At 38.4% G+C, this 72,089-nt stretch overlaps 6 non-coding genes across 6 annotated transcripts; 5 read left to right on the plus strand and 1 right to left on the minus strand.

The window, feature by feature from the left end:
- Positions 1–27,933: 27,933 nt before the first annotated feature.
- Trnai-aau lies at positions 27,934–28,007 on the plus strand. Its single transcript has one exon. It is a non-coding gene; the product is annotated as a tRNA-Ile (tRNA).
- A 1,663-nt stretch (positions 28,008–29,670) lies between these two features.
- On the plus strand, positions 29,671–29,744 carry Trnai-aau. Its single transcript has one exon. It is a non-coding gene; the product is annotated as a tRNA-Ile (tRNA).
- A 3,860-nt stretch (positions 29,745–33,604) lies between these two features.
- Trnai-aau lies at positions 33,605–33,678 on the plus strand. Its single transcript has one exon. It is a non-coding gene; the product is annotated as a tRNA-Ile (tRNA).
- A 4,644-nt stretch (positions 33,679–38,322) lies between these two features.
- On the plus strand, positions 38,323–38,394 carry Trnap-ugg. The gene has a single exon. It is a non-coding gene; the product is annotated as a tRNA-Pro (tRNA).
- A 3,647-nt stretch (positions 38,395–42,041) lies between these two features.
- Positions 42,042–42,113, minus strand: Trnap-ugg. Its single transcript has one exon. It is a non-coding gene; the product is annotated as a tRNA-Pro (tRNA).
- A 19,734-nt stretch (positions 42,114–61,847) lies between these two features.
- On the plus strand, positions 61,848–61,919 carry Trnap-cgg. The gene has a single exon. It is a non-coding gene; the product is annotated as a tRNA-Pro (tRNA).
- The last annotated feature ends 10,170 nt before the right edge of the window (positions 61,920–72,089 follow it).

Below are 72,089 nucleotides of genomic sequence, written 5' to 3' on the forward strand. Positions count from 1 at the left end.
GACGAGGATATTCGACATCTTGGTGACGCATTTGAATCTGGTCATGATGTTGTGTTTCTGGAGAGCTCTCGCGATCTTTTCCGTGGTACCGGCGACGTAAGGTAGGATAGCGTGTGCCCTCGCCTTTTCTGTAGTAGGTTTTCTGTAGTAGTTCCGAGAATAATCAGGGAGGCAATTGAAATCGCCAAAACGACAAAGAACTTCAACCGTGAGGACGGCTACAATCTCGCCAGCGCGTGGAAAAGGGTCTTCAAAGATCCTGACCAATCAGGGCACACCTCGAGAAAAAAGGCGGCAAACGGGGTGTATATAAGATGAACAAATTTCTGCATCAACACTTCAGTGGACCTGAAGAAGCCAACTGGAACGTTGGCGAAATATCGTCCTACAAATGGATAAACGCGGAAGAATACCCGGAAAAACCAGCAGAATTCACTTCAAAGAAATGTATAGCATACATCTCTACCACTCTTACAACTTTGATTGCTAGACACAAAAAGCAACAAGATCTCATACAGTTGTTTCAACGTATTTACCACGTGAAAATCCTAGTTTTCCTCCCTCTTTTCGCTTAATGTGTACTTTTTTATAAAAATATATTGAAAAATGAATCATATGACCCTCGGCTTGTCGTTAATTTCTCACGCTAGATCAACTCTGCCAGTATGTAAGGGGAAGGAGGGGAGATCCACGGGACTAAGTAGTGTCGCGTTAATCAAGGAAACGCGCAGCGCGGATGTTGGTTGGGAGTCGGGGGGGGGGGGGGGGTGCGGCGGTCGCTTTGAAGGAGTAGAGATGCAACAAAACGGTTGGAATTTTTGTCCAAAGACCTCTAAACTATCATGTTTACTCAAGAAAACATTTTATCCGAGCCGAAAAACTCAGCATTCAAAATGGGCCCTATAGGCGCCTTTAGCCGCCTCAGGCATGGCTATCCGACGTCCCACGAACCTGAAACTTTTTTTTTAAAAATTCTCACAATTTCGCACGCTTTGAGACCACGAACTTTTAAATCGGATCATTTTGAAAAAATAAGCGCCGGACTATGGTGACATGTTCTTTTAGCACCTCGTCGCTGTTTTGTCGATGTTTTTGATGATCCTCCGTACAGCACCGATCTCGCTCCAAGCGCAATTCAATCGTTTCTGCATCTGGAGTCTTTTCTTGGCGGTACAACTGCCAAGAAGAGCTGAGAGAACATGTTACCTCATGGATGACTAAACTGGCGGCAATAATCTACGAAGAGGGTGTACAAAAACTCGTGCCACGCCATGACAAATACCTGGAAAACCACGGGATCTACGTCGAAAAAAAGAGAGGTAGAGATGTATGGTATAAATTTCTTTGAAGTATCTGTACTTGCTCTTTTTTTGTCTTACACTATTTTTCGACATGTCAAAATGTTTGGCAGTGCAAAAAAAGAGTGGCATAGTTGTGTGCAACAAATGTCTTTGAAATATCTCTACTTGTTCCTTTTTTATTTCAAAACGGACCTTACTTTCCAAACGTACCTCGTATTTACAGATGAAAAGAAGACAACCATCCAAGAAAGCAATTATGCAGGTATTAAGAACATTAGCTTCTTTTTTTATGGCTAAAAGAAAAAAGTGTGGGGAAATCAAGACGCAAATTCTCCGTATTACTTGGAAAAGAGGACTTTTGAAATTTCCTATTGAATAGACGCATCACTAAGTTTTCCTAAATGAGGGTTATCCTTCATTTTTTCGCATTCATCATGCTCACATATTCATATCACGGAATGCACTTTAATACATCTTCCTTTCTCCATCCATTTCCGGATTTTGTACCATGGACCGAGGTGGGGAATAGTTAGTAATATTCCCACTAGGTCCTGTTTGCGGGGTACTTAATTTATATATTAGACGACCGCTGATAAAATTAACAATTTCATACAGGTATTTTTAAATATAGTGTATAGGTAGCATTGGAGGAATGAACATAATTAAGATCATACCCATAAAGTAAAAAAAAAGTGAAATGGAAGTGCCTTGAAGTGAGGCATTCTTCAACTTCTCATCGAAAATATTTTTCTCGAAAAAATATATTTTTCTAAAATATGAAACGATTCTCAGGCGTGAAATATGACTCCATCATTTTGTTTACTCTGTCAATTGCTCAGTGTACACCCAACACGCAATTCGCAAAGTTTCGCGAGGAAACTGATATTCATTATTGTGGGAGTGACCCCAATTACTGGTGAGACAGCCGCTGGGCTGCGGGACAGACAGCGGGGCGAGTTTTTACCGCCTCTTGACCCTCTGCACTTCTTCAAAAATTGCCTTCTTGAGCATTAAATGGAATTAGAGGTAACAAGAGGAGGGGACGGTCCGGAACGATGTTGACATTTTTCAAAGAATAAACTCCTTGATTGAACATGCATAACATTACTACCCGTGGAATTTTACTTTAAAAAATTAAGTCAGAGGATTTAAATGGCTAACAATCAATCCTACCAATTATTTGGTTTTTCATTAAAAATAAATTTGAATCAGACTACTCTGAATTTAAAAGCATTTGACCTCAAAGGGCTGAGCCTTTTTCATCAATGACTCATTCCTTACACTAGCCTTCGCATATCTCCTGAGGCATCATTTTATAATATGATCGATGATAAGCAGATTCGAAGAATAAGTGGGTTATTCAATTATTCTTTAGCTTTAGCTGAAGATAAACGTTAGCTGTAACTTCCGAATTATTTGAAACTAATCTGATCGACTTGATATTTTCTGGGGGGTAAAATGTTTGTTCTCAAGGTAACGAAAGAAATCCATTGAGAACCAACTTTTTAGAAAAAATGTAGGTAATATGAAGTTATTATGATAAATCAATACTTTTTTAGTTATTCACAATTGAAAACTAGGAATTTGAATGGAAAAAATTATGTTTTCTAACGGTTTTAGACTAATAATTCAAAACTAGGCCTATTAAAAAACCTATCACGAACAAAAATGTGACTTATTGAGCAACAAAGAGAACTATTTTTTAAATAATGATCGAAGTGGAATATAAATCGTGATATGGTAGGTAGTAGGGAACACCTTTTCGGTGAATACTCGAATGGATGTAATCGACGCCAAATAACGGAACAATGATTGATTTCGCGGGTATAATGGCCTAAACGTTTTTTAAGTAAATTTTTCTTAAAAACAAGAAAATATCCCAGGTTGGGCAGAATAATAGGACACAAAAAGATAAAAAAACACTCACTGAACTAAATTTTCGGAGGTATACATCCACCTTCCTCAGAGCCAGAGAGGAGACTGTAGGTAAACGATGAAAGAGAGCTGAAGGAGGGGAAGGGGAAATAATGGGGAGATAGGGTCCATAGGGGGGGAAGAGTGTGCTGAGGCAATTAAAGGGATTATCTGTTAATGTCTAAGCCGGGAGGAAGAAATGCTTTAAACAGCCATATGTAGCTTAATTTGATGGAATTAAGTTTAAGTGAGTGGTCTGTGGGGGGGGAAGGGAGGCCAAAATTGATAAAAAGATATTTCTAATCAGCACTTTCAAATGTTGATACCGATTCTAGTAATTATGTCGGATTATTTTCGTACAAGCGAGTCGATCTATTGTAATGGCTGTTCGTACGACTTCAATGAACCTGAGTGATCGAATAAGTAATATTTTCGCAACACGAAAGATGATCGCGATGAAATCACCCGTGGGCCCTCCTTCTATGCCACAAGGAGTCTGAAATGCATAATAGTGCTGAGCGACAGGTCAATGCACTTTGATGACAATGATTTTCCGTGTGCATCTCGCAACAAGTGGGCGTAGTCCTCACTGGCTGGGCAGTGAGGGTAGGGCACAGATGGGGAGGGGCAGGGAGGATGGTGCTTTGCAACGAGACATCATTCGTCAGGATGCCATCAATTTTCTGTGCCTCGCGACCCAAGACGAAGCAAGCATCGTGGTGGGCGCGAGGGCAACCCATCTCCTCCTCTTCATTTTATCCATTTGAGCGAGGATACCGCCTCCTTCTTCCTCCAGTTTCCCTTGATGGGAAAATTTCACCCGCTTCGACGTCGCGCCCGTCATTATAAAGTTTTGCTCGCATAATTTCGTAACGCAGGGGTTGAGCGGATAAGAGAAGAAGTTTTGAGACACCGGCATTTGCGCAGTGGCAAATAAAAGTGCTAAAAGCTGCATTAAATCGTAAAATACACTAAATATACAGATTATAGTATTATAGATTTGAAGGTATTTTTGAACAAGCGGAATTAAAAATTAAAATACACAAATAAAATATATAGGTATACCTTTTTATATCTGAGGGTATTTTTGAACTCTTAACGTTTAAATCTCTCTTTTAGTATCAAAAGCGTTTCTCTAAAGTACTACACGTATTAAAATTCATGCTAAATTTAAAACAAAGTCATAATTTTTCTTCGTAATTTCTCTTTCGCGACGATTTACTCATTTAAAACTTATATTTTGTCTTTCTTCTAACGAAAAATAATACTTTTAGTCAATTTTAAACTTTTTGTTTTTCAACATAGATTTCGACAATTTAACCCGTCATTATCAGGGTAATGGCATGCTATATTGATAATGACAAGCTGAATCGTGGAGACCTAGGTGGTAAAAAACGAGTGAGGAATTGACTAAATTTAGCACCTTATCGTAGGGTTGAGGTCGTCAAGATCTCACTAAATAATGCAATCCCACCTAACTGGTTAATTGTAGTCATCTTGGAAATTTAAGAGTAAATATTTAGTATAGCTTAGTCAATCTTTGATGTATATCGAATATGAAACAATCGCGACAGAGGAAATACTAGGGAAATATTTTCAAACTTGAAATACAGGAAAATGTTGGCCAGTCTTTTTTACATACTGCATAATATTAAGGTGATAATATACATTTTTAACCAGTAATACGTCACCAAAAAAGACCGTTCCTCTGAAAATGGTTTTACTTGTCATTAAGTATCGGAGGGTCGATTACGCTTTTAAGAGTACACCAAACGACGTTTTTGGACGCATTGAGAATTTTTTAACCCAGAGTTTTTCCTGGCTCCGGATTTTTCCCTGCTTTTAGAGAAAGCTAAACGGGTTCTCCGTGGGGTTAAATCCTCAAATCTGCTGACATTTAGATGATCGAGTGGTTCCAAGGACTTCATAGCCCATTGACTTAATTTTAGAGGTGATCCAGCTCCAGGATATAAATACCAGTTCCAAGATTTTTCCATAAAATGTTAAAAAAGCAACTCTCCATTCATAGAACAACGACTTCCTTGAGGGAAAATCTATTCTACAATGGTTATCATATGATGTAAAAACAAGCTGGTAAATGATGCGAAATAACGTATATTACAGAAAAAATTTTTGCGTAATACAATCAAAGGAAAATAGCTTATCCAATCCACAATTTAATTTCTAAACCGACCCAGGTTTTATCGCCATAGTGTCATCATCTGGTTGCAGGTAAATATTACATTATGAACTACCATTACTGGCGTACATGATTGGCACTAAAATGTTGAAACCTGGGTTGATATAAAGATAAATATTTTGATCAAAAACTGAGAAATTTTTCTTTGCGTGAAGTAATTATAAACAGCATCGGGTATTTTTTTTCAATATTATCAATTTTTAAAAGTCTGCCAAAGAAGCCCATATTCTTCTTTGATGTGTGTTTTGACTCCTATACAGAGAACAGAACCTGTCATCGTAGATACAATAGCCAGAACGCAGCCTTCCGGCGGCAAAGCTGCTTTGGCATCGGAACTGTCAAGTCTCTTGCGGTAAAGATAGCACGCTGTATCACCTTTGCATCACCGGATGAAGCTTTTTAAAATCCCATGCAGAAGCGATAAATCCCACGCTTCCTCATAATTCCATGACGTAAAATTATTGCTAATTCGTAGCACACGGAAACTAGCAAATGGCACTCACGTCCATCCTGTTGACCAAAAGCAAAATAAGAAATAACGAATCATGCTGCAGTCTATTATTATTAAATTATTCAACCGATTTAGGTAGGTTTCCATGGAGTAATTGAGAAGAATTCTGGGATCATCCCTCCCCATCAACCACTTACTTCTTCAACTCGCTGTAAGGCCTACTCCCTTTCATTCTATCTAAAAATCCTATTCTTTTCCCTCCTCTCCCTCTTTTACCTAACATTCTTCCCTCTTCCACTGTTTTCAACATCCCCTCCTTGTTAAGTACTCGCTCCATCCATACCTTCTGTCTCCTCCTTATCTCATCTAAAAGATGCCTCTCCTCACCCACCATGTCCAGCACTTCGTCGTTCCTCCTCCTCTCCATCCACCTCACCTTCTCCATCCTTCGCCACACCAACATATCGAGTGCCTCATTGCATTGCATTGATATATTTTATTTCAATAAACGTAAAAGTATTTCGTCAATTTTAACCAGTTTAACCTCAATAATTAAAAATAAAAATATAAAAATTAAACATTAAAATAAAAAACTACTTATGGATATGTAATAAAATAGCTTTGTATTGTTTTTTTCCTAGTTGCTACATTTCATGAAAATACCCTCCAGTATCCCAGGAGGAAGGATCGCACTGAGAGGGTATAAATTATTCTGGACAAGTGCAACTACTTTTTATTTCAATATATCGAACTTCCACTACATAACGGCAGATGGTAATAATAATAATAATAATAATAATAAAATGCCTTTATTCGGGCGAGGTTGAGACTGGAAAGTCCCCTCTTCCACCTAACCCCTCGATAACGTCAATGCAAGCATATTATAAAATATTAGACAAACGTTTACAGTACCAAGAATATACAATATACACTGTTTGTGAAATGTCAAAAAATATAAACAACTTTATGTGAAATTTTTGTGTAAAAAAGATTTAAGTTGGTGGGAAAAAACATGAGGATAAGGGTGTAATATCCTTCAGCGAAAAAACCCACCGCAGGAAAACGCCCACACAAGAAGGGGGGCGTGAAAAACCTGCGAAAACCTACTGAGTGAAAGCTAATGTCATGTTACATGCAAAATACAACATAGTTCATGAGATACATAGGATACACAAATATTACACAAGCAATTAAGATATAAAATATAACATGTATATATATACAAGCATTCAGTGATGCATATCACTTTGTCGCAGGTGCTGCTCAGTGTCATGTATACCTACTTGTTGTGAGGTAAAAAGTGCTTTGTGTAACCTCCTCTTAAAAGATGCCAATGATGATGAGTTCCTAATTGAAAGGTTAAGATTATTCCATTCCCTACATGCAGTAACGGTAAATGATTTGTTGTAAATGACAGTTCGGTGATGAGGTATAACAAGATTGTGATTCCCTCTTGTGTTAGTCATATGGACAGTGTCAAGACTCCTGAATTCGCATGATAGGTAAGGAGGTGTTTTTGTGTTTAGAATTTGATATAGGAGAGAAAGAGTATGCAGCCGGCGTCGAGAGTCAAGTTTCAGCCATGACAGTTTATTAATATAATCGGTTATATGGTCCGATAATTGTAAGTTAAATATGAATCTAATGCATCTGTTCATGGAACGTTGAAGCTTAAGACTAAGTTCTTGAGAAAGGTCCTGGTAGGCAATGTCAGAATAGTCAAATAAAGGTAATATTAAGTTAGATACTAATTGCGCTTTAAGAGATGTAGGGATGACATATTTAAATTTTAATAGGGGATAAAGTGATTGATTAACAGATTTAGTGATTTTATTTACATGTGATGCCCAAGAGAGATTTTGATCAATAATTAATCCTAAGTTTCTGACTTCATCGCAAAAAGAAATTGGGGAATCGGCGATACGTAAATTTGGCAGTTTATCCCTCTGCACTCTCGCTAAAATTCTTGGGTAACCAATTAGTATAAATGGTATGGTGTGGTAAAAATGGTATGGTATTTGGAGGAGGCGACCGACGACTGATGTAATTTGCGCCATGATGGAAAGGACTGGAAGGAAGGGTGGAGAGAAACCCGGTCTCGGCATTAGCCTGCTCTTAACAAAAGGCACCGAGGGGACCACGGCTTAACGTCCCATCCGACGGACGGAGTGTTGCGCTAGGAATGTCCTCCACACAATATTCAAGTAACATAATATCAATAAATATGTAAAATCGTTAAAATATGTACAAACTTAAGCCCTGATGATAGTTTAAAATAAACAGAAACTTTGGCGAAAAGTTTTTTGCATACCATACTTTGACCTACACTTCAAGAACTATTTTAACATGAATATTAAAGTACGGATAGGGCAAATCTCTGATAATTCTATGCAACCGTCGGTATTCGAACCTGAGCCCACAAAGTGGAAAGCCAACACTCTAGCCGCCAAACAAACCCGATCCCCACATCACACTAGTATCGGTTGAACTTACACCTATTGTTTGTATCTACAACCATAGTCGATGTCTCTTTCGCGCATGTGCGATCGTGAATGAGTAACAACATATTTTTGGGAGTCCTAGACCACAGAATTTCCTTGGCGACGAAACGAGCGCTTAGAAGGAAATAGATGGCATGGAATGCTAGTCACTTGAATGGGAGAGCGCGCCAGATTCTGGGGACGAGATTATGTTTATCGCCATGGCAGCTGGGAGACCTCACGCACATTATGCTTTCCCATTCCACCGCCAGATGGGCTCTTGTGATTTCTGATATGGAACGTTGAGCGAAAACAAGAGAATGCATTCAAAATGTTTAAAAAGGCCGTGTTGACGGTTATGGATTAAATAAAAAAACACACGAAGGATAAGTGGGGTACATCAATCACAAGCGCATTCCCTGCAAATAAAGCGTAGGAGTTGAATGAAAGAGCTGAGTAGTCATGAATCAAAGTGCACTTGTGGATCGTCCCGTACAAACAAGTTTGACCCATAGTGTATTTACTGTCCATCGCACCCTTTCTGTGCATATGTGAGATACTATTTTGTTGAATTGGACAATGACCGCAGCGGAGATAGCAAGGATAGAGGCCTTCGAAATATGGTGCTACAGAAGAATGATGAAGATCAAATGGATCGGCCGAGTTAGTAACGAGGAAGTCCTAAGAAGAGTAAGAGAGAAGAGAAGCCTCATGAAAACCTCAAGAAGAAGACGGAACAACCTTATAGGCCACATCTTTAGACATGATGGCCTGATGAAGACAATCGTCGAGGCACAAGTGAAAGGCAAGAACGGAAAAGGTAGACCTCGAACAAAATGTATGGAACAAGTAAAGAAGGATGTGAAAGAGAAGAAATACGTAGGTGTGAAAAGATTAGCTGATAGGAGAACTGAGTGGAGAGCTGCGTCAAACCAATCCTAGGATTGTTGACCAGTGATGATGATGATGAGGTAATTAGCGCTACGGCCTTTCACAGGTAAATGTTAAATAAGATGCTCCAAAAGCCGTAAGAAGTTACACTTATCCGTTTTACACTGACCCGGAATTTGCTACAATGATTTGCGAAATGGAAAAGGATTGCATGGACCAAGTTCAGCCTCTCAACCGGTAAGTCTTTCCACTAACTCACACACACACACACTGAGCTGAAACTGCCGGGAGAATAAGCTCAAGAAGAGCGGGTCAAAATGTATAATAGGAAAAAGAGAAGCGTACACTTACAGTTTTACACCAACCCGGGTTTGCTGCAATGGTTTGCGGAGATGGAAAAGGACTGCACGGATCATACACAGCCTCTCAACCGGCCAACCCTGGCACTCACTTACTCACACACAATCACGCGTAGACACTAAAACACACAGGCTAAAACTACCGGGAGAAAAAGCTCAAGAAGAGCGGGTCAAAATATATAAAGGCCTGGTTACACGATACATTAACACGTACGGGTTAATGTCTAAACGTATGAACGCGTGAATGAACACGAAAGGGCACCCAACTTGTGCCAATACATGAACGGAAAATAGAGTCTGTTCTAATGTGGTTCATGCATCCGTACATGTTCCGTTCCGGTCCACCAAAATCATTCACACAAACGTACATTAACTTGTGAGTGTTTATGTACCGTGTAACCAGGCCTTAATAAGAAAGTGAGATGTGAATAGCGCTTCAACCCGGAAAAGAAATCTTCACGACGTAGAAATAAATTCTCTTTCGTATGCTTTTTTGTTGATTTGAAATAGATTTCCTCGTTAAGACGATAGAGCTCCTCAAACTCGGGTGTTTTGCTTTTTTTACAGACAGTAGGTCACCAGCCGTTTGGAAAAATACGAAAATAAATGTGCGTGATATTTAACTGTCTGAGTTCTTGCCTATCACTAAAAAATCGTCCTTAATTGTACAAGCAAAAACGAATTCCCATACCTATCCATTTGGCATAGTGTCTCTCTATTTTAAACGTTTCTTACGCACCTGAATATAGTATAATGCGGATTTACGATAACATTCTACGTATAAACATGGAAGGTATCGATTTTTTATTGCTCTAGAATAAAAGGTATAGAAATGGAATTAAAAAGTTAAGAATATAATTGATTAGATCATCACGAATAAATTTTCAGGCAATACCCCCCAGTTATGGCTTATTTCCTCGCGAAATTCCGATCGCTCTGCCGTTAGCGACGCGAGTGCCGACTATACCTATTTAAATGCACGGTGGGTGACCACATACCAAGTGGACGACTGTAAAATCCAAGAGGACTGCATAGAGAAGACCTAATTTCATCCCTTAGAAATCTAATTTCTGTTGCCACTTCGGTCGTATTTAAATCGGCTTTCAAAAATGTCCGCGGCCTGGTGATGAGTGCAATGAGATCCACTTTTTCCCAATATTTTGCATTATAATGTTCGTAATTGCGAAGAATGTCATTAAAAAGTTATGGATTTCAGAGATTACATCTTGATGTATATAATTTTTAGTTTACACACCTTTAAACTCGGATCAATTTGTCCATTAGCGACACGAGTAAACTAATTAAACACTTTTGTAAACTAATTTAAATGCGCGGTGGGTAACAACATATTTATAGGCCGACTTGAGGATCCTATTTTGTAATATTCGTGGTAAAATCTATGGCTGAGTCGATTCCACTATTTTTCGATTCCGATTCCAATTCTTTCGAATTTATTCCCGGTTCTTGATTCCGATTCCATCGATTCTTTCATTTTTACATATGGGATATTTTTTTCAGAAGCATTTCTGCCATTAAAATTTAGGAATTGAAAGGAGTAAAATAACAAAGACAATTAAATGACCCAAAAAGTACATTTATTAAAAACAGCGAATTATTATCAAAGTAATGTGTCATCAAATTTAATAAAGTGATAAACACTTTAACTGTTTCAGGCATTAATTCTTAACTTAATAATCTATAGTGCACAATGGCTCAGGAGTGTGGCGATCTTAAAACCCCAAGCTTATAGTCTACTTTCAAAATATTTATCTTCCTGGAATTGAGAATCGACATTTGGAATCGACTCATCCCCATTTAACTCCGTTTGAAATATAATCGAGTAGTCATAGAATTTATTTATACGTATTCATCAACAGTGACGGAGAGTAGGGGGAGCTATAGCCTCCCCTTGGAGAACCCAATTTACACTATACATAAAATGGTAGCTTTATTCCAACCCCCACTACTGCTGGGAAGTTACTCCCTATGCCCCATGTGCCTGTCATTGAACGATGGTTTTCATTAGACCATCGCATTCCATGATTTAGCCGATAAAATAGTCCTCTATTCTTCCTGGATCCGCAACTGACCATCAATAGTCATAAATCCTTCCTGAATCGATTGAATCGGAATCGACTTTAGGCGATCGATTCTCGATTCCGAATCCGTGCCTTGGTGGAATGGAGAATGGGCATTTATAATCGACTCATCCCTAGTAAAATCATATTTTGCTACAATCGTGAACGAGTCACTCGGCATCGTGTCGGTGGAGGTGCCGGTGAAGACGTCCGACAGCGCCCCTTGCACCTGAGTGAGGGCAAGCCGCCGAAAAGATTAGCCTTCGTGGTACTGCTATTGAGTACGGAGGTGAACCCGCCCAAGACCGGGTAGGTGTCATGCATGAATTTTTAACGAAGGGGCAAGGATTTCGGAAGGAATGAAGTTTTTCCTGTTTGGACTGGATCCGCTCTCATGTTTATTCACCGTTTTTAGGCGATGATGTGCGCCGGTGTATATGACTGAGGTGCGGAGGTAAACATGTTGTGACGCGGTCAAAGGCCCATCACGTTCAAGTATCTGCAAATGGAAGTATCGGAAAATACCTGCTTCGCGAAATATAACATCTACATGTGATGTTAGATTAAGTTCCATTAAAAAAATATCACTGTACTATTAAGTACTCTATATATCTCCTTAGTAGAGTAATAGTTTTTTTGGTTGACACCTAGAGTAACGTCCCGCGATTATGAATTTGTTAAGAGTATGTGTGCCTCTTGTATTGATGCTTTTTTTCGCATTTTCAGAATTATAAAAAATTTGTGTTAAATTCTTTATTCCACTGATAGTTAATTTTTATTTTTTATGTTGTCTCCCGTTGCCCTCTTCTGTATCATTAATTCTCTAATTTAAATTAGTGCTTCATCTAAGTATATTATTATTACCACCAGATTATAGCCTTAAAAGTTCGCTGACAATAGATAGCAATAAAGATTTCTGAAGGAGGAAGACTTTTGCCAGGTTCACGGCTTCTTTCGGGTTCTAGTTTGTATAAAGATACTTTACCTCAAATGGCACTAAAGTACACTTTTTGCATATTGTCTTTTCTGAGAGTTTATTCTCCCAGTCCGCTGAGTTTATCACACAGTAGTCCGCAGAAAATTAAGAAAAGTCTCTAAACAACGCATTGAGTTTTTTTCGCTAGCATGTGGTTAGGGTCAGATACGCTTGAAACCACTGGTATTGACGGAATGCCTTTTTTGTCTATCTCATCTACTCTCAATGTGCATCTCCCAGAGATATTTCGTTTCCAACGAATCATTCTACAAGGAGTCCAATGGTTTAGCCATTGGTTCTCCGCTACCCTCTTACTAGGCGGATATTTTCATAGATTCATAGGAGAAGGACTTATTCTCCTCTGCCTACCACTTCACCAAGAACATAGTTAGCTGGCTCAGATATGTGGACCACGTATTCTATGTCTGGTCAGGTACGGATACACGATTAGAAAAGTTTCTCTCTCATTTAAATTCATTGAAATCTAATATTCAATTAATGGAAGAAGAAGAAAACGGTTCCCTCTATTTACTTGATGTATGCTTTTCAATGTCCAAAGAGCACTTTCAATTTTCTATGTTTACGAAAGACACATACCACATCATCCATTCCAACTCCAGGCATTGTTTTTCACAAAAACTCCCAGTTATTCATAGTATCATCCATAGATTACCATCGATCTGAATGACTAATTCCAAAATTTTAAAGGAGCGAAATTCAATTAAAACTACAGGAGTGAATGATAGCTACCCTTTAAAATGGATATAAAGGCTCACGAAAAGAAAGTGTGTGAATTTTTGTGCATAATTCATTAAATTTATTCTGGAATTACAAAGTTTTTAAACTCAATTACGTTATAGGGTCATTACATTTCAAATCACCCAGTATGAATAAAATTTGTAGCACGATATTTTTAATTGCCCTAATTTTTTTATCATTGGTTCTCTAGAAGTAGACAATCATAAAACACCATTTGAAAAAAATTTACAAGCAATACTTTTTTGGCAGCCATTTTAAAAGGGCGGCTGGGCAAATTTTGTTGAAAAACGTGGTTTGCATAAAGCTTAATTTCGAAACTATTTTAAAATATATCAGAATAATTGAAAAACCAGTGTGTTTATCATGAAAAGAACTTTTCGATACCATTTTTAAATTTTTTCTATCATAAAAGACAGTTAAAATCTTTCCGCAAAAACTCAGGAAAAAATTTGTCAATACTAACTTTTTAACGCTCTAAAGTTTTATGAAGGAAGCAAGACTAACTAATAACATGTTATTTCTGAGTTGAAAACTCAAAAAACTACTTGCAGTATAAGTTCTAGCACTGAGAATACACTCCATTTTTTTCTAGACCTTGTCAAACAATACCGGAAGCGTTTTAGCGTTAATTTTCGCAGGTCAATATCTAAAAAGGGACTGCATGTAAACAAGTGAAAATTTTACAGAATGATCTTTATACACATATAAATATCTCACAAACAATTATGACTGAGACTCTACTACATTTAGAGTAGTAGAGCAATAAATTTCGATAAAAATGCAACCACTTTACAAACTCCGGCAGTGCAAACAAAGCCTCGTGCAGTACAAGTTAGCACACAGGGGCAAGTTGATTAAATAACTACTGTAACAATACGTATTGTTTAAACTATTAAAATTACATTTATAATGAAAATTTATTTAAATATAGAAATATTTTGCATGGCCGGCTCGGTGACCGCCATCTGTTGTAAACATTTTGTACTGCAGCTTACTCCCGCAAGAGCGTTGTGGTTAAAAGAAAAAAATACGAGAGATATTTTGCCAAACGTATAGGTATAGGTATTCGATTTTCCTTCGAGCAGTACAGAACTTTAATAAATTCTATGTGGAATTCTGCTGTCAAATCTCCAAAGCTTATCCCCTTATTTTTTTGAGGCTGGTGTCCTGATACCTATTGTGGCACTTTACAGGATATAATGTAGATACAACATTATTACTACCTCAAGTTATCTGGAAACATGCATCGGGAAGCTTCATTCAAGCGGATATGTTGAGGCACTGAATGGAACCCTATGTGCCTGGAATTTGTCAGAGTCTGCGTTCCAACACTATCGCAGATAGCGTTTGAGCCTTCGCATGCCTCGAAAAGACTTTGCGATAAGCAAACCACGTAAGCTGAGACAAGCGCGTTCACACTAGGCGTTAGCTTGCATTCTAGGAAATGCGGCATTCTACTTACGTTTCAAATAACTGAGTTCATTCATGCTTTCTTTTGTGAAAGCTTAGACCTGAATCTATGCACTCATCTGGCGTTTGCTTACTATCAATGAAAGGCATAACTCGGCGGTTCAAATCACTGTTTTCAGTCATGCCACCAAAGTCGTCACGCAATAGCTGCACCACCAACTGTATCCATAGTCACCTTAACAATCTCCATACCACCCCGCAAGCCGCCTAGATAGGCGTGTTGCAAAGGATGTGAGGACACGAGCCGAATACGAAAAATAAGAAAAAGGGGAGAAGAGCTAATTGGCGAGTGGAAGATATACGAACCGACGCGGTGTAAAGCCCGGAAGATATAAATTAAATTTGGCGGTTCCTATATGTTGCCCTCCTATTTTGGCTCCGTGTCCTTTAACCGTATGCAGTCCAATGTTCCAACTTGGGAACAAATTTATAAAAGTCCATGAAATTTACATTTCGTATCTGTGCATTACATTCATATCTTTATGTAAATAAAGTGTGGAAGTATTTGTTAAAGTGAATTGCATAACTTGTGTAAACATTGTTCGTTAATTTCACCTATTCCAAATTGGTTATTTTCATCACCTCTGTAGTTAGTATGCGGTTCATTCGATATTTTCCCTGTACTCGCTCTCCAGTGACAAATACTCATTTATTCAAAAGATCAGTACGCATAAGGTTGTTATAGTTGTTTTTTGGTCAAGTGTATATTTATTTTTCAAACAAAAGCAGAATTTTGCGGCGTGTTTCCAATTGGGAACACGCTTGGAAAGTCACTAAAAATTTTGTTCGGAATTTCTTTCACAGTATCTCTTGATTAGTTGTAAAATGAATAGGATATGCAAAAAATAGGAAAAATCAGTTGGTAATTTAGTCCGGTCTTTAAAGGGTTAAGCGCTCCATTAATTATTGAGTTCGGTGTTAGGCTACCGTAAGAATGCAATCCAAGAGCCAGCCAATCCCCTTATTTTCTACCCGTAATCGCGCGTGTCTTAGGCGAGATACAGATCGAATAAGGGTAGAGACTTAGGGAATATATCCATAGCGGACCCTTTAGTAATCCTATCCCTCTCCGGGTGTTTTCAGGTCACGCGTGCTCGGTGCGATAGCGATACGGCGAATTCTTGAGAAGACAGGAGCAGATGGCGATATGGGAGTGGCCTATAATACACTCCGTCAATGGGCGCCCCTGTCTGTCCGCCTTCGGATTCACTTGAGGTCGGTGTGCCCCGGTTATGAATGGCATGCCGTCCCATTCAATCCAGATTGAGAGCCCGGAATTGCAATGGGGATTACAAGAAAGAGGTGTACACATTCCAATGGCAAATACCAACACCATTGGTCGAGTACACGCAGATGGTTTCCACGGTGCAGATGTGAGAGGTGCTTGCTACAGGGTACTTCCTGGTTTGTTCCGGCCACGGAACAAACCAGGAAGACTCAAACTTACAAAAGAGGATCCTCAAGTCGGCCTCTAAATGTGTTTTCAACCACCGCGCATTTAAATGAGTTCACAAAAGTCGCCACTCACGTCACTGGCGGACAAAGTGATTCGAGTTTCAAGGGGAAATAAGGTGTAATTAAGTGTGTAAACTAAAATTTATATGCGGGAAGATGTGATCTTTCAGATTCATAACTTTCCAATGTTATTCCTCGCAATTACAAACATTTTACTGAAAAATATTGGAAAAAATTGGATCGTATTGCACTCATCACCGCGCTGCAGACTTTTTTGAAAACTGATTAAAATGTGACCGAAGTATCAACAGATATCAGTCCTCTATGGGATGGAATTGGGCCTCCTCTATGTATTCCTCTTGGTTCTGGCTAAAGAAATGCCATCAGAGATTCAAATGTTAGCCAACCTGGCTTATCTACCGTGGAAGAACCTGCAGAGCGTGGATAGATGATATTTTATGGGGTATTTTAATATCGTAAGGTGAGGTAAAGCTGAGACAGTCAGGAGTTTATTAACGGCACTCATATCTTCCTATTCCAAATCTACATCAGCATCTCTAAGGCTAGGAAAGGAAATATCATTGAAATAAATATATTGAGGTCAATATTAAATGCTTTCCCGAAACAAAGAGATTCAACATACAAGCGTCTGCACTAAGTTTTGATTGAAAATGACTGTAATAGGATAATCCACGCAACTCTTATCTTAGCGATATGAGTTTTGGCTTCCGGGCGTTCCTCCGCGTTTAGATGTCCATAAGTGACGACAGTTTCTCCAGCCATCCTACTGGCGTCTTCAGGTCAGACTTCTGACTGAAACTGTCGTCACTTATGGACATCTAAACGCGGAGGAACGCCCGGAAGCCAAGACTCATGTGAAGAAACGCCGCGGAAGCCTCAGATCAGTATTCTTAGCTGTATGCCTAAATAAATTTCATTTGCTAAATACTAAGGTTTGCGTTCATTCACCAAAATTAAATGAAGGATCTGTAATGAAAGCTCGCCAAAACTTAGTTTTATAATATTTTTATGAAAACATTATTCAGTAACCTTAAAAAATGAAAACAAAGTGTATCCGCAAATCACTGCCTTCAATCGAAAATGCAGAGCAAGCTCTACCAAAATGGTCAGAGGCATCCAGCCTACTTACCTTAGCAGCCTTTACTTAATTTTATATGCAACAGAGAGTTTAAACTTGCAGTATAGGAGCAGTATACTGTAGAAGTTTCCGAAACAAAGTAATCATGTTAAAAACATAATATTTATCCCGAATAATGGTCATCTACGATTTTTAAAGGCAATTAGTACCGCAATGAGTTCTGATTGTACATAACTGAAATGTACTTTGAAAGACAATATGGTGCGGCAGTTAAATTTCTCTGAGATACTTAAAAATATTGAACAATACGTTTCAATTGAACTCCATTGATGCTTTTAGAGAGGATAATACTCGAACATGTGGACCAAAGCTTTATAAAACTTGATTACATAATCCTGCATTATCTTCTATATTATTTCTACTGTATAGACACCTTTTTCTCAACTTATACGCAACCAAACTCTACAAATGAGGTACCAAAATGCACAGAATTTATCAGAAAACATGCGACGGTATATCTTACTTCCTAAATATTGCTATTGTTTCCTAAAATTGGTTTTTAAATAATTAAAAAAAACAAACCGGTAAGTGTTACTGACGTTAACGGCGCACAAAGTGATACATTTGTTCATTTGCAACAATATCTCGCATTCTTTAAATAACTTTTATCAAAATGCGGCTGATTCCACATTCAAGTCTCCTGTTGATACGCAAGTATGAGTCATCGTGTGCGTTTAAGAGAGGACAGTGTAATTACTTCCAATGTTGTGTTTAAAGAGGTCCTCTGACCTCAATTTGTACATGAACATTCCAATTATATTTGTACGTAAGACCCTGCCTTTTTTTCTACATTTTAAAATTAGAAACGCGCCTATCCCTCTGTGGACCTGCATTGAAAAGAGCGGGGGAAGCCCGCTGGGAGCGGGCGCATCACGCTCGTCACTATTTAAAGTGTTGAACCGGTTGAGATTTACACGGAGCATTTTTCAAATCGATTCGGCTTGTCTTCCCTCCCAATTTAGCTTAAATTCGATGTAAGGCCTAATATATTTCATTCAATTCATAAATCCTATTATCTTCCTCTCCTAACGCTGCTTTACCGACATTCATTCCTTTTGCTGTCAATATTCCCCTCCCGCTCAAAAATGATTCAATGTAAACCCTCTTTACCCTCAGTATCTCATCTATTAAGTCTCATCTCCTCGCCCACCAGATCTAGCCCTTCCTATTTCATTTTCCTCTCCGTCCATGCACTTAAATCATACATTTTGCCAGCAAAGATTTCACATCGCTAAAATCAAGTTTTGACGAGCTTGCATTACTACTTATCCTTCATTTAATTTTGAGAATGAATAGAAATAATAGTAATTTGCGTGTGAAGTTTCTTGAGGCCTTCAGTTTTTAGTCTATTTCAGTTTGATTTTAAACATAATACTATAGACGCCGATATCGGTCGACAATAATGAATTTAGTAAGATTTCAGTGATTATTCTATTTATGTCTGACGAAATTCATCAGAATACAGTCACGATTATCTGTTACGTCTCAGGCTCAACGTTAAGGAAGTTCATTTTGTTGTTAATGAATGGAAAAACTTGTTGTACGTAAAGTTACCTAAAGTAAAGTTACCTATAAAGGTACCTAAAGTAAATGTACCATGAAATAAATTAGCGTATTTCACTTAGGCTTTCACTATGTGCATATGCAAGCAGGTATGCTGAATCTATTTGCTTTGGAAAAGCACATAATATTATCCCCAATATTTATATCTCTCAATAATACTTCCTTCTCTATTCGCCTCCATATCCACATCTAGAAGACCTTCAATCTTTTCTACTGCAAAAAAAAACTCAAGCGTTAGTTGCTCCCTGAATAGGGTTCTTGGATTGCATATCATCATGCCATTAATCTATTCATCTCGTCTACACTCCTGGTCATGCCCCCGATTGCATTAAAGAGAGAAAATCGCCCGCAATAAATAAAATCTCTCGGTTCATCGCCCGTCCGAGGCAACGATAGTGCTCTCTGGCACATGTAGTGCGTCCTTCATCCGCCTGAGTGCACCGCTGAGCATTTGAACTGCATTTGAATAAACGCGACGGAGAAGGCGAGAATGAACCATCAAGTCGTAATTGAAGGGGTCAGCCGGTTTTTATGCGTGATTCATTCCGCTGAGGAGAGTGCTAAGGAAGTCCTTGAGGATGCTGGTGGAATCAGTGATGAGTAGGGGTGACTGCGTCTTCAGAGTCGTAGGATTGTGAGGCCTTGAAGTACTAAACAAAGTTAACGGTCAGAGAAGCGTGTACGTCCTTGGCAATTTTATCGGAGGACCTTCATCATCGCGATCAACGGAAGTTATAGAATATCGCAAGTACAATGTTTCTTTAAAAAATCGTAATTTTCCCCCGATTCCTCGCACCACCCGATTAAATTTACTATTCTTTGTTATTTATTTGTAAATACTGTTGAATATTTTTTGTTCATTATTGGTTACGTTGCTTAATATTTTTAAATTGTTTCTCCTGTTATTGTGAGTCCTCTGTAATTGGCCTCGTGCTGTTTTTGGACTGGATTGAATAAATAAACAAATAAAATAGTTTATGATATACATCTTGGTACAATTTTTACTGTGAATTCCTCAAGTGAAAGGATATAAAAGTCAGACTGAAGGCAGAAAATAGAAGCCTCTATGCACTTAATAAAATACTAAGCTCAAGAACCCTCTTCCGAATTAAGAACTTCAATTAAGATTATACAAAAAAATGATGTCTAACGTTATTTTGCATGGATGCCATTCATGCAGAATTCACGTAACGTAGTCCAGAATCGATTAGCGATATTTGGAAGAAGAGGGCTTAGGAAGTTTTTTTGGCCCAGTCCTTGATTTAGAAACAGGAGAATGGAGAGGACGGCATAATGGAAAATTACACAATCTGTATCAAGAACTGAAGATCATAAGAGTGTAAAGGAGAAGGAGATCGGAACGAGCTGGGCATGTGGTTAGAATGAATAAGGAAAGATTTCCTATATGGACATGGCAATAGAAGGTAGGCTACCAGCTAAAAACCTGGCCGTCTGGCGAAACATATCAAAGGACAGAAGAGAATAGAAAGCCTTAGTTTATCATCGCGTAGTCCTCTCCGCCTGACCGCTTACAGTAAAGTAAGTAAATATGGGTTTAATGTGATGATTTTACCACCACAGAGGCCTGTATTTAGAAAAATCCACGTTACCACCCTCATTGTGTAGGTACTAATTTATAAAGTAAATTTTATTCAAATAATTTTTATTAAAAAATAAATTTTAATTAAAATAATTTATGAAGTTATTAATTAGTAAAGCAAGAAAACAGCTCAGTTCTTACGAAAGCTTCAGCGCGTGAGTGGTATACGCTGTCATGGTTTCCGGGTTTCCACTGCGTCAACTGATGTCTGATGAATGAGTCATCATATATCAATCAAACCACACGGTGTCATCAATATGGCGGCAACCCGAGTACAATGGCAACAAGAAAAATAGCTCAGTTTAGTTTCTGGCCAATTTATTCTAGTTTTCTGCGCTAAAATTGTGGAGCCAAGAGTGAGGACTCGACCTTAATCTGAGCAAATGTATGGCGTTACATTTCTTGCTGAATTCGTCCAACTCAAACCATGTTTATGCAGTGGATGGTATTAACATAAAGGCAACAGGCGAAGTGAAATACCTGGGAGTTACGATAACCTCGAACCTCACGTGGGGTACACATATAAAGAATATTTGCGGCATAGCCCTGAAGAAATTAGGATTCGTCAACCGTATTGTGGGAAGATTTTCGGATGAGAATGTGAAAGAAAGGTGATATTTCGCTCTCGTCCGACCGTACCTTGAATATGCAGCGAGCGTATGGGATCCCGTGCAGAAAGAATTAATCCGCGAACTGAATAAAATACAAAGGAAGGCTGCGCGTTTCGTCAAAAACTGCTACGGGCGTACAGACAGTGTTACCCAGATGTTAAGCGAATTAGGCTGGGAGCCATTGGAGACTCGGAGGCTGCGCGCTAGGCTTAGATTGATTGAAAAATTAAGAATGGATATAGGAGCAAAACAGAGAACATAATATTAGAGCCATACTATATTTCCAGGTCCGATAGAAGCGATAAATTAAGAGAGATGTTTTGCCGAACGGATAGATATGGGAATTCGTTTTTCCCCCGAACCATAAAGGACTTTAATAAACGCTAGTACCAACCTCGTTAGAGTACTTCATTTATTTTTTTTAGCTGTAAACGGCTGGTGTCCTAACACCCCCTGCCACACGCCTTTTAGGCGGCTTGCGGGGTATTATATAGATGTAGATGTAGATGAGAAATTTAATGGAAATAATTTTTTTGAAACGAACATAAGTGACAAGTTAACAAAAGTAACCATCTATCTAACCATCCAACTAACTATGGCTCAATCAATGCTACCTTCAAAATCAGCCAAACAGCGATATTCCTAGGTACGTAAAGGTCGGAAACAATACATAAATAAATTTTATTGGCTCTAAGAAACTCCTTTGGATCCTACATAAATGTATAGTCACTCAGACTGTAAATTTAATAAATAAAAATCATAAAATACTCTGCATAACTTTGGTTAACAGGAAAATGAAGATAAAAAATTCTTATGCAAATTAAAAAATCAAGTTTCGAAAAAAATGAAAGCAAAAATTTTAAAGATTTCTAAAAGCATGCAAATTCACTACTTTCAGCATCGCAATGTAATTTTTAGCATCACTCAATACAAAGTCATACAGTAATCATACAGCAATCGAAATGAATTTGATAAAAATTAAAGTACGTTTATAAAACATTCTTCATGCTAATATATTCATAATTTTTTTATGAAAATCGAATGAAAATAAATCGAATAAAAATCTTTTTGAAATTTAACTGATGTGATGTCCTTCAATTCTTGGGTAATCGAATCGAATTTGGAGGCTAGGGGTTTTAGATCACATAGTTGTGAATTATTCCATTTCAATGTTAGTTGCATGCACAGAATCGGAAATTTTCTCTTTTTTTTCACATACTCTTGAGGTCTGAACTACTCACAAATCCGGTGGGAATCCCCAGGACTCTTCCCTTAACCACTACGTCGGGAAAATCTGAAATACTTAAACTTCCTGCGTTCCTCGGAGAAATGAAGTCATGCATATTACTTTCAATGGGGCGTTAAGAAGGAAACGTGGTGAATGGATGAATTCCATTAGAGCTAAGTCAGAAGGAAAAACCTTGAGCTCCCTGGTATTAGTCAGTATTAACTATTTCCTTATCTTTGATTTTGCTTATTCCTCCTTGAACCGAATATTGCTTATTTGGCATAAATAGCGTATTCAAAGTCCTCAAGCCGTAGATTCAAACCAAGTGCCTCGGTGAGCTTGTCAATGTTTATGAAATTACATGTTGAAACCGGTTCAATCAACTTATAATTTTCAATTATGTGAACCAACTAAATCTCGAATAGGTGAAAAAAATATATTTTCACTGGCAGGAAACTCGTATTTTATTGCAGAGCGCGCCTTTTAACTAAAGAAGTATTATGTTATACTTCCATTTTAATGGATCTCAATCTAATGCCGTTCTTAATAATAATTTCTCAAATTACCCAGTCGTTGGTGCTTTGGGTCGATTTATGCTTGTAATATCTCAAGCATCAAATAGTATCCCATGTATCGACGACAATGTGCTGATTTAAAATTACAGCGAAATCATGTTTTTTCCGCCTTTTACAGCCACTGTATTGGTCTGATGATATAAGTTTTTCAGTAAACCCTTGTCAACATTTACCTGTATTTTTAACAGGAATAAATTCAGCTATCAGTGACCAAGCACGAATATTTTTGTTAGGTGACGGAAGAGCAGACTCCGGACTAGGAAACTAGGGACTAGAACATCACACAATCAGGCTGGGGAAGGCCAGGTCCTTCTTAGGCCACCTACCACTTCAAGGATTTTGGTGTGGAGGTCTCGGAAGACTTCACTCCAAATTTGAACATTGGACCTTCTATCAATAGCCAAGAGCTCGAACCACTATTATATAAAATAAGCCTCCACAATCCGCCGAATCTAAGTTTTTACTTCCGATAAAATACTAAAAATTAGTGAAAATTTTCACTTTTGAATAATGGGAAAATGTTGACAATGTCTTATTCAACCTATACTAAAAACGTCAAGATGATGGCGATAAGTTTTAAACGAGTTACAGTTCACAAAAAATTCATATTTCCAGTCTAGCTGAAGTTATGCGTCCCTTAAAGGCGTCTAAAAGTCATATACCATAGCTACAATTTCAGTGAGCATCGCAACGTAAGTATCGAATTTTTGACGTGGATTCCCAGCATCTCCATTTTACACCTTTCTTAAAGGCTAGGGCGAGAGTTGAATGAGAGTATTGAGGAATCTCTGACCAGAGTAGCACTTCCTCAGACCCGTAATCAAGTTGAATTTCTGTTCTTATGCAAGGGGAAGGCAAGCCTGAATAACTACTTCGGTGATTGAGGAATGGGAGGGATATATCACGGCATATCATCTTCGGCAAATCTTCCCCGCCTCACAAAAACATCTGCCCCGCCCGAGGCGAGAGGCCAGGCCAATATCCCCAGACGATAACTCACAGAGAAAGGGAAGCGAAGCTTCTCCAGCGATAGGTATTACTTCGCCTCCATCTCTTCCCTATTCAGAAGTTCTGGATAAAAAAATGAAAAAGAATGCCCATTCATTCAAACTCCATTCATTGATGCGCCGTAACATGAAGGAAGCCTTAACGGAACGGAAGAGAAAGGAAAAAGATCTCATCCCAAGGTCAATGAGGTCACGAAGTTAAAAGAAGTGTACCCAAAGCATTGTTGCCCATTTCCGACTCTGACCTCATGAATCCACACAACGCCTAACTTCAAAAATTAAAGCGACACGAGTTGGAAAGGCTGTGCCTAAGCAGAAAAATATATCCTCGAAATATAAAAATACATCAACAGAATGTTTGTTTTGATTTGCGTTTGATTATATGAGTAAAAATTCTAATTTATTACATAAATATTTTTCTTTTTAGATTGAAAAAAGAGCACCGTTCTCCCCTGTAATCCGCAGCTGTATGCTCATGATCTAAAACCAGATGCTCATACCGAACATCTGGTTTTATAATTATGTATCTATTAAAAAAAATAATGATTGCGTTGTTATTACTAAGGTGGCATGTTTTCATAAAACAATCTTAATACTTTTCTCGCTATGAAACAATTAGCAAGACAAATATCTCCGAAGTCTAAGGATCTGTCTCCAATTTGTAAGGGTGGAAAGAAGGTCGTAATACCGCTTTGAAATATTTTTCTAAAAGACACTGCTTCGTACAAACATTTCCTTGGCGGCCTGATGGAGTTTCACTAGAATTTTTAACTAATAGTTTTGTTTCATTTTGCTTTAAAAACGTTTTTGTGAGATGAGTAACATTCATCGATCTTAAAAACAAATATGAATGTGTGGGCACAGACTGTGGTTAGTCCAATGCACATATTTTAAAATTAACACTTTTTCCATCTGCTAGAGCAGAATGTGGCGCCATTTTCATTCAACTAAGGTATTGTGATTCTATTTGCACCATTTAATGGGCCAAAAACTGTGGTGGAGTTGCCTAGGTTGCATTCCTATCATGATTATAATACTAAGACACATCAAATCACAGTTTGTTGTCAGAAAAGTATTCATATTCTTATCTTTATTTACATTCTTTCTATGCACAGACAAGCCTATACAAGACCTTACACTAGTTATCCAATTACATGCAATTTGAAAGAGATTGCTTGAAAATCACGACTATAATTATTATTTTTAGCGAAATTTGATAAAATACAGTCATATGAGCTAACATTGACACATTTATGATTATGGAATTGATTCCGAAGAAGTTTGCTGGTGGAATCTCAATCAGAGGACCATGGTGAATTAGGGTCAATCATTTTTATCGAAAAGAGGACCGAACGCCATTTAGACCAATATGTAAAAAAAAACATTTAATATAGCATATTTTTTATTTACAATACCATAAGATGCTAGAAATGATGTGGGTTTAACATGTCTTAGTTAATCTATTCTCTAAATGATAGAAAGTTCGAATAATATATCCATTCTTCCGGTTCTGCTCAAAAATGTCCCCCCCCCCCCCCCCCCCCCCCCCCGTCAAAAATAAGCTACTTTTTCTATCTATTTTATATAACTTGACAAGTGGAAGGGATTCTCTCTGGATGAATTTTAAAATAAATACTAATACTTTAGGAGTACAGGTCGAGACTTATATCACCGTGAACTTTAATGTGCTTGATCTTATAATTTGAATGTGATATTTGAGGGACTAAAAAGACAGCGCTTATGCGTTCCACTTTGCTTGGCGTCCTACCGGCCGCGTGGCTTACTTGGCTTAGGTACCCCTTAAACCGGCCCTGGATATATCAATACACAGTTAAAGAACGACGATGGTGAAAACCGAGATAAATTTCACCGTGGGAACAACAAAATAGTTGATCCACATGAATGCAATATTATTGGAAAAACAAACAGTTCGTTTGGACGCCTGAATTGATTATATAGGCAACTCCTAGCATGATATATATTCTCAATAGTGTTGCAGTAATGAGAACATTTTTATACTGCTAAGCACCTGGAAAAAGGGAGTTAGAAATATATGGAGGGAAAAGACTAATATATTTTCAGAGTAAAATTGAAAGTATTAACACCGATGATATGAAGAGATGATGAAAGTATTGTGTAAAGAAATGAGCTCTCAAAGCTATGCTTCGCTCGTGGAGATGGGGAAAAATCCGATGGTAGTAAAACCCACGACCTTCGTATCACTTGCACGACACTTTCACTTACTGAGCTGAAGGGAAAAAAATAATTGATGATCTTAAAACTTGCACGCAAGTGGCTACGCTTTTTCATGGTTTCCCGTGGCATGACATGGTTTTCTTGCAGAACTAGGTTTGATGCAGCTGTTCGCTCAAATTTTAATTCAATCAAGGACATTCGTAAGTGACAGTAAGATATAAAATAACTACGCCGTTGATTCAAATCCCTCGTAAAGACATAACACTATTTATGTTCGACATTCTACGATTCAAATGAAATACAAGTATAGACTGCATAGCACTGTATAGCAACAAGTATAGACTACATGGTGACTACGGAGATAAAATTTTCGATTTGATAGCAGCGTTTTCGTTTTAATGCTGCACTTTCAGAGAGGATAAATGTTTGAATATGGTGGAACACTTTTTAGGGGAGACCTCACGTACCGTAATTCCAATATATTCCCTAATAAAAGAATAAAGAATAGAGAGGCATCGCTTTCTTCCCTGTCAGCTTTACATATCTTCTAATCAGGTTACCCATATCCTTACGATAGAGGAGAAAGATATGAGGACGGAGATATCCGCGATGTGCGATGAAGGTCTTCATTTTCAATTACTACCGCGTCAGAATTGTGAAGATAAAATGGATTGAAATTGAGTAAGTAATGAGAAAGTGCCAAGAAGGGTTGAAGTAAAATGAATTCTTCTAAAAACCATAAGGTGGAGACCGGACAACTTAGTTGGCCTCATAATGAGGCATGACGGCCTTCTGAAAACAATCGTATAGGCACAAACGGAAAGGAAGAAGGGCAAGGGATGACCCCGAATGAGTTACATAGGACAGATAAAAAAGGATATAAAAGGGAATGAATACGTAGAATATATAGAATCTAGGTCCCTGTGACGTCACGCTGAGTGTCATCGCATGGGCGCCAATCTGGTCTTTTTCAAATGAGGTTAAATTTGACCATTATCATTCGTCTAAACTGGTATTTCTAAAACCAATAATTTGTAAACTATGAATACATTAATGGTGGGCAACGAATCGCAATGAATGCTTTTCGTGTTCATTGATGAAGGAAACTACCCTATTGTTAATTCACTACCAAAATTCCTACCTAGTTCCATTATCTATCCAAAAATCCAGGTGCAATTAACTTTGAACTTCTCGTAAAAATCTTGGAGTTTTGGGCAGGTATTCTCCGCCCATATCACTTAATGTTTTTAGTGTGGATAGTTTTACTCCTCTTAAGCTACACACTCGCTACTTATGATGATGAAAACAGCGTTGGTTGCCATGGCAATAACATCAGTCTTGCTGGTACTACCGCCAGAGTGTTCAGGTCGAAGATTCCAGTTCACTATTTTTGGTATGCCGGGTCTTCAAGAATATGGGAGATATTTTTGATGTACTTAGTACTTTCTATTCAGAAGGACGGTAGCGCTTCCGTTGTCGGCTTGTGATATGAAAACATTCTCATCGCTCAATAGTTTCGCGAAAGCCTTCCTCTCTACAGATGACAAGTTCGATTGCGGTGACTTGGGAGTTGGCCAATTGAATCCCCATACCGAGAAGTCTTTGCTCTACCGCCCAGGCTTTATAATGACTACCTACATTTCTTCACCTACTTTCAACTGGCCCATTAGCTCAGTTGGTTAGAGCGTCGTGCTAATAACGCGAAGGTCGTGGGTTCGATCCCCCCATGGGCCAAATTTTTTCTCCATCGCTGTACGTGCCGACCAATGCCATAACTTCGATATCAATATCTCTCTCTCAATTATGGATATCAAACAATTGGTTTGACGCAGCTCTTCACTTAATACGTACTCCTATCAGTTAATCTTTTAACACATATATCTCTTTCACATTCTTCTTTACCTGCTCCATATTTTAAATATTTTATTCGTGGTTTCCTTTCTTGTCATTCACTTGTCACTCGGCAGTTGTCTTCATCAGGTCAGTAGGTCTTATGATATGGCCAAGTGGGCTTTTACTTCTTCTTTCTAAGGTTATCTTGAGCCTCCTCGGCTCGACTACTCTTAGGATTTCCTTATCACTTACTCGGTCAATCCTGTTTCTCGCCCATCAGTGACAGTATTTCAATTATATTTTCCCCATCAAGAATTTTTATCCTTTCCAATCCGGCAAAGGTGCTACATTCACAATTACGCTTTATGACGAGCTACACGAAGAAACTCAAATTAATAGCGGAGAACCTCACTTCATTTCCAGGTACGACTTAATCTATAAATATGAGAAATTATGCCACACGAATAGGTTTATAAGTTCGTTTTTCCCTCGAACAATAAAGAACTATAATAAATTGTTGCCGGGCCGAGTTCAAATCCCGGGGGTGGCAGAGATTTTTTTTATAGGCTACCTAATCCCTCCTTGAGTGTTGTGAGGAGGGCACTCCAAGTACAGTACTCCGTCCGTCGGATGGGACGTTAAGCAGTGGTCCCCTTAGCTCCTTTCGTTAAGATCAGGCTAATGATGACGCCAGGTTTCTCTCCAATCATCTTTCCCTATCCCACCCTCATCGCGCAAATCACCTTAGCTATCGGTTGCCTCCTCCAAGTACTATACCAAAAATTCCAGGGGGTAATCAATATTTATATCACTCCAACGCACTCTTGCTTTCTTTTTATGAGAATTTACATCAATCTTAAAGAAGTTCTGTCCTCTCAAGCCACACTGCCCTCCTTCAAGGCAGTAGTTCCGACAATATCGGTTCTCTCTTACTTTCTCGTACTTCCACGTCCCTTTGAATCCCTAAACCCATCGTCTTCTATAGATCATTCTCCATTGATCCTTTCCCTGCACACTGGAAGAACGCAAATGTCACTCCAATTTTGAAATCTGGCCCCAAAAGCATCATTGAGAATTATCTTACGAATTCCAATCTTCCCGTGCCATCCATTTTTTTGAGCGCATCATACATTGTCCTCTTCACTTCTCCCTATTCACGTTTCCTCCCATCAGCAAGGTTTCCTTCTCTACAGGCCGTGTCTCTCTAGCCTTGCTGCACTGCACCACCGTTTCACCAACTTTTTCGAGTCCAACTCACAGCTCGATGTTTGCTACATAGACTTATCTAAAGCCTTCGACAGTCTTAACCACTTAAAATTGCCATAAACTTCAACACCGGCACGATTTCCATTTAAATTTTCTATCTTTGATCTGCAGCTTCCTCAGTTAACGTTATCAACGTGCATTAATATATTACATAGAAATGGAGGGATTTATCACCTACAGCCCCACTCCGCGAAAGCCCCGCATTTCTCGGAGGAAGCCATACAACTTACTTGTTGCTACTCAGGCTTCCAAGAATAAAGTTAAGTAGGTACCTTCATTTCTTCTCTGAATAACAATTGGCCCATTAGCTCAGTTGGTTAGAGCGTCGTGCTAATAACGCGAAGGTCGTGGGTTCGACCCCCCCATGGGCCAATCTTTTACCACGTCAATGGGAGACCACGATTCTCAAACTCCTGTTAATCACTTTCTCAACGTAGGTATTTTATTCAAATTTTCTCTTTCAAAAAGACTTACCCTCCGAATGTACTGCGTGCCAATTTACTCTTTATTTGGAGCGCCAAGGAAGTTTATGCAGAGAATTACTGTCTTTCCTGTATTTCCCTCCCACCTATTAAGTCACACTGTATTTCCAGGTACAACAGAAACGATTAAATAAGACAAACTTAGCCAAACGGATAGGTATACGAGGGCTGTTAAAAAATATCGGACTTTTGTTTGTTATAAGTGCACTTATTGAACTAGAGCCACCAACTTTAAATACCCTTCAATGTAGTCTCCTTGGTGATGCACACCCTTCTTCCAGCGCTTCTGCCACTGTTCAAAACATTTCTGGAAGGCATCTTTTGGAATGCTATTAAGCTCGGCCGTCGTATTCTGTTCGATGTCTTCTCTTTCTTCAAATCGAGTTCCTTTCAGGGACATTTCAGCTTAGGAAAGAGGCTGAAGTCGTGGGGAACCTTGTCGGGGGAGTACAGAGCTTGGCGAACCAGAGGAGTGTTGTTTTTAGCGAGAAAGCTCGGAATTAGATGAGCTGAGTGGGCAGGTGCATTGTGGTGATGGAGCTGCCAAGATTTTGTTGCCCACAGATTCGGTCGTTTTCGTCGCACAGCATCACGTAGGCGACGTAGAACCACAAGATAATATTCTTTTGTGATGGTTTGGCCGTGTAGTGCGTACTCATGATGCACCACTCCACTAGAGTCAAAGAAGACCCGCAACATGACCTTGACATGACCTGCCTGAACGCGATTCTCTTTCCACTGACGTTTGACCATTTTTAAATTGATTTTGTTTGAGTACTGCTCATGGCAGACCCCCCAAAAGCCTGTTCAATCTTGCGAATGGTTTCCACTTACAAATCGCCAAGCTTTTGGCAAAATTTAAAGCAGTAACGCTGCTCAAGTTTTTCTGTCATTTATAACTTGATAAAAACCGCCGAGCACAACAGAGAGGCCTTCTCTACTAGGCTGACTGCCAGCGACTGAAGTTTTGTTATGACATGAAACAGAGCATGCGCGTGCATTACGGTGCCCTCCACATCCCCACTAAGCTTGGTCACCAGCGTTTCATTCGTTTACGCGGTAGGACAGAAGGTCCGATACTTTTTGAACAGGCCCTCATAGCAATACATTTTTCAGTCGAAAAACTATGGCTTTAAATATTGCTAGGTGACCTCAGTATATATATCATATCAACGAGAACTTTCTTTCCTGTTGCGTAAACGGCTATAGAGGTGGCTTGCGTTGTAGTATGTAGATGTTGAGTTATTAAATACGCTTATTCCGTCACTTTACAACTGACATTTATTAAAAGCGAGGCGTGACTTTTCAATAGCAGATAGCCGCCGTGCGTTCTGATTGGCTGAAGGATGGTGCCAGCGATGGTTTCAGGGACGCAAACGGGGACGTGCCGAGCGATGGAAAAAGAGATGGGATTGCCATCCCTCGAGCCATCGCGGAAAATGATCGCGCAAAATAGCAATTTTTTGCCATCATTTGAGCCTTCGATGAAATTTTCCCTCGAAAGGGATGGAAAAAATAGGGTGGTTTCCTATAATTTTTTTATTGCCTAAATCGAAAGATTATTACTTCTGGAGTACGAATTTCACACTTTTAGATTTTCAAATTACGATATCTATTTTTTGCGATTAAATGAAAAGTGAAAATTTTCAAGCGCGCGAAAACGCGACGGCTAAGTATGAATGCTGGGAAAATCCCGTGTAACGTCACTCTGGTTTCCGCTGTCGCAAAGTGAGGTGACCTTGGGGCGATGATGCGCGCGCCGCTGAGATACAGGCTGCTAGCACGTAGCGCTTGGCTTAAATAAGGATTATTAATACCTTATCAAACGAAGGAAACTTTCCGACCATAGGCAGTAGGTGATTATTAAGAGATGTTTCTCTGAACTCTGTGCCCCATGCATGCATTGGTAATCTCAGACGATGTAAAACTCCTATCTACTCTTATAGGAACTAGGTCCCTGTGACGTCACGTGGAGTGGCATCGCATGGGCGCCAAACTGGCCTTTTTCAAATGCGATTAAAATTGACCATTGCCATTCGTCTAAACTGGGATTTCTATTACCTAATAATATGTATATTATGATTACACTAATGGTGGATAACGAATGGCAATCAATGCCTTTCGTTTTCTTTGATGAAGGAAACTACCCTATTATCGTGTGAGTCATGCTTTAGGCACGGCCCATACGTGTGGACAGCGACAGCGATGCAGTGCAATGAGAGCACGAATAGATTGAAGACTTGATTTTAAGCTTTAGCGAAGTTGAAGCAGTTCGACTTTGACCGCAGTAAGAATAGATGACTGTGGATACATCGCAAGCGGTAATTGTTGATTTAACTACCCTGAAGGCCTCGTTGATAACCAGTGAGGTCATGGCAAAATTAGCAGTGCTGGAAGGCACTTTCGTTAACTTATTTATAACTGAAACATTACGCTTAGTGTTTTTTATTACAAGTTATTATTATTTACATTTTATAACCAACTTTTCTGTTTTGGTTACGAATGTACGTATTAGAGAATTTGTGGCAAAAATTTTATGCTGATGGTTCGTTACTTTATGGAATTTATTCATATTAAATGAAAGTTGAACTCTGTTTTTCCACATGTAATATTTATTAGATCACTACCATGGTTTCGACGCTCCACGTCATCCTCAGACCTGTACCTGAGGCTCTGATAAATATTTTATGTGGAAAAAATAGTTCAGTTATCATTCAAAAAAATTGATAAAAATATTATTTTACTCAGTGGCGTTACTTGGAATATGCTTTGGGGGGGGGGGGGAGGGTAGGATGTCCTGGGGTGGTCAACAGCAAATATTTATAAATTACATGCCTGGAAATACATTTTACATCATTTTGCTACGAAAGATTTAACTTTATGCAGATGAAGTTATTACATGTCAAAACTAGACAATAGCTTTAAATATTTTTTCATTTCTCTGAGGCTTTTGGGGGCGGGGGGATCTATCCCCTTATCCCCTCCATACTGGGTGCTTTCCATTCATTGACACACGTCGACACAAGTCGACTTGCGTCGCGGTTTTCGTGTTCCATTCTGTGTGTGTCGCCGACTGCTGTGACACGAGTCAACAAACGGTAACGCACAGGAATAGGAGAGTTATAAACAAATGCCGCGAGTCGACACAAGTCGACGCGTGAGTCGCATGAATGGAAAGCACCCACTTACGCCACTGATTTGACTATTATGTCTGTTGCTAACCAATTACGGAACGGCATTCCGGCATCATGACACCACTGTTGACAACAATACATTAGTTGATTGCACCATTTACGGTCACTACAGGTATACAAATAATTTCGTTTTTCCCACCGAACAATTGAGGATTTAGGTAAATTCTTGGTGGGATATATCAATATTTATATCTCTCCAGCACTCTCCTGATGTTCTATTTTATGATCGGCTCTTGCGGTGGCTTGCGGGATAGAACGTAGTTGTGGGTTTTTGTTGGTCTAATTATGTTTTCCATTGCCACAACCTGGGATCAATTTCACCGAAAAAGAATTTGAAGCAATTACCCTTTATATGTCACCATGGAGCAAACTCCAAACACTTCCCCTTAAAATACATTGATTACACAGAATTGGAAGGGATGACCACTTGGAGTCTTTCTCCGCGAAAGCCTCGCGTTGCAGCGAAGAAACCATAAAAATAAGTCCCATCGCTACTCGGGAGTGAAAGCGTCCAAGTGTTGAATAAGTAGCAACATTTCTTCATCCTTGTTCAACTGGCCCATTAGCTCAGTTGGTTAGAGCGTCGTGCTAATAACGCGAAGGTCGTGGGTTCGATCCCCCCATGGGCCATTCTTTTTTTCTTCATCGTGATGAGCAACAATATTTCTTGTACATTCGGAAACTATACGCAATATCATGTTCATCAATATCGCAGTTACGGTATCTCTTTCAAATAACTCGTGTGGTTGTTTTATTTGAATGATTTTACCGTGCGGGAAAATATTATAGATATACTTAGGTAATTTTTTCCAAGGCATTACTTATCAAGGATCTACGGTAGAAAAAGAGAGTTATTTTTTCACTTGGAAGAGGAGATGAAAATATTTCTCTTTCGAATCTAACATTCTTTTATTCAACTACGCATGCCATATCGAAGCGCATTGGTACTCCTACGATACTTCTGTGTAGATTATAGTTGTCTTTTACCTCCGTCGCCTGTTCCACCAGCGATTTTATGAAGGGCATAAAATTTTCTGAACCGATAAGTATAGGAACTCGCTTTCCCCCTAATATAGAACTTAAATAAATGGTGGGTGGGATTCATTGCTCTCTTCTCCCTTTCTTTTTTCTCTTTTTTTTGTTTATGAGTGGTGTTCAAACGTCAATTGAGGTGCCTTGAGAGAGAGAGAGAGAAAATAAATTTTATTTCTTAATCGTATTTCATTTTATATCGCCTTGCGGTAGCAAGTTGATGTAAAACTAGCTTAGTGCATCTCATGTCGGGAAAGGACGAGTGCCCAAATGCTTTTCACGAGCTAGAACCCGGCATCATCCACGTCCGATGCCAAATGTGTTAATCGCTAATTATATTTGCCCAAGAAGACTCGAAATAAAACTGCAGGCTTTGTACTCGGCCACAATCCATCTCGTAACCGCTTAGTTAGTCAGAGGGGAACCCCGGAATGGGAGGCGTGAAAACGGTAGTCGTGGGCGCGGTATGCATACGACGTATTCGTGACATCACCGCTCAAGAAACGGGGGACTATCCCATCGAAGAAAAATTGTCTCTGCTTTAACGAAGAAGGCATGCGATTCTACTGCGTTGTACCTTATCTGACAATCCCATAGCCAACTTCCACGCAGTGGCGTAGCGAGGGAGTTCTAGGGGTTCCGGACCCCCCCCCCCCCCAAATATAAAAACACAGTTACTTTGCTTCATAGAAGAAAACTAAATATTGAAAATAATGGATTTACAATAGATTTCCTTGAAAAATGAAGTTTTTTCGGTTATGAAAAGTGTTAAAATTAGTATAAACCCTCAGTACTTTGTTTTTTCCTAAATTTCCCCCCTCTGGTTTTGGACCTCCCCTCCTCACCCCGTAAAAATTCCTGGCAACGCCACTATTTCTACGCTAAACAAAATCCAACTTTTTCCTGAGAGATATGGTGGAACAGCATGTTAAATGATACACTAAGATTTCGAACTGTCCGCTTCATTCGAATTTCACAAACTGTACTGCACGTGTTTTAATTGCCTTTCAAGCACCTGATGATGAATGAAAGTCAGTTGAAACAACGTGCAGTGGAGATTGTGAAATTAAAATTAAGTGGACAGTATGATATCTTTGTGTATTATTTCAACACTAAAACAATACCGCGGAAACTTTAACAGTCGCTGAGGACAATCAAAAGAAAGACTGACAGCAACGAAGTTTAGGAAATATTTTCTTACCTTGTGTGAAGATTTCTCGCATTATGCACTGGGTTGGGTAGGATTATTGGATTCCTGACAACGATTGGAGAGCTTTTTGTCCAAATGTTGGAAAGAGAGATGCATTCCCCATATTCACCCACATTTTTCACGTGGAAGGCGCGAAATATATCAATGATTTCCTATGTTACGAGTAAAGTGATATGAAACAAACAGAAAAGTAAAGTATAAAGTTATCATCAAAGCAATATTTTCATAACATTAGGAGTTTGCTGCATGAAAATCAAAAACTTTACCAGTAATTGATAACTATCTACCTTTAAGTTACATTACAGTGATTTCGGTATATATGTCTGTAGTTTCCGTTTTGAATATTGTTTTAAATTACATTTTTTAAATTATTATAAATTAAAAAATATTATCATGTTCTTAAAAGTATACATTAAAGAGTTATGAGAACTAACCGCACTGTAAGAAATTTGTATTATTAAAGCAATTGCACTATAAGTGAGCAAAAAGCCACTAAGCACTAATCTCTGAAAAAATCTGTCGAAAGAACGGGCGTGGGAGGAGTGGGAAAAGTATTGTGGCTCAGCATAAATAGATTTACAATATTCCCTCCCTTCATGGGTGTCCCTCTAAATCAAAATAAGGCTCCCTTTCATTCTATCTTAAAAAAATCCAATTCTCTTCCTTTCTCTCTCACGTTTAAGAAATATTCTACCCTCTAACACTATTTTCAGCATCCCCTCCCCGATACGTACTCGCTCCATCCATACTTCTCTGATTCTCATCCAGAAGATTCCTCTCCTCATATGAAATCAATGTTTTGCGGAATATGATTTGATGCTTTTCCGGCGGATTATGTGGTTACTTTTTTCGGGATTCCCAACGGGTTTTTTCTTTCATAACGGCCAACATTTAAAGCTCCGTCTCGGCGCTCATCTCAGGGCTGAATGTCCTTCCTTTAAAAATGAAAGAAATCAACATTCAGCCCTGATGATGAGCGCCGAGATGGAGCTTGAAACGTTGGCCGTTATGAAAGAATTGACCCAGTGGGAATCCCGAGAACATTTTACCCAAATGTTTTGCGAGTTTAATTTGTGTAGTCATGACATGATAGATTAAAAAGTAAACTTAGTTCTATTCCAAGCAGTATTTATTGAAATACCCAACCGGTTTCGACCTTTCCAGGTCACTATCAACAGGCGAAATGATAATGACCTGAAGTGACTCTCCTCACCCATCATATCGTCGCACTTCGTCGTTCTCCTCCTCTCCGCCCACTTCACGTTCTCCATTCTTTTACACAGCCACATCTAGAACGCCTCCAGTCAAGGACGAACCCAGGATCATAACTATGGGGGGAGGGGAGGCAAGTCATGGTCTAGGAGAGGGGAGGGCAAACTAAGTTATGACATTAGTTTATGAGATTATTTCCTTGAAAAAATAGTTTTATTTTAGTTACATATCTTCTACTAATACATATCATTTTTCGTGGGTTTGAAGAAAATTTGTTGAATGCTTTCGTTTTAATTCAGTACTGATTTTGCTTAAAGACTTTTGCGATTTATGCTTCTAGGGGGGGCAGCTACCCACTGGTGCAGCGAGGGGAGGGTTTTGGGGGATAAAACCCCCCCCAGAGCTAAGAGAAAGTTTTAAGTTTAATCCATTTTACTTATTTGGATGAGTATTAATTATAGAACAGTGTTAGGAAATATCAAATATTCCTTTGAAAGCCGTATAACTCGCCATTTTAAGCATTATTCTTAAAAATTTTCTGGAAGAGAGCCCCCGAAACTCCTGCTTACCTTGGTGGGTATGCAATACCCCCACACCCGTAAGTATTAGTTACCCTAAACCCCCTTAGCCTTGATTCTTAGCTGCGCCCCTGCAGCTGCCCACCCCTGCCCCTCGCTGGGTACGCCCATGCCTCCAGTCTTCTCTCCTTCTCCTTCCTTGCGCGACTAAAGTGCTTCAAACATTCATCGGCTTCTTTGAAATCGCGAGCGGTTCCCGGAGTGATGTCATGTGCGGACTACGGTCGACGGACCCTTCGTGAGACGTGAGCGAAGACTGCGCTAAATTATTTGGCACCCCGGAGCCAAACTATTTTGGCTCGAAAGCCATCGAATGGGCCTTCTGCAGCGGGCGGTATAACAACCCCTCTCCCACTGTTTTCTACTCCTCCAACTCTACATCCCTCCCCTATCTCATCGGGAGGAACACACGAACACATATCCCACTTGGAATGGGCTCAAAAGCAGAGTCACCCGCAGTTATATAGCCGGTGATGCAAGACTCTAAAAATCCACGCGCTCCGATCCCAATGCCGGCAACACCTTAACCCGTCTTAACCCCCATCTAACGGTTATAATTTTTAAGTTAAGAAAATTAACAAACTTTGCTTGCAAAATTAACCTGTAACCGTCCACTATTATCTATACACTTTATCATTTTCAAGAATAGTGGATTGTGGACCACTAGGCTTGAAAATAATAAAGTATACTGAAACTGGTCGACGATTAAAGGTTAATTTGAAGAAAGTAAATTTGTTATTTTTCTTACCTTGAAATAGAATTCTACGAGGTTAAGGCCTCAGCAATCCCGTGCTTTAATTTTCTTTCATTCCGCATACCGGAACGCTTCGCGATTCGTCAAAAACTTATACGGGCATACACAAAGCGTAACACAGATGGTAAGCTAATTATGCTCCGTTATGCGGAATATTCCGTGCGTTTGTACACTATACTAAGCTTGCAGACATGTCAAGCCAAGGGTAGCTTAAGGGACATCAACCCCCAAAAATATTTTTCCTTGCAACGACCATCCGCGATAAAACTACTGCCAACGAAATATATGGCAATGAAATGGATGCGTTTCCAATGCGTCCGATTTGCCAACGAAACACCAATGAAAGCGACCTGCATGCCACCCAAGCTCCCTAAAGCTATTTTCCGGCTGCGATTTGTGACTTTCACAACTCCGCACATTAGCAGTCGAAGAGAAAATCTTCAGTCACAGTAAAAATGTGACACACAAATTTCGCGCTTACAGATATCGGCCTGTTGGTCTAGGGGTATGATTCTCGCTTTGGGTGCGAGAGGTCCCGGGTTCAAATCCCGGACAGGCCCTGATTTTTTTATAAATGCATTTGAATACAATATTGCTGCTACTCGATACAGTACTGTCGGCTCGGTATAAGCATTGTTTGATTCTATCCTTGAAATATTAAATTAATTTTATTTACAAGCATATTTCAGCTTTACATTTTTCACTCTCCGTCATACAGTTGCTTCGCTACTGAAACCTTATGAAACAGTACTAATCTAAAATTGACTCAACCATATCGATGAGTAAGTTCTAACAACACGTCTCCCAAAATTAAGCAAGTCTGAGATAATACTGCTAATACTCCTAATAAAAAATGAAATTCAAGCAAAAAACAACTATTCATTTGCAATGTATGCTTATTTTTCAGTTTCGTGTGTATTAGTTATATTTTAATTTCAATTAAAATTATATACTAGTAAAAAAAATCATTGGATATTTTGCCCCCTTGAAAATTTGCTATTTTGAGATACGTGTTGTTAGAACTTAGCCATCGATATATGGCTGTACTTCCGTGGTATTTCCATGCATTTACACTTAGAACTGCATAAAAAATCTACCTTTATATTCCAACTGCAAATAGGATAAAATAGGTGTAGTGTGGAAGAATAGAACTATGGCGCCCCAAAGCTCAATTTGTGATTAGGCTATGCACTTTCCTCACACCCCTTCAAACACTAGATATTTTATTTATTTCACAAAATTTCCTTTTGTCCCTCCCTCCCGCTTATAATTCAATTCTCTCCTTTTCTTTCGGGGCTGAAACAGTTTCTTAATTTATCAACTCAATCGCGGCATTCGCTAGGACGTCTGATTATAAGGTTTTCTTTAATAATTGATATTGCAGAAAGTTTTCTCGGGTTTTCCACCGGTTGATGTCTTCCATGTCTCCCGACGTTTCGATCCGCGACTTGCTGATCATCCTCAGGGGATCTTCCGATCATTCGGAAGATCATTCGATCATTCGGAAGATCATTCGATCATTCGGAAGATCCCCTGAGGATGATCAGCTAGTCGCGGATCGAAACGTCGGGAGACATGGACGACATCAACCGGTGGAAAACCCGAGAAACCTTTCTGCAACTGATACGCCGGGAAAACCTAAGATCATACATAATGGATATTGTTTGTTCTATGGGCACTGTATTTTTTTCTTTTCTAACGATTATTTAATATTGGTTGTTTCTATTTCTGCGCCATAAAACCATTGTTTGATCCCAGCCTTTCATGGATATGCTTACAATTTCGAACCATATCCAATTTTCAGCTTAATATTATGTGTATCTGTATCATATGTCCTGATCAGAGAGGAGTGAAGCAAGCTTGTGGTGAGCATGAATTTACATGTATGATTTAGTATTTCTTTTTTATAATGACTAATTTATTACGTATGTTGCTACTGGCGATTGTGACTTTCACAGCTCCGTTCAATGCCGATCAAAGATAAATACTTTGCTTATAGTGAAAATGTAACGGAAATTTTTTCTATTAATTCATATTGGTCTGATGTTCTAGGGCTATGATTCTGGCATTGGGTGTTGGTGGTCCTGGGTTCAAATTCCGGACAGGCCCAGTTTTTTATACATCATGTATCTACAACGTTCTCCTCCTACTTTTCATTTTGCTGTTACCTATTGCATACTGCATTCTGGTTATTAGTAAACCACAGTCAAACACCAATAAATGCATGAGGCGACTAGTAGCCTGTTATGTAAATGCAGATATACGTCACTCACACTCCACTGAACAGTTAGTTGGTCTACCAAAATGATAGGTCATGGTCATTTTAGTAGGTGATCAACCCTGGTTCTTATAATGTTTAATGGAAACAAGTTCTGAAATGGAGACTGATTTAAACATACGTACTCATCGTGGGATAACATTAGTAACCTGCCAACAATCAAAGTGATTTTCCTGATTCTCTAATCCCATGAGTGATTTAGAACCATTACTAATGACTGTAGTAAATGAATTTATCCTCAAATCCTTACTATTCAAATCCCAATGCAGCGAAAATGTCGCGAATCCTAGTCTTAAGCATCCGTGTCCGTCATTCAAATCAAAACTGACAGTGCACCATTGTTTCACCACTGCACCAAGATGCAACAGTTAGTCTTTTTTAGGCACCCAGCGCCGAGCAGTATTTATAACCGTGATCTCAGCCATTGGTACGTGAGTTTAAGTACGTGATTAAGCGAGAATAATATTAAACTACTTCTATTTTCCCATACCACCTACTTTCATTTCCCCGTACAATCAAAACGGCGGCCATTACCCATCATAAATGATATTCCCGGAGCGACGGAGTGCATGAGCTTCAATACTAATCGATATTAAGCGATGGGAGGCACGTCGATTGTCGTCATCGCGGTCATTCCATCGACAACTATACCGGAAGTGAAAATATGTACTTAATGACGTAATGAATTGCTTGCACTCATCATCCCCAATTTAGGTTGTAGGGCGCCTTTCCAAGTGACGGCGTCTTCTTATTTTGTAAGAAAGTGACCCAGTTCTGAGAAGAAAAGGTATAACATAGCTGTTCCTATTACACTGGTCAACACCTGTTCTGTATCTGGAACGGCATATGGATTAATTACTATGTATTTTGCTGGATTCACTCTAACAATTCTTTCTTTTAAAATGTTCCCACATATTATTTTTTATTTACTTATTATGTGTTTTAGATTTAACTTTCGAATTTATTTGTTTATGGCTTTTATGTTGACTGTTTTTCATATCACTCTATTTTTCGGATCAGAATGTTGGGTACCAGAAAAGTATGAATTAAGGCAAATAGAATGATCGGAAATGAAATTTTTAAGACCAGTGAAAGGCTGCACAGTATTGGATAAATTAAGAAACACTCAAATAAGAAATGAACTGGGTGTCCAGGCTATCACTGATAAACTACAAGGCTACACAACACAGAAGTAAGGAACATATACTTTGAATGCCAAATGAAAAAAGTATCGGAAGACCAAGAAAAAGAATGTAATGTGGAGCCGGAACAGGCTTAGTAGCCTAATCCTGGAAGGAAGTAGAAGACTATCCAGATGCATAAAAAATTAAATTCGTTGCCCAGAGTTATCATTAGCATATATATTTTGCTATTTGCCTAAGATACTGTGGATTCTAAACTAGAGGAGCAACATTATAAGCCACGTAAGATAGAAAAATTACTGAACACCATATTTTTTAAGTTTTGAGCCTCCTAAACGATTTCACGATGTTGAAAGTAAAGTTGGCACACTCAACCATCAGCGAGGTATGATTTCAACATAACACATCATAGTATCAGACATTATTTATTTGAAAAATCATGTAACTAAACCAACCATTCCATACAAAACAACCCAAGTGTTAAAAAAAATTAAAATCCAATAATTTTGCTCGTATCAGCACACGGTGGTTGAAAAGTTAAATATGAATAATATACAAGCAAAATTCTTTGAATGCTTTTTCATGATTTGAAAGATAATCCATGCCTCGGGAATTAGAGACTAATATTATCATTATTATACACAGTAGCATTGATTGGGTGAACTTCAATGGATGGAATTAATGGCTTTTATGACGTGCGCGTAAAATATTCTGCATCTTATTTCAATTGTATTGACTTGCGCTATTTAAGAATAGAAAGAAATGTAAATGGGGAAAATAAAAATTAGGGCCTGTCCGGGATTTGAACCCGGGACCTCTCGCACCCAAAGCGAGAATCATACCCCTAGACCAACAGGCCGACGTTGATCGACGAGAAGTTTGTTTTGAAATAATTGTCACCTGTAGAGATTTCACTTGTTTCGACCAGCGCCTCAAGGCGGTGACGCGTGCACCACAACATTCCTCGGAAGGGTGAATACGCTGACCGTGTGGAATTCTGCAACACGGCGACGACTTCGTTCCCAAAAAGCTGTAGGCAGTACTTAAAAGAAAATTGATAGAGGAATTTAATTGGAGGTGGTAAAAGTTGATAAAACTAACTAAGAACACGCTTTTTCTTGAAAATTGCAAAATTCCTTTTTTAAACTGTATTTCCTCATCTGGTGGGCATAAAAAGCTGTTCTGAGCAATATTTTCTGGAAATTGCGTTTGAAAATTCACAATATCGCATAAATAGAAAAGGAAATATCTGTCTGAGCATGAACATTTTTTTACCACAACTCTAAAAATACCATTTCCACAAAAAACTGATATAATATTCATTTTACCTTAAGAATCAAATGAAAAATAAAATTTAGGAACTCCTCTGCACTACATTAAAGTAATTACCAACTGGATACTGGAATTAGGTTCTTATTATGATGGCAACATAAAATTTGTAGGAGAGTCATTAAAATACCTGGAAAAATAATAATTTCAAAACGTAGCAATAGGATTTTTAACATTATGTGTAACCGAATGTTGCTTTTTTAGCCTTGAAAAATGCCTTCCATCACAGTAAATATACATATTTTTTAAATGAAACATGCGATAAGCATTAGTTTTTAATCACTAACTGGCCGTCCTATTTCCTCAAACAGCTTAGATAAAAAGCTTTTGTACCTACACCATGACTTTTTCGGGGTACCTTTTGTCTTCGGCGGCCGTGCCCTCAAAATTTCACAATAATGTTCGAAATTTAAATTTTTTTAATAAAAAAATTATCGTACAATTTTTTGTTTTGAGTCAACTAAATAGTTTTATAGGAAATAGTCTCAGACGGTATTTTGTGGAAGTGATTCATTCATGGTGAAACAACACTGGCACTACTCCACGTTTATTTCATACAAAAACCGACCAGGATTTCAGCAACCTCATCACATTTTCAAGGTGTGGAAAGGCATTTATCCATATAAGGTATATTTCCTTAATCTCAAACTCAAATAGAACCAATCACGCGTCATAAAAAACTTGGAAGTAAAGTTAGGCTGTAGAGGACGATGCCGCAATTCAGAAAGCAAATGTTGACGCTCTTAGCTAATATGGTTTCTGATTAATTTGACTCCCAAATTGAGGTTTGAAAGTGAGCACAACTAAATTGGCTGATTCCTCTCTATATCCGATAGGTAGGAGAGCAAACAAATGGAGAAATCCAACGTAGATGACAACAGAGGAGATCCGTAGGCATCGGTCACTGAATAACCAAGCCCTCAAGGACATATTTGGGCGGATAAATTATCCAGGAAGCCGTGCAAGCGTTTTTTTTTTGCGATTAAACTAACAGAGGGAGAGGCTTAAGTGTTAGTGCTAGTCACGTGGTTTCGGAGGCTTCAATCATGGCGGCATGCGCACTAATACCTTTGATATGTAGATTTTAGAGCCCATGAAAGAAGGTCAGAAATGCACACAAAAAATACATGTGAAAGAAATAGGCATGCAAAGATTTTCTAACCAGAATGCAGTCTCACTAGAATAAAAATAAAATAAATAAGTCTCAAAACACCACACTTTTCCCGTATTCCTTTCCTATCCCAAAGATTTAAAAACAAATTATTTAAGAAATTTGCTGCTGCAATTTCAAATTAAAAGGAGAAAATTGTCAAATAAAAGTTATCAAATTGGCAAAAAATATTCAAAACGAAAAATATTTTTGAAAACGTCACATTTAGTTAATATTTGTTCAATTTCTACTTGATTGTGTTATCACTTTAATTATTTTAAGTTTCTTTTTCACACGAACACAGCATTACACTGGGAACGGAAACGTTTGAGCCCATTTTTAAATATCTTTAGCTAACTTGCTGGTTTGGGGTGAGTATTGGACTCACCGGTACAATTATTTGTTAACGTGCTTATGGACGTGAGTAATCAGAGATGGGCAAGTACAAACGATTTTTTTTTCTAAACAGGGTAAGCTACATAGGTTGATAGAAGAAATGCACAAAAACTTGGTAGCTAATGGATACGAGTGAGTCTCTGTTTTGTGCTGGCATCGAGTAAAAAATCAAATTCACTACTAAATATCTAGTTGATCGCGATTTTTTCTATACTTAATTTTTGTGTCTAACTCTGTTTAGAAAAAATCACTTGTACTCCTTGGCTAATCATCCCCTCATTTAACCCATTAGTGCCGTAAAGTGTAATGGTGAAATATGTAGCTGCTACAACCAGTGGCGCAGCGAGGGGGGTTTGGGGGATAACCCCCCCCCCCTCCCAGAGCTCAGAGAAATTTTCAAGTTTAATCCAAATTACTTATTAAAATACCATTACTTAAAGAATGGTGGAAAGATTAATAAAATATCCCTCAAAAGGCCGTAAAACTCACCTTTTTGATTCATTTATCTAAACATTTTTCTGGGGTGAGGCCCCCGCATCTCCCGCGTACCCTGATGGGTATTCCATATCCCCCAGTTACCCCAGTATTAGTTGCGCCTATACCCCCCCTACCTTAGTTCCTAGCTGCGCCCCTGCACTCATAATTATGATTGAGCAGAAAATTTTCACTTTGTTAAAATGGGAAGTCTTGATATTTAATATCTCCCAGAAGCAGCTCTGGGTTAGAAAGTGTTAAGAAAATTCTGTACCAAAATTGTCGAAATTCCGAAACGGGGTTAATTTGAACGGGGTCTATGTAATCCATTCCTATCCTTACTCTGAGATGGGGCCGTTGACTAAAACGCGGAACGAAGTTAGTCTACCCGCATGCATATGCTTTGGGTTTTCCTAATCGTTTCCTCTCGCCTCTATCCGGAAGGGGCCGCACCCAATTCGGCGCCCCACACTTCTAAGCGAACAACCGCGCTAATCCTTGGAGGAAAGATGAGGTCACCGCTCCCGAGCCGAATTAAAGAATTCGAGAAATGCTTTCCAGCGGGGATTACGCCCTCTGACAACACGAGAGGCCCCAACGCAGCTGCGCACTCGGATATTTTCAGACGGAAGAATAAATCTTCCTTTCCCACCCCACAAAACTCAAGATTATGTTTGTTTATGAGGAACTACGCCACCATTTAAACTTTGATTTGGCCGATTATAAAATAAACACGATTATGAAGGTATTAATGCTTAGTAAATTAATAAAGTAAATAAATAATTAGTTATTTAAATTAAATATGCCACTCATAACGATTAAATAAATGCATGGTGCTCAAAAATTAGCTAATATAAATAAGTGTTGGTGAGTCATCAATCATGTTTTGGGCAATAAGAAATTCACAGAATACTTATAGTATCTCCATTCATGATTTCTACTGCCAAAATAATAAATTGTGAGAACAGAAGTAGATGATATTATAATGCCTATTCAATGAATGGATAGTTGAATATAATGGAGATTAATGAGGAGAAATGTCTAGCACGGTGCAAGTTTCTATCAAGAGAACGATATGAATGATATTTCTATAGGTCTTTCCCCACAAACTGTTCTCTACATGAAAATTAAATCTACCACCTGTAAGAGGGTCCTTGTAGACTATACCAAGACTAAAATAGCATACTTATAGATAAAAGACAGCATTAACCACATTAATACCTTTTTATGAAAATTGACTCATAAATTTTGTACAATATTCATCTAAGTGAATTTTGAGTCTAAATAATACATCCTACAGGTTGCTAACACGATCAACACGCATATGAACATAGATTAGCAGGAATGAAAAGCAAAATAAACTAATTTGAAAGCCACGCGTCATAAATTTTTATTGTAGCCACCGAATAATAACAAAAGTAGGAACAGTAACCTATCATTGTAATGATATTCATGAAAATATGGAAATATTTATTTGTTTTCAATGGTATTTGTTTTCGAAACTTCCAGAAAAACAGGCATGGACGGAAGGAGTAAAATTGGAGCATGAAGGTGACGAGGATATTACATCACCACCGAGAGAGTAAAGCGTCCATTTTTTATCTTTGAAAAATCCTGTACGGTTGCCAAAGCGACGCGAATAAGTGTGAGACGGCAAGAACGTTAAGAACAAAAGAGTAACGAAAATCTGAGTCACGCGCGCGCCCGTCGACCTTGTTGGCGCAGCTTGCAGAACGAAAGGAGCGAGTTGGCATTTGAAAAGGTTCCGGCATCATTCTCTCTAATATTTACTCTCGGCGTGAGTTTTAGCGGTGAGTTTTAAAGCCGCATGAAAGGATTTGTCAAGCTGTAACCCGTTTCCGATTAATAATTAGGTATGATGCTTTCGATGGAAGTTATTTTCGCGTCAATACTTGAACTAATTTGACAGAAATAAGTTGCTAAAAGTAATTGAAGGATATAAACGCGGACTAGCCAGAGGAATAGTTTACTCTGTCACACGTAAATGCTAGAAAATTGTATTCTGTGGAATATTCTCACTCAGTTTATAAGTATGTAATCCTTTCAGGCTTGATTTGGTGGAAGTTCGATATATCCATGATGAAAGAACAAAAATGATATTTTCCACACTTTTTAATTGCAAAACTCAACAACCGACCCAACAAATAACGCCAATTTCAAGGAAAAATCAAAATGACACGACGTGTTGAAACCTGGGTCGGTTACTAAGTTTTGGAATTAAAAGGTCTGCAAATTACCATTTGTGTTCTTTCATCATGCATTTTAAAAGTTATTTTTTCTCCTAATACGCCGAATCATATATTTGAAAGCCTATTTTTTAAATGATAATTATTCCGATACTAGCTTTATCCATTCCTACAAACTCAAAGCATTTAATTTTTAATGATTCGTTGTGAAAAGCATTGATATCCGAAGTATGATTGCAAGCTTTCCCAGCGTATAGAATTGTGGAAGGTTACACGGGATTTCCACCGGGTCAGGTTCTCCAACTCCATCTCGGCCGACGTTTAGATGAACGAGTTGTTCATCGCCATTCAAAGCAGGGCTTCATGACCTGATGACGATGGACAACTCGTTCATCGAAATGTCGGCCGAGATGGAGTTGGAGAACCTGACCCGGTGGAAATCCCGAGTAAAATTCCACATTGATATCCGATTGGTGTTATTCGGCATTTAATATTTAACGCGAATATGCAAGAGAATAAGTCTCCACATGAAGATTTAGACGATTATTCATTTGACATCAATCTCTGAACTTCATTTGAAAAAAAAAGAGAGTGAATATATTAGCAAAAGTAATTTTTTTAGGAACCAGCGCTCTTGTGCCAACAAAACTTGGTAAATGTTTATTATTAGATTTTTATCTGGGTATTTTCAATGAGGTTTGTAGTCGTAGAAAATAATTTCTGCGTATAGATTGGTATGATACGTTACTGGATAATCCAACCAAAAGAAAACTTCCTAGAGAATGAGGAAAGCGGGATAAAACGGGAAGTTGCATCAGACAAAGAATTACTGTACATTACTCACTCCGCACTTTTTCCTAAGATCCACAGCTTGGAGCTTAATAATGGACTCTGCACTGTGACGCTAAAATTACGGGCTCTTTTCGCTGAGCTCAATTGAAACTGCAACTACCATCATTGACAATAACAGCTGGCTGCATCATCACTGACTGAAAAAGCTGACTTTATTCAGAACTTAAAAATAAACAGTGGATTTTGCTACCTCAATCGGTTTTGTGTTCAGTGTAATGATTCATTGTATCTGAATACCTAAAATGAGTTTTAAAAATTATATAATATGTAACGTACCTATGCATATTTTGGAGCAAATTTCCGCCACGATACTAAGTACATTCTAATCTGTTTCTATCGGGTGACGATGTCCCGTTATTCGTATGCTATTGATCAAAATGTGAACAAACGATTATGGTCTACACCTGACACTTCACAAAGTACTTTGATGTCACACATCCGGAAATTGCATATGAAATACTCACAACTAATTGCGTTTCACTTCATGAAGCATTCCATGCCGGGTTTTTCAACAATCCATTCCTTTTCACCCGGATGGACATCATTTGAATTTCAAAAATTTCTTCTGGAAATGATCTAATAGACGAATTCTGTCGTAATTCTTAATGTCATAAACAAGGAATTTTACTGGGTAGTGAAATATAATGGAATATATTAAAGGTAAAATAATTACATACCGTCATTTACAAGCCATTTCTTTTACCTCAAGCCCTGATACCGGAAGCATTAATGATTACCGTGGATTTTCTTACCCCAAACGGTTCTTTATTTGGTGTAATGCACAATGATTTATTGTATCTGAAAACCTAAAAAATTAAAAACTCATGTAATACCATAGAGTAAGTATATATATACTCTATGGTATTACATATACTTACTCTATGGTAATACGTAACGCATGCATATTTTGGAGCGAAGTTTCCTCCGCATGAATGACTCGCATATGTTGAAACCTGCTGAAAGCAAAGAAATTAGTGTGGAGTATAAAAACTTCTGCTGTTAAACTATGCTAACTAAACTGTAACGAAATTCCCCAAAGGCCAACGTTTACGGCATCAATTTCCTTTCAGTCATCAATTGCTGCACAGAAAGAAGTTTCGTAGGTGATAAAAAATCTGCATAGTAAGAACTAATAATGATAGCTTTAGATGTCCCCGTTTTGGTGTGAGACCATTCCGTGTGAAAATATTCGACGTAGTTCGCCGAGTAAAAAACAGTTTAATTGAAGACCTTCCCATTTTGTAAAATAAACTTGTTTTCGAGATAAAATTTTAAAATTTTACCACTTACATTTTTATATTTTCAACACTTTTAGTATCACATAGTTACTGCTATTAGACGATGAATTTCAGAAAAAAAGTAAATTAATGTAAGTCGCTACTTCGGAAAACACTCGAAATTCACCGTTAAGAGTTTCCAGTGGTGATTTTAAACTTTAGTCTAGCATACTCTGGTTGATACAAAATGTAGACCTGAATAACCAAAATTGGGGATGCAATGGAACTTACGTGAAACTACAATAAGGTAGACATGAAAAGAGATCTTCGAAGAGTAAGGAGGCGAAAGGCAAGAGATTGAGCCCCTTTACTCCGAATGTATGTTATTTACACACCAGTAGTGAGTCTGGGGCGAGTTCTACTCTCTTCTATCGACGCAGTCCTTCGGATTGAGGCAATATTTGAGAAATGTGAACTGATTTTGATGGTTACGCATTGACATGTGTGGATAAATGCTAGCGACGACTGCACAGTAGCAAGTGTGAAGTTAATATGTCAGAAGCTTAGCTCTACCCTCACCTATCCAAACCAGCCCTTGGCTTAAAACACAGAGATAAAATGAGGCACAATAATTTGATAAAGCCTGTCTTAGATATCAGTTCCATCGGCAGGGAAGCATAAACTTATTCTCTCTACGAGAGTTTGTCCAACCTTACTTCGTACGCTCCGCTGGGATCAACGTGACTTCGGCTGTGAATCTTGCTTCGGCGAAGGAAATCCTTGTCGCCTATATGAGCAGGCCTTCATGGTGATGCATGCGCTATCGCCTAGATCTCCGCCAGGTATCCAACCTATTCGGAAGACAAGCGAGGAGGGAAAGTATTCACGAAGCCTCCACAGAAACACCAATGAGAGAGGCAGCGTCCGGTGACGCAATGACGCGGGAATCCGTTGCCTAGCCTCACGCACTAACCGTTGCTCGCACGGACGAAACACCGTAAAGATAAAAGTGTCAGGCGTAGTAGCACCTTGGTATTGGAGTCACACTGGCAACGAAAAATATTCATTCATTTATTCCCACGTTTTCTTGTATACAGAAAAAAATCACCGCAAAATGTTCACCCTGATAAAATGTGAATAATATTTTCCGCTGTGGGCCCGTTTTATAGTGTCTAACTTATTGAGGAAAAGTGAAATTAACGCATTCGTCCTTTCAATATCATAAGTTTAACTAAACTTCATTCGGTAATTCTTTGTTTTACTACAACTTTCAAATATCCTGAAGTTAAGTCTTGCAGCTGTATATTAGACAAACTTAATCGGGTCCGTAGGCTGATTCCAGCTTGGGGTTAAACGACTCTTCTCTCATTGCTCAAACAAAAATACATCAATAGAGAAACAGCAACAATAAGCGTCGATAACGGACCGTAAATATCACATCACCCTCTAACGATCGATGGTTGGTATAAAATGAGCGAAATTAATAAAATATATAAATATGTAGATGTAATATACATTGCGTACCACTGGAAGTACACATGAGACACGTTTTTTTGGTACTGCAAAATTGTATAATTTTTTGATTCATTTAATTTCATGAAAAAAGCTAGAACAAACTTGATAATTTTTAATGCACGTTTTCGTGGTTATAAGTTTTAAAGGTAACGACATTACTCTTTGCGTTTAAGAACTTACATTTTTGGTGAAAAAATAGATTCATAAATATTTCTGAGACATGCGCTTGTTGGACATTCCTACATATTGATGTATTGCTTAGCCTGGCCTGAGAGCTTAAAATTGCAAGAAAATTATCAGGCATAATTTTTTTATGTACTTCACTAATTTTAAGCAATAAGAAGGGTTGAAATGGTTGGTACATTTAGTGTGTTTTAAGACAAAATAAAGGGAAAATTAAGGGAAAGCTGAGAAAGCGTATATAGAGAAAAGAGGGAAAGCTAAAATATGTGATAGAGGGAAATATGTAGAGTGTTAATGAAGAGCCGGGAGAATATAATACGGTTCATTCATGAAAAGAGAATTCACGTCAAACTATGAAAAGGATAATATTAAGCTAGGAACTTAGAAGCTAGGAGATAGAAGCTTATGAGGAGCATCGGCAGTTAACATTACGCATTATGACCCAACGTTGTCTGTTAAACACATTATCACAGAAAATAGTTTAAAACGGTTACAAATAAAATTATTGTCAGCATTCTTCTACTTTTTTAGATTTCACAAACTGATCCACAGTGATTTTCAAATATGTTCCCTTAATTGCTCAGGATTTACTAGGTTAGGCATTGGACGAATAGTATGGGAAACCAGGTGTTTCCAAACAATAAAATTTAACCATCCATCACAACAATACGGGTACCTGGATAAATTTAAATATTTTTAATAAAGTCCAGAATTTTACGCTCTATCAATACTTCACATGCAAATAAGCAAAATAAATTGATATTTAAAAGTATCCCTGCTTTACTCCGATTAAAATTATCACACCACTGTGTAGCTGGGACTGAAATTTTTCCGCATTATGACGCATATTAATTTATTCTCAGGTTCATCAATTGCAGAGGGAATTAAGTCATATTAAATGGAAATCTATGAAAATAACCTGGTATGTAATAGCCTAGTAAATACAGCACTTGGCTCCTGATCGAAGGTTTCCGGATAATAATAAATCTCGGTTGAAGTCCTCCGGCAACTTAAAATTTATCGTAGAGCGAAATGATCCAGGAAAAAGAACTGTCCACCCTACCCTGTATGAGTGAAATTCACGTGCATATGGCTTAGCCCTCCATTGCGCACCTATCAACCAACTTACGGCTTGAATCAAAGATTGAATGATGGCAACATACCCTACGGAAAAGGTATATTGTGTAAGCACCTCATTTCTAACGTAAACTACGGAAAAGTAGCTTCAGGATTGTGAAGCATGAAGTGTATGAGAAAATACGCATTACCTAGTTAACTTCATAAATCCCTAACACGGTATTAAATTTTCATAATTCTTGTCAACGAAAACAGAAGCTGCATACCATCTGAAATGTGAGCAAGCGAAAATAGAATGTATCTTTAACCCTTTTAGTGCGGCGGGCAGATATATCGGCTTTCGCCGCTCAGGCGAAAAGTGCGGCGGGCCGATATATCGCCTCTTACATAGTCCATTATTTAATTTGCCATTGAAGTATTGACATTGAAATAAAAATATTTATATTTCAGTAAACGTGAAAATATATTGTCAACATTAACCAGTTTAACCTCATCAATTTAAATAAAACTCGAATATGGATATGCGATAAGATAGCTTTGTGTTGTTTTTTTCCTAGTTGCTACATTTAAAAAAATACCTTCTGCATTTATCGCCAGTAACCGAGCACCCTCAGGGTTAAATAATTAAAAAATAAAATGCCAATGGAACTAGACCAAACACAGGTGATCGCATTAGTATAACTGACTGTGATATTCTAGTTTGCATTTCGCGTTCCGTCACCTATGAGCTCCAAACTCACCGTTACCCCTACGGTCGCAGTGAAAGATAACTTCCAAATGAACAGACGAATCTACTTTCAGCTATTTCTACCTTGCTGCGCTTACGTGTTTTGGAAAGTCTTAGATAGGCTATCTCGCTTGGACGCGGGCCATTTAAGTGTTTCCCTCGCTTCGGGTTAACCCCGATGATTTCAGACCTCTCCCGTTTCAAAACAAAGCGGTGTTTTAAGGACTCGACTGGGAGGAAATATTTTGTTTATCAACGGTAGGAAGGAATTTCAGGAGAAAATTCTAACTCTGCCTGGCTAATAGGGCGTGGCAGGCACGAGGATTGTGGTGCTAGGCAGACCTAAACGGTAGTCATAGATGAATGATTGACACAAATTTAATAAAATGCAAAAAAAAATAATTTTAATAATTAAATTGGGATTGTATAAACGAATTGTGAATCAAAGAGTTGCCACCGCATCAAATTTTTGGGAAAATTCATCTCATAATATCTATATGAATATATCGGCTGTCTCAAAATGAATAGCGGGCTTTTAACGTTTTTTAAATATTAATTACGCTAAACTCACACCTTTAAACCTCACACCAAATGAGATAGAACCTCAAACAGTTGTACATAAAAAAGTGTCTATTGTGAGCACCATTTGTCCAAAGGCTCATGTTCAGACGATATGCTAAGTCTTCCCAAACGTTGATTAGTGTCTCCCAAGCATTTGCTATTAGCGCTCTCTAACGAATGGCGGCGGAAACATTGGGCGCGCAAACGCGATGTTGCTCAAAATAAAAAGTTTTAATTTTTGCGGTAATTTAACCGTAATAAATATCATAAAGTGTTAAAAGCTATTGATAATTTGGAAAAAAAACATGAAAACGCGAAACTCCTACCTAGACACCAAAAACTAATGAAATATTTCACGTTCTTCCAGAGGATAGCTTGTTTAAATTCTCTGCATTCCATAAATATCCACATTTACAGGACCTTATCATCTCACCTAAGCCACGAGGATGCTAAAAAAAGAATTTTAGGAGGATTTCAGCTGATTTGGACTATTTAGAGTGGCGTAAAAACCTGATAAGAAATACAATATCTCAAAAGCAATTACAAACACTTTCCACGCAAGCACGTATAATTTGGTATACCAAGTTAGGAATATTATGTAAATGGAACGCTTCAATATATAATGCGAAGATTCCAGGGAGTGAAAATTTTCCATAGCGAAACTGTTATGACTTTAATGCAATAAAATTACCCTGGAATTAAATGAAATGAAACGGACTTCTCTGAAAAGGGGACTACTTTAATTTAAACTTCATAGGTTATGCAGAATTTTGTTAAATCTTTGAGAAAAAGGGAAGATATTTCGAGTATTTATTTATTGTTGTCATAAGCTGAGATGACGGAAGACGGTTTTTCGGGGCGTGACATCTGACCTCTGATGTATGAATTGTTAAGAAAAATTAAATCGAAACAAAATAAAGATATCTAGCGGCATGGAGAGTTGAGAAAAAGATTTTACGGCAACAAATAAGATTTCCATTGCAAATATCTCATTCCGTACCTAGTAGCCACCTAAAAAAAAGCAATTAAAGCCAAATTACTTTAAAAATACAATTCTTGCATTACATTTTTTCCTGAAAACCTTTGAGCAATAAGTGAAGAGTAGTTAGATGTCTAGGGTAGGTCCTGACTCGGACTAGGTGGCACGCTACATAAATTTTGCGCTATGTATCGGACAGCGCTACACCTCTATACTATCCTAGCACAGAAAATCTGTTAATTTTTGCCGTTTTGGGCAAAGGGTGATGGCACCTTTTGCACTTGTATACACATATACTATGTGTAAGCAGAACCACCTCTTTATCTACATCTTCATAATACCCAGCGAACCACCGCTAGGGTGTTTGGGGGTGATCAATCACCAGCATGCAATTGGACTCCCACATGCAAACCACACAGTCCAAAAAACGTCGTTATAATCTCTTACTGATCGTAGAAAAAAAGACATTCTTAATTTGTCTGCTCTACAGTCTATCTATCTCTATCTTATTTATATTATCTGATCTTCCGTAGAATGTTGGCGTCCGTAAGATATGGCTAACTTCGTTAGAAAACACACTGCTCTTGAATTTATCTAGAAGGTTTAGTCTATTTGTCAATCTACGGTCTGACAGAGATTCCCATCCGAATTATCTAAGAGGTCAGTTACACTATCGAGACTAACGTAACGACATTTCACATACCTGGCAGCTCTTCTTTGCACGCGTTCTAACTCTGTTATTAAGCCTTTTTCATGAGGGCCCCAAACACTGGCAGCGTATTCTAAATGGGGTTTAACAAGGGAAGAGTGTCTAATTTCTCTCACTTTGTCGTCGCACTTTCCTAATATTCTTTCAACAAAACCCATTTTACGATAAGCATGACCGATTAATTCGCGATTATGTTTATTCCACTATAGATCATTATTGAGTCTAACTCCTAGATGCACACTATCATCGGGACATATGGTCCTAACATCATCCTGGACCAATCATGTCAATTCCTTTATATTTCCTCATGTAGAGTCCACTTGCGTAAAGGTTTTCAGCTACTTATTTCCAACTGAACATGCGTAGCGGGATAGTGGGGTGACGCTAATGGATAACCTCGTGGAGTGGTTTTGTTGCTGGAACTAATGCATAGCGTATTTGTTTGATTAATATTCGCTTTCAGTGATATTCGAAGAATCTCTGAGAAGATCACCGTTGAAAATATATAAAAATCCTCACATTCTCTTCCTACTTTGACTTTACAATCGAGAAACAGCTAATAAGTGCGAAGGACATCAGACTTTGATCGTTCCAAGTTGATTTATGTTAATTGCTTCAGTCTTTTTTTGCGTTCACAATGACCTCACTATTAGAACACTCCATCTGCATTGCTTCTTTGTAAATCGTCGATGAATCCTTGCGATTCCCGGAAAGCTATATCTTTTCTCTTGTCACGCTCGGAGTCGCTGAGTCTGGCGAGGTATTATAGCCTCGAGCCACCGGGTGACGTCACCGCAATGACGAAACTCGGCATCCTATTTATGCTGTTATTCCGCGACGAGCAGGTGTTCTCAATGCTGGAGGCTGGGTTTAGAATTCCCTGAAGGCATTTTCTTCCATTATTAGAAGCGAGAATTTTCATCTCGAGAGTTTTACACGAAAAACCGTATACATATGGTTTGGGGCACGCCTTCAGGGGATGAATATTGATAACATTTGGAATTGCACGCTTTCTCGTTTAATTTATTTGCGGAAGTCGCGTTTCCTTTCTTAAAAAACGTCACACTCACGTTCGTTGAGCTTCACTAACATCGCGCTAAAATAGGCTCTTGGATTGGTAAAAGGGAATATTAATCATAATGTACAATGAAATGTGGACCGCGCGCAAAAATATTCAGTAGTACATTGTGTTGTCTCTTTTAATAAATGTTGGTGCAGATAAAAACTCGTCACAAAGCTTCAACTTCTGCGAAATTAACATTAAAATATACAATGGAATATCCTCATCTATTTAAATACTGTAAGACATTGTTGTCATTTTCTATGGAAATTTGCGTAAAGGAAAAAAATTGAGGGAAATAAAAAATGTTGGGGGATATGAAAAGCCTTAAATAAGCCAGCGGTGGGTAAATATTGATTTTTGGGGTAAAGTGCCATTAGTATTAGGAAGATATACCAATCAATTATTCGTCAACTTTGCAATTGAGCAATCGTGCAATAATTTAAACCAAAGGGAACCGAAATAAAACGACCATGTATACTTATAAGTAGGTAAATTAGATTAACTAATGCTGTTGTCCATACTGTAGAGGAGTCATGGCGAATGAAGGAGAGGATAAACGCTACATGGAAAGTTGCAGAAACGAAATACCTGAAATACTTTGAGTTAACCCTAAAATTTTATCAAATATTTATACAGATCTGAATTTTTAAGTTATTTGGAGATGATCAAAGAAAAATGTTGATTTATAGAGCATAGCATAAAAATCTTCGCCATACGTGACAACCTTAACACAGGCATTCGACTTGGTGATTTTTCATAGTATATACGTATTTCGATTCATCATCCAAGATATCTCTATTTTCAAGGAACTCCGTATGTATTTCTGACGAAATGGTAGATACTTTATCGTCCGAGAAGATTGTTGACTTCCTTGGCTATCTAAAAATTAAAAACGAAAAAAAACTTGTCTTCGGCTTTTAAAAGTTTCGTAACACAAGAAGCTCTGTCTGTTCCGAACTCGTCTCGGTAGCGTGTCCAAAAATCGACCGCGTAACGGAAGAAAAAATAGTCATAAATAGTTTGGAAATGTTTACACAACAATTAAGTCACGTTCCAATTACGTCTTGTGTCTTGATAATGTGAACAAACGTTTCGCTTTAGGGCAAAAAAAACTCAACAAAATATTACAAAATTCGTATTTTTCCTTTTAAAAGCTATACACGAAGTTCATTAAACCCCAATGGAAATTGGAATAAATTTCTTTCAGATTTCTTTCTTTCTATATAGACTTCAACTGTTTCTATTCAGTATTTTTCCTCACGCCGCATTAACCAAACCAAATTCATCTGATCGCACAAGATCGATGGCTAATTCATTGCCATAAAGAATACATTATGCAGAAATTTATTAATGTACTATACATTCCTTGCACTTTAAGGAAAAAGAATGGGTTTATATGCACTTTTCTGAAGATAATATATTCCGGTGGTAATTGAAAGAAACTCTTAAACCGATTTTTCACTTTTCTATGGTAGCCATCTACTGAGAGGAAACTTAGTGATTCAATTAATAGTCTCAATATTCATTCAAATTTACCTCCCATATAGTGTTTCCATCTCATGTCTATCTATCTAGATGAAAATAGGTATTTTCAACTGGGATCAATGCTTGATGTACTAAGGCAAACTATACATCCCCCAAGTTCCCCGTAATGTGCCTATTTCTCATGACTGAAATTTAAAATAATATCCTGCATTAATTTGATTGCATATTTTATTGCTAATTTTGTTCAGTGAGGATATTCCAGCAGATTTATTTCAAACAGGCCCGGAAAAACACTCGCAGTCATAATCTTTCTAGTTTTAAAATAAGTTACCTTTTTATTTAATAATGTTATTTTCGCTTAACCTGATTAATATCTTCCATCATTAAACTCCAGAGAGAATTAACTTTTGAAAGATTTCCTTCGCCACTCAAAGGTAGGTCCTCCGGCGGAAACTCTGCCGGTTATAACGAGGAGCTTGCACAGGCATTTAAATGATGCAATTTACAAGTTAGTACAATCTTTTTACTTGGAACAGAACACAAGCAAGGACCCAAGTACAAATCATCTGGGAAATAGAGTAAGATTTTTAAGTAACAATTGCCGGGTTTCCCTCGGGAGTAGTTTGGGGTAATTGGTCCATACGTTTCGACGGTTGATTCTACCATAGTCTTGATGGGTAGAATCTGGAGCCAAATTCTTTTCGGTATTTTCAAATTCTATTCAACTTAAAATACCTACAGTATCGCGTTCTACATTACTCTACTCAAAAAAGATTCTACCCCTGAAGACGATGGCAGACTCAGCCGTCGAAACGTTGGTACCAATTATCCTAAACCACACCCGATGGAAAACCCGAGAGTTATAACTTCAAACTCTACACCGGGAATGCTAAAATTCTACGGGGATAAACTTTACTCATTCTCATCCGTATCACGGTTCTTGTAGGGACGGAAGTTCAGTGCGTTTTGAAATGTGTACGCATCTCAAACTTGTCGACCGGATATAACGATATTTCTTAGTAAGCAGCAAGAGTAAGCTATTCACGTAGTCTATCTGACAAATGAGTTCTACGCCTTTCAAATAAATAAGGTAGCCCATGCGTGAAATAACTGTAGTCAGACGAGGGGTAAAAAATAAAGCAATAGTGTATAGATATACTCGAACGAACAAAAGAAAATGGTAAATGGCTGTGCAATGAGGGCAGAAAGTTATATCATCTACAGATTGAGAGTAAAGGAAAAGTAGGGTATACTACTGAAAAGGCTGCAAGAAATGAATCTATCCATCCATTCAAAAGAAGAAAAATGTCTTTGGCATCTACTTCATCAACAGCAACTGCAACAATAATGCCAACTTGTGTATCAGAGACTGAGAGTGAATAACAAGAGTCCGAAGAAGAAGAACCCACAAGCACATATAAGAATTACATTAAAACCAAAACAGCAACAAAATTAGTAACATCTTTGAACTTATCAACCAGCAAAGCATCAGCAGTTTGCAAACAGCTATTTCAAGATGGGATTAATGTGGATATACCTTCAGAATCGGCTATTTAGAGATACACTATTAAAGAAGCCGTTACAATATAAGAAGAAATGCAGAAAACGCTACAGTTTTAAAAAATTTTAATTAAAAAATAATGGAAATTGGAATGGAAACAAATGGAAAAAATTATGGAAAAGTGTGAAGATGATCGTTGCGGACACTACATATGTGAATATTGGAAGAAAGGATGGAGTTGTTATTCAGTGTTTGCTGAAAATAAACTAGAAAAGTCACAATTCATTGCCTGTCAGCACCATGTTCTTGATCGAGTTCTTCGCTTAGTAATGGATAATGAAATTGAAGAAAACGAGACATGTCCCAACAGTGACTATCCATTTATTCCTGAACTTTTAGATAATTGTTCACAGCAAAAATAAATTTCAACAATGGTAAAGAAATTATTATCAGTAGAATGGCGTGATGATCCGCAATTTCTATTTTATTTAACTCGTCTTTTCCTTTTTTGAAGAAACTAGAAGATTTCCTAAAGGACCTATAGTTTCAGAAAATACTTCATTTAAGCAATGCCAGATGGAATTATCAAACAGTACTAGCTCTTTTGTCATTTATTCTTTTGCCAGAAACCTCGCTACTCAAAACTTGTAGATTTATCTCTTACAGTTGGGCAGATCCAGTGGGGTAGCCATGAATTACGTTCGGGGGGGAGTCCGAAACTAGGGAGGGAAATTTTTTAAAAATAGGGTATTAAGTAGAGGGTTTTATACTACTTTTAACACTTTTTGAAGTCGAAAAAACTTCATTTGTTAAATAAATCTTTTGAAAATTCATGATTTTTCAATGTTTAGTTTTTTTATGAAGGAAAGTTGTATTGTAAAATTAATTGTATTGTGTTTTATATTTCGGTGGGGGGCATTGGTCCAGACCCCCAGGGACCTCCTCCTTCGCTACACTGCTGGGAAGATCTGTTTTACTACATAATTTTTATAAAATTGCATCATTATAATTTAATTGGTAATTTAAAGAAAAAACTGCTACAAAATGATTTTTTCACCTTGTACGTGTATGATGGTAAAAATAGTTTTTGGGTTGGGGGTGACCTTTTTCAAAAACTAAATAGAAATAATGTCTTTTTCTTTACTTTTGAACAAATTTTCATCAATTTATAGTACAGGAACATGGGGTTACAAAAAAGTCATAGCCCTAGTGATCATGTTCCCTTTTTGCCGTTTTTCGATATTAAGTGCACCTTTATTCAATATACAAAGATAGATAAATAATCATCGGGAAAAAATATTCGTAGATAAAAGAAACAGAACAGTAATAAAAATAAAAATAAATATCTAAATTCTTACGCGCTGGAATGTATTTAAAGGTAGTTTCAAATCATACTCGCCCGAAACGCTAAAACATATATTCACTTGACATCAAAGATACCAAATGGCTGTTGACCAGTGCAATTTTTGTGAGACTGTTGAATCATACTTTGCATGCCTTAATTCAAGGTGAAAATACCACGTGATGTCAATCTTCCATTACCCTTCAACACATGTTCCACTTCGTCACACTTGGCCGAGCGCCTAGAGCTCCCTCGGGAGTGACGTAATTCACATTAATTCACGCGTCCGTGACTCATTTCGACCATGGATATGAGGACTGGCATGAAACCCCCAAAAAAAATTCCAAGTTTATGGAATAGAATGGCAAAATGGATCTGATGTGCACTTCCCAGTGGAATGCATTCAACGTCGCGAGGTTGGTTCGGACATTTCACGACCTTAACTTGGAATTCACCGGGTTTTACAATTTTATCTGTTTGTTTTAGCCAATTAATTCCTCTCGTTCATGTTCCATATCGTAAAAGATAGTTAGAATTTATCATCGCCACACCAGATCTCTACTGTACCGATCTCAGCTATTTCTATTCGCAGTTCTGAAAAAACAAACTGCCCACAACATAGCTATTTCATTCAGGGTACCCATTTACTAACAGCTTGTTTTTCATGTTCTAGCCTCGTAAGCAGATTGCCTTGTAGGAGTAGGATTTAGATTATTCGAATGTCTTATGGGTCACATGTCGTGTACACGTGTTACGTCAGTGGAAGTAAACTTTAATCCTCTTAGTACATGTTGGTGATGGTCCACCTCTGCCAAACACCTCTATAGGTGGCTTGCAGGGTAATGTGAAGACGACTCGACTGAAATTACATTTCCCTTCAGGTTGAGCAACGAGTCCCTACCCCGAAACGTCGGCAGCATTAAATTCACTCACGCGGTGTAAAGCCCGAGAACAGGTTATTACTGTGATTAGAAAACGAATGTGAATCCGAGTGAATTAAGGAAAATGTTGTGCAAAGACGAGTTTAGATGTAAGTTGAAAAACGATTCTATCATCCGAATTGGGTTTTCCGGCATTTGTATGCACGACCCTATGTTATCCATATACTTAGTAGAGTGCTAAAACTTCTAAAGCAAACAGTTTACGGGTATATTACAATGGGAATACCAAGAACCTGAGGAACTGAAGTTCAGCTTCGTTTATCAACCAAATAATGAAAAAAAAACTTCAATATTTCTCTTCTTAAAGGCACTAGGCATACTCTTTTCTTTCTTAAAGTGACAACGCATAGTAATGAGCAGTTTTTAAAATGGTAGGCAACGAACACTTGAAGATAGTAAAAGTTGATTACCTGAAAATATCAGATATTCGCGCAAGCAAGAGCATTGTTTTTGTTAATATGAAAATTATGATGATAAAATATTATCAGTTAAAGGGCTCACTATTTAATATTTCACGTTAAACTAGATACCTATTGAAATATCTTCATAGCAAGAACCACTAAATCGTGACTCAAAACAAGAAATCATTGAAGTGCAAGCGTTCATGGAATGCAATTTCCAAACGACACGCGGAGCTTTAAGTTACCTTCAGGCAAGACATCAAGGCCGATCATGCAATTTCTATGGATATGCTAGCAAATGCTACTAAGGTAAAGTGCAGCAAATACCGGATTAAGGATTTTTTTTCAAAGTCAACAGAAATATCGAAGGCCTGTTGGAATGTTATGGTGCGCGTGTCATCGGCTTAAGGCGTTGGTCGAAATATTAAGTGAAATCTCTACAGGTGACAATCATTTCAAAACGAACTTCCTTTCGTTCAACGTCGGCCTGTTGGTCTAGGGGTATGATTCTCGCTTCGGGTGCGAGAGGTCCCGGGTTCAAATCCCGGACAGGCCCTAATTTTTTAGCAAAGCAATAATTTAGGAGCGAGGACATTTTGGATGGGGCCGACGATCCGCAGTCACGATCTTAAGACTAAATTTTACATTTCAACTTAACATAATTTGTCGTTGAAATGACAAGGGTTTTGTGTGAGGTTACTTTGGGTTTCCACCGGGTTATAATCTCCGTCACGACCGTCGTTTCGACGTACGAGTCGTCCATCGTCGTCAGGGTAACCGCTGATAGGTAAACGTTCAACGATACTATGTGCCGGGAAAGCCTACGATCATTCTTCAGGGTTTCATATAATTATCATCACCATGAAGGTACTAGTTGCCATTGTCAAATTTTAGCATTGCTGAAATAAAGGTTGATTGAAAAACTCAAGAGTGAAAGTATACAGGTTGTTCTTGGTTATTATCATAGTCACGCAAATCCACAAGTACCCACCAGAAACTTTAAAATTTGTAAAATGCGAGATTTCCCAATGATATTTGCAAAATTTATGAGTCCTCAACACGCGCTTACAAGTAGATTGAAGGTGAATGGAAATTATCATTTTAAATCATTCAAAAACTTAGAAATAAAATTTTTACATGGTGGATCCAGTGATGGGGAAATATCTTAACAGATACTGATTACATTGAGCAGGCCCGTTTTCAGATACTTAGTGATATCATCTGGATTGGACTTATTCCGTGAAGAATGAGCAGGGAAACAGGTTACGGCTATTTGTGATGAACAAGCGCTGTTAGCTAGCAAGATTAATTCGTTAAATAAGTCATTGCAATGTTTCCACTGACAATGAGTTTATTTTCGCGCTACAGATTTCATTGCTACAATATTTCCATGTTTTTGTGACGCTTCGCGCGAAAATGAAGTCAGTGAAAATATTGCGATGTATTATTTTACAATAACTAACCCGCGACTCTTTCTAAAATCATGATCGAACAGCACGGAAGTTCGCATCCTTTATGGATTTTATAACTATTAAAGTATTCTACCGATTAAGGTAGTTTTCATGGAGGATTTAAGCATGGAGTACCAATTGGTGTTATTTTAGTAAAGGAAGATTACCCTGCTCTTAACGGAAGGTGCCAAGGAGGTCAAGGCTTAACGTCCTATGCGACGGACATTGCGACGGCGTGTTGCGCTTGAAATGTTCACTGCGCAGCATTCAAGCAAGGATCGGGCAGCCTCTCAAAATTCTCTGCCATCGTCTGGATTTGAACCCGTGCCCATGAGGCGAGAAGCCAACACTTCAGCCACCACACCCTCATAGCATCGGTCGAGGCTTCGTGTCGCCTTATTCATGTATATAGAAGTTGGTGTAATTATATGCAATATCACTATGTACAATATGCTGTTTGAGATCGTGGTATTCCACGGGAGCAAAAGTGGGACGTTCGTCCAGGGAGCGCCTTGGGGACGAGTTAGAACGTGAGAGAACTTCGAGGCCATTAGCAGTCGGAGCACACAAAAATAAAACGGAAAAAAAGACGTCATTTTTGTTTCCCCTAAATCCCAAAAGATGGCGTGACGTCTTGCGTGCTCAGAATTACGCACTGCGCAGTGTCGCATGAGGCTGCGCAAAATCTCACAGGAGGGAGAGGTGTTAGAAGCAGGGAAGAGGACTTAAGAGACAGGCTGTTATAACAGGAAAAGGGAGAGATGTCTGAATAAATAAAGGAGAGAGAAGGAGAGAGGAGGAAAAGATGGCAGATATAAAATAAGGGATAGTGCGAGCGTGAGGTGACGTCACCCCAGCCTTCCAGCCTCGTGTTTTAGGTGACGTCATGCCGTTATAAAAAACACTATGCGGAGAATGGGAATTAAAAAAGCATTTTCATGCGTGGAAGAGCGAATGTGTTCGAGGAGAACAGCGTGACTATGGGGAGTTGAGAGATGGGAGACGATTCTAAGGACGAATACTATTGTGTATAAATGTGATCGACTGGATATGGCTTTGAAAGTGACATGCTTCCCGGAGATTAAAGGACAACGAACTGGAATGCCACGCCAGCACATACATCCCTTTAAACGTGAGGCAAATGAAAACTCATGCTTTATGCATTATTCTGATGAAGAAATTCCCTAATACTACGCAAAAAAATTTTAATACCTTAGTTGACAATTTCCTTCGCCGGAATGACGCTCAGTGAGCTATGAAAATTTTAGATGAAAATTAATTTGACAAACAAACCGTAACGAGGTCGTCACTTTTGGTCATCTCGTACAATTTTCCGTACCCTGATTGATAATTTCCTTAAGCGAAATGCCGCATAGTAAACAATGAAAATTTTCAATAAAATCAAATTTAAACAACAGACCGTAATGAGGTCGTTCACTCAGATCCAAAAAACACGTATGTTTCCGCTCACTTTTCATGAGTTGGTGACGTCACTAAGAGTTCTGGTTCATTGGCTAAGAGTTCTGGTTCTATCGGGAAGAATTGCTCATTGACAAAGAGAATGTCTCACTAGAAGTTACACAACAATGACCCGCATGTAATCGAGAAAGATGAACCCCGAGAAATGTTTTCCCACTCATACATAATCTCGTAAAATATATCATTCTTTGCACTGGTATCTACACTAAGAATTATAATGATTTCATTTCTTGAGGATAGTAACTTTATAATGCGCTAAATAAATTCGCTGCACGAAAACCGAGGAAAGTTTGAACCTGGAGGGAAAGGCATCATAGTAATGTTACCTTGGTACTCAATATCGTGGATATCTTTGGTCTCCAGACAGGAAAGGAGGGCGCAAGAAGGTATACCAAAGGTTTTCCTTGGATAGGACTTCCGACACGTGAGATCAAGATTGATTTATGATGTCACCACTCAGCCTGAGGGGGGCAGCGGATGTCCTTAATCACGTGACCCAAACCGGACAATGGCAGAGTAAACGCGTTCTCCCGAGTGCAAATCACAATGATGGAGAACAGATAGCCACACAACGGCCTATTAGTGGAATATTATGGTTTTATAGGCGGTATATACCCAAGATTTATGACAATTGTAACCTGATAAAAGGAGTGCAGCCAAGGATGAAAGAAGCCAGTAATACCATGATAGATGGAGCGATATTGCAAAGGTAGAGGAAACAGGAAAATAAAACATCGATCGCAACAACTTAACTAGATTAAAACTGGCGTTACTATCAGTGGAATATTTAGGAAATGCATTTCAGACCAAAGTAAAAAGTTTACTTTACAATTTTTTAAAATGCTTTAGAGAGATACCCAGGTACCGACTGGCACGTAATAATCTGGTGTATTTGAACAGAAGACAGATAATATAGTATATCTTCTCTGAAGACAGAGACTATAATATATATTCTCTGCTGTCTATTCAAATGTTTATTGAGTGTATTCTCGGAAGTGTATTCAAATGAAAATGTGCCACGTCGAAGCTTAAGTCGTACTTGAATATATGTATTCATGTAGTATTACAAAGTTTTTTTAGTTTCCTTTCTGTTAAATCGATTCCATGACGTCACGCCTGAGACAAAGAATTATATTTTCAAGTACTTTTAGCAGTGACTTTTTAAAGTCCTCAAAATAACATCGAAGTTGCGCTTTCAATATTGGTCAGAGATTTATTGATAGTTCAGAAGCTATTGCTAAGCAGGGGATTGAAATTGCACCATTAATTCGGTCACCAATTACAGAAATAGAACCTGAGATACAAACATTCCCTAGCTACGGATATGTCAAATACTTGGTACACATTTATCGACGTTTTAGTGCCAGCAAAAATTGTTGGAAGTCATACGGAAATTTTCGTATGCCTTCCGTCGGAAACTAAAGAGCTACACTCCCTGAAGATGTTATTATTACATTTTCAATTTCATCAAGTTCCCCACCTTGGCAACCACGTTGCCGCATACACCGCTGCATTTAACGTTGCATTTACTGATAGAGAATGGCACTCAACGGATCGGAAGTGTTCTCTTCTGCTTTCCTTCAGTCACTACCACCACCACGAATACCTATTACAAAAGAGGATCCTCAAGTGTACCTTTAAATGTATTCTCAACCATCGCGCATTTATATAGGTTTAAAGAAGTCGCCACTCGCGTCACTGACGGACATTCTGATCCGAGTTCCACTGGTAAATAAGGTATAATTAGGGGTGTCAGTCGAAATTTACATTCATGACAGTTGAGTAACTATGAGGGGGGATGAGAGGATAGATTCTACCCCCAAAAGCCTCAGAGAAATAAAAGAAATTATTTAAAGATATCGTCTAGTTATGACATGTAATAACTGCATCTGATAAAAGTTAAATACTTAGGGCCAAAATTATGTAAAAATGATTTCCAGGCTAGTAATGTTTCAAAAATTTGCCTTTTATCCCTCCCCCAGTCGCCACCCCTGACCACTCCACCCCCCCCCCCCCTCAAACCATATTCCTAGTTACGCCACTGATTCATGATAATGTGATATATCAAATTCATTACTCTTCAATGCTATTACTCCGCATTGAAAAGACCACACTGCAAAATATTGGTACAAAGTGGATCGCATTGTACTCTTCTCTGCGCTGCGGATATTTTTGAAATCCGATAAAAATACGGCCGATGTAGCAACAGAAATCAGCCTTCTATACAGGGATGGCAATTAAACGAAAGTCGAAACCGGTAAAATTTCAATAGTTTCGTTCCCGGGAGCGAAATACGGAAACGAAATGGATTTAATCGCGGGGAGCTAAACTCAGGGTCGAAACAAAATCGGAGTCAAAACTACTTCGGGTCTGAACTAAACTAAAACTCTGGGATGGAACAAAACGTAGGGAATGTTTCCCACCGGAGGGACCACGTGCTTCACCTTTGAACAGGTTCATTTCGACCTACACTCCGAGTATGAAGTATGGTTGAATGAAGTAGAAGTTCGGCTTACCGTCATTAAATGCATAGGGTACTTATATTTTTACCACTAACAGCAGAACGGTGAACGCAAACTGGCCATTCAATTTTTATACTCAACGATTCAACCTCTCCACACCTATGTCAAACGTAATGGGTAGAAACTATTCTCTTTTTTATTCACTCTTCTATTCCCTCCACTCAACTTTTGGGATCGAAACTTAATTATGAGCAGCGGAGTTTAGTTTAATTTAGCTTCCTTCCCGGGAGACGAAAGTGAAAGCCAGTAAAATTTCAATAGTTTCGTTCCAGGGAGCGGAACGTAGAAACGAAATGGATTTAAACCCGGGGAGCTAAACTCAGGGTCGAAATGAAATCGAAGTCATAACTAATTCGGGAAGAAACGAAACACAGATAATGTTTCGCACTGCAGGGATCATGTGCATCACCTTTAAACAGTTTAGTTTCGACCCACGCACCGAGTACCAAGTGTGGCCGAATGATGTAGAGGCTTGGCCTACCGGGATTAGATACATGGGGCAATGGGGCACTCATTTTTACCACTTACAAGAGGACGGTGAACGCAAACTGGTCATTCGATTTTTAAGCTCAAGGTTTTAACCTCTCCACACGTAAGTCAAACGTAATGAGTCGAAACTAATTCCCTCTTATCCCCCTCCCCTCAACTTCTGGCATCGAAACTTAACTATGAACAGTGGAGTTTCAATTAATTTAGTTTCGTTCCATGGAGTAAAGTTTCGTCCCGGGTCGAAACTAAACTCCTTGGTGATTTTAATATCTTGCAGGAACGAAACTAAACGTGGGCCTCGCACTTTCGTTTCCCTCCGGGTCGAAACGAAAAATTTTCGTTTGCCTCTGTGGGATGCCAACATTGCCTCTATGGGATGGAATCCGGCTGCATATATGCTGTCCCTTTAACCACCACCAACATCCATATTCTCACTAGCGCTACGAAAGCGACACACGGCGGAGGGATGAACAATCACTTCCTCTTCCGCCCCTAATTAAAAAGAGAGTCCTTCCTCTCCACCCTCCTTCCCACAGCCATGGTAACCACGCCCTCTATCCCTTTTCCCATTTCACCGTAAGTAGGGTGGAGAGAGAGAAAACCGACCGACCGGTCTCACCCCACTTCCCCGTTGTTATTAGGACGCGTGACATAGTGCCGGAACGTGGACGAAGCTCAAATACGCAGCGAAGGCAGTGACCCACTACGGGGACAATTTTTCTGACCCAAATTTAGAATTTCATTCATATATTCGGTAGATGTATGGAACAAGAGATTTTTAAAGAAAGATTTTCGCCAAAATTCACCCACTCATCCCATTTCAAGTGTTCTTTTATGCAAATTTCAAAGTCTTTCTAAATTTCTGAGAACCCTTCATTTCAAGTTTACTAATCTGAACAAAGTTTAGAATTCCTTTCATAAATTAGGTGGTTTGATTGGATAACGATTTTTTAAATAAAATTTATCAGCAAAATTCAGCCATTCATACAATTTTGAGCATTATTTTAGCCATATTTCTAAGTTTCTATAAATTTCTAAACGCCCTTGGTGATAAATTAACCTTACATGTATGCATTTATTATTATGGTTAACCGCTAACTTTTGTTCTCTGGCATGGTATATGGAGGAGGCGACCGACAGCTTAGGATATATGCCCCAGAGGGAAGGGTGGAAAGAAATCCAGCGTCGTAAATACCCTACTCTTCTAAAAGGTTCCTAAGGGATCACGGCTTAACTTCCCATCTGACAGAAGAAGTACTGTGCTTGATGTGCCCTATACCAATCCGTTCCCTATTTTTTGCTTCCTATATTAGCGTATTGTGCTAAATAATTATGTTCTTTGAGGTGATGTTCTTGTAAATAGTAATTGAGGGCGCGCGTAGCGCATTGTATGTGGAATATTGGAGATTGGTCACCCCCTGCCAATCATCCCCAGGCTCACAGAGTATTATGCGAATATAGTTGTGGCAGGGGTTAGCTATCGCTAAGCAGGGGATCAAAATTGCACTATTAATTCGGTTACCAATTACAGAGTTAGAACCTGGGATAAAAACATTTCATAGCACTTATATGCCAAAAAATAACTTGGTACATATTTATCGACGTTTTAGTGCTAGTAAAAATTGTTGGGAGTCATACGGAAATTTTCGTATGCCTTCCGTCGGAAACTAAAGAGCTACACTCCCTGGAGTAGCTATTATTACATTTTGAATGTCATCAAGTTCCCCACATTTGCGGACATAGGTAATTTTTAAATATCTAACTCAATCTAAAGTAGCTAATTTAATTTTTAACATCTAATTTAATTTTAATTATCCCATTTAAATTGAAAACACATAATTATTTTTTTAAATATAATGGGCGCAGTTTTTAAATTTTATAGAAAATTGATTTTTTTATTTCGTATTACTTTAGTTTGGGCACGAGTTTGAAAATTTCCTCTAACTTTATGGGTATCAAATCGTAAAGGAGACGGTGAGAAACAGTCACGTATTCACCGACAACGCTTCCCTTTCCACCTTCTCCTCAGTCCATAAAGTTCCCCCACGTGCTTGCGACTCACAGGGTGGAGGTGGTGCTTGAGTATGAGAGAGAGGTGGAGGCATGGCCTGTCTTTAATTGCCGGCTGATGCCTCTCTCTCCCTGCTGTCACTACTCGATGACGTCAGCCTCATTGTCCTCCTGACGGTCCCTGTCTCGAAGTCTCCCATTAATGTCTCCTCTCAATTAAGGACGGTTTTTCAAGGGGCGCCCATCGTACGTGCAACCACAATCAGCCCCGCCCACCTTTCCCCACGCTTCCCATCCCATCACCAACCTAACCAACTACGAACGTTGCATCTCGGGTAGGGACAAGAACGATAGCCGCTAGAAAAAGTTTGGATTAGGTTTAATATTGCAGTTGTTGATATCTACGATAGGTTTAATAGTGAACATAGTTACATTGTTAGTTACACAGTACCACAATGTAAACTGGCAAGTAAGCTGTATGTGGGACAAAATAAATTAATGAATTAATAAATTATCGAAAACATGTGGTTCAAAAATGAATCGAGGCCTTAGTGATGAGAGTTCGGAATTATAGGGATTTAATAATTTATGTAAAAATTCCTCCTTGTGAAAGAGTTTGATCAAATTTTAGGATAACTATAGAGAGGTGTTGGAACACCAGGCATTTTAATGGAAATAAAGGAAAAATATCTTTCTTTGCTTTTGCGAAAACTAATTATTGTACCTCTGATGTGACATGCAACATTTGTTTGTTATTTCATATTTTGTGTGCGTCTTATAAATATAGTGGAGCTCCAAAATGTGAGGCTATTCTTTCAAGTTCATCGCGAGAGATTTTCGTAAAATATTAGTATTTAGCTGTCTACGATGCTTCTAAGCTTCCTTTTCTTTAAATTTTTTTACTTCCATATTTCAGCGACAGTACCCTTAATCATAGCGAAAGTAAGATTTCCACCTTCTGAATCCCTTGTGTCACCGAAAAAACAGCAGGATTTTTGGGATCCGAAGTCTTTGCTGTTTAGCACTATTAGTAATGTTTCATTACAATCCACATCTTAAGCATAGGTATTTACGTATAATTTGTAACTAATCGCAATAATGACTTCCTCCCTCGTCAACAAAATCCATTAACTAATTTATATTCTTCAGTTTCCACACCTTAATGTTACAACGTTGATGAGAGATGTTTATTATTCATTATTCAACTTTGATTTTCATGCGTAAAAAATGTCACCAAAACATTCATTTGTATTCAAATGTATACAAACGAGAAATCAGATTATGTGAGGGAATGAATTCATCAATTAGTTCAATTTTATGTGCAAACTGAATTATATTTTCCAGGGCAATAATTACAGGTGAATTCGATGGCATATTAGGACTTACGGAATAATACATGTGTGAAAATTACGATGACTAAGTTAGAGAAGCAAGCTTCTTATGTAATGCCTGCTGTAAATAATGGAGACGCTCATGAGGCAGATTTCAATCACTGATTCAAGGAAGATGTAGCAAAGAGGGACAAGGGATGCTGGAGGTCCATAATATGAGGAATATTTTCAGCATAGAAGCTAGCCTTGAAGAAGCTAGGATTTGTCAAGCGTACTGTGGGAAGATTTTCGGATGAGAAAGTAAAAGAACGATGCTTTTTCGCACCGACCACTCCTCAAATATGTAGCGAGCATGTAGGACTCGGTGCATAAAGACTTAACCCGTGAACTGAATAAAATACAAATGAAAGCTGCGCGATTCGCAAAAAAAACTGCTACTGGCGTACAGACAGCGTTACCCAGATGTTAAGTGAATTAGGCTGGGAGCCGATAGAGACTCGAAGGCTGCGAGGAAGGCTTGGACTTCTTGAACAATTGAGAATAGAAATATTTAGGAGCGACACGGATAACATCATCGAAGAGCCCCACTATATTTCCAGGTCCGACAGAATCGATAAATAAAGAGAGATATTTTGCCGAAAGGATAGCTATGGGAATTCGCTTATCCCCCGAACTATAAAGAACTTTAATAAATGCAAGTCGTAATCGCTTTTATGTGTAGACGGCTGGTGTCCTAACACCCCCTGCCACAAGTATTTTTAGGCGACTTATGGGGTAGTATGTAGATGTAGATTATGGCGGTGATAAGCGTCAAGCGTCTATTACAATAACATGGTTCCAAATAATCATCGCAGCGCTCCTCATTGCAAAGGGGACGAATTCTTCAATATTAATTCTCAGAAGGTACATTTCCCAGCAAACAGAAAATATCTTTAATAAACAAACAACGAAAATGAAAGTAAAGTTAACAAAATTGGAGGAAAATAAAAAACAGGGAGGTTTAAAAATTGGTATTGGCAAAAAAAATAATGACCACAAAAGGCTTAAAAGTGAACATTATCGAAACCATGAATTTCAAAAAATAATCAAGGCTTACTAGATAAGATATCGGAAGTATAGAAAATATTTGATAACTCATGAAAAATTCTATTAAAAACATGGTAAAAACAAATACCTCCCTTAGGTAACTTTACGTTTAGGAAAACTCAATCCCTACCCATCGGATAGCTTACTTCAAGGTATCAGGTTAACAGCAAAGTTTTATATCCTCTGGAAGCTTATATTGCATTTGAAAAATGAGCCGTAATTTACACAGCAGAATACATGTAACATTATTAAAAGTAAATTTCAGTTTCAGTCATGCTTACATGCTCATATAGTTTTTGAAAATAACATCGGCATTCAGATCCCGAACATCACCCAATCAACCAATTATTCAGTTGTG

Source organism: Ischnura elegans, chromosome 10, assembly GCF_921293095.1.
Source record: "Ischnura elegans chromosome 10, ioIscEleg1.1, whole genome shotgun sequence".
Taxonomy (NCBI): Eukaryota; Metazoa; Arthropoda; class Insecta; order Odonata; family Coenagrionidae; genus Ischnura; species Ischnura elegans.